Source organism: Brassica napus, chromosome A1, assembly GCF_020379485.1.
Source record: "Brassica napus cultivar Da-Ae chromosome A1, Da-Ae, whole genome shotgun sequence".
Lineage (NCBI taxonomy): Eukaryota > Viridiplantae > Streptophyta > Magnoliopsida > Brassicales > Brassicaceae > Brassica > Brassica napus.
Window position 1 is genome coordinate 10,667,247 of NC_063434.1, and position 68,194 is coordinate 10,735,440.

General features: G+C 35.7%; 10 protein-coding genes, 1 long non-coding RNA gene and 1 other non-coding gene across 19 annotated transcripts; 7 read left to right on the top strand and 5 right to left on the bottom strand.

The window, feature by feature from the left end:
• Positions 1–13,335: 13,335 nt before the first annotated feature.
• On the top strand, positions 13,336–14,819 carry LOC106437463 (60S ribosomal protein L15-1). The gene is made up of 4 exons (XM_013878355.3): positions 13,336–13,453; positions 13,585–13,751; positions 14,137–14,334; positions 14,422–14,819. The coding sequence occupies exons 1-4, from the start codon at positions 13,450–13,452 to the stop codon at positions 14,665–14,667; spliced, it is 615 nt and encodes a 204-aa protein (XP_013733809.1). The 5' UTR covers positions 13,336–13,449; the 3' UTR covers positions 14,668–14,819.
• A 316-nt stretch (positions 14,820–15,135) lies between these two features.
• Positions 15,136–16,307, bottom strand: LOC111215045 (UDP-N-acetylglucosamine transferase subunit ALG13 homolog). 2 transcript variants are annotated; one of them, XM_022718109.2, is made up of 4 exons: positions 16,110–16,307; positions 15,825–16,027; positions 15,635–15,734; positions 15,136–15,564 (listed from the first exon to the last, which is right to left on the bottom strand). In XM_022718109.2, exons 2-4 carry the CDS (start codon positions 15,999–16,001, stop codon positions 15,308–15,310), a joined length of 534 nt encoding a protein of 177 aa, XP_022573830.1. In that variant the 5' UTR covers positions 16,002–16,027; positions 16,110–16,307; the 3' UTR covers positions 15,136–15,307. The 2 variants fall into 2 exon arrangements, with proteins under 2 accessions (XP_022573830.1, XP_022573831.1); XM_022718110.2 differs by having other exon boundaries at positions 15,828–16,027; positions 16,110–16,304.
• Positions 16,308–16,405: 98 nt separating this feature from the next.
• LOC106437453 (phosphatidylserine decarboxylase proenzyme 1, mitochondrial) lies at positions 16,406–18,888 on the top strand. The gene is made up of 11 exons (XM_013878346.3): positions 16,406–16,677; positions 16,802–16,890; positions 16,967–17,020; positions 17,104–17,169; positions 17,247–17,307; positions 17,392–17,501; positions 17,587–17,935; positions 18,034–18,101; positions 18,194–18,271; positions 18,341–18,463; positions 18,557–18,888. The coding sequence occupies exons 1-11, from the start codon at positions 16,500–16,502 to the stop codon at positions 18,716–18,718; spliced, it is 1,338 nt and encodes a 445-aa protein (XP_013733800.1). The 5' UTR covers positions 16,406–16,499; the 3' UTR covers positions 18,719–18,888.
• A 57-nt stretch (positions 18,889–18,945) lies between these two features.
• On the bottom strand, positions 18,946–20,091 carry LOC106437455. 3 transcript variants are annotated; one of them, XM_022718114.2, is made up of 3 exons: positions 19,852–20,091; positions 19,597–19,745; positions 18,946–19,210 (listed from the first exon to the last, which is right to left on the bottom strand). In XM_022718114.2, the coding sequence occupies exons 1-3, from the start codon at positions 19,855–19,857 to the stop codon at positions 19,192–19,194; spliced, it is 174 nt and encodes a 57-aa protein (XP_022573835.1). In that variant the 5' UTR covers positions 19,858–20,091; the 3' UTR covers positions 18,946–19,191. The 3 variants fall into 3 exon arrangements, with proteins under 3 accessions (XP_022573835.1, XP_022573836.1, XP_048624220.1); XM_022718115.2 differs by having other exon boundaries at positions 19,593–19,745; positions 19,852–20,075; XM_048768263.1 differs by having other exon boundaries at positions 18,946–19,318; positions 19,593–19,745; positions 19,852–20,075.
• A 2,116-nt stretch (positions 20,092–22,207) lies between these two features.
• Positions 22,208–23,527, top strand: LOC106437380 (pheophorbidase). The gene is made up of 3 exons (XM_013878273.3): positions 22,208–22,701; positions 22,852–22,977; positions 23,088–23,527. The coding sequence occupies exons 1-3, from the start codon at positions 22,318–22,320 to the stop codon at positions 23,367–23,369; spliced, it is 792 nt and encodes a 263-aa protein (XP_013733727.1). The 5' UTR covers positions 22,208–22,317; the 3' UTR covers positions 23,370–23,527.
• A 5,107-nt stretch (positions 23,528–28,634) lies between these two features.
• LOC106346827 lies at positions 28,635–31,098 on the top strand. 3 transcript variants are annotated; one of them, XR_001270551.3, is made up of 7 exons: positions 28,635–28,816; positions 28,894–29,002; positions 29,074–29,209; positions 29,335–29,468; positions 29,556–29,823; positions 29,916–30,157; positions 30,233–31,098. It is a non-coding gene; the product is annotated as an uncharacterized LOC106346827 (long non-coding RNA). The 3 variants fall into 3 exon arrangements; XR_001270550.3 differs by having other exon boundaries at positions 28,636–28,816; positions 29,916–31,098; XR_001270552.3 differs by lacking the exon at positions 28,894–29,002 and having other exon boundaries at positions 28,681–28,816; positions 29,916–31,098.
• Positions 31,099–34,120: 3,022 nt separating this feature from the next.
• Positions 34,121–37,792, top strand: LOC106346825 (probable pre-mRNA-splicing factor ATP-dependent RNA helicase DEAH8). Its single transcript, XM_013786271.3, has 2 exons — positions 34,121–37,216; positions 37,367–37,792. The coding sequence occupies exon 1, from the start codon at positions 34,296–34,298 to the stop codon at positions 36,999–37,001; it is 2,706 nt and encodes a 901-aa protein (XP_013641725.2). The 5' UTR covers positions 34,121–34,295; the 3' UTR covers positions 37,002–37,216; positions 37,367–37,792.
• Positions 37,225–40,069, bottom strand: LOC106346826 (VAN3-binding protein). Its single transcript, XM_013786272.3, has 6 exons — positions 39,587–40,069; positions 38,292–38,685; positions 37,943–38,158; positions 37,811–37,860; positions 37,666–37,723; positions 37,225–37,585 (listed from the first exon to the last, which is right to left on the bottom strand). Exons 1-6 carry the CDS (start codon positions 39,938–39,940, stop codon positions 37,341–37,343), a joined length of 1,317 nt encoding a protein of 438 aa, XP_013641726.2. The 5' UTR covers positions 39,941–40,069; the 3' UTR covers positions 37,225–37,340.
• A 9,867-nt stretch (positions 40,070–49,936) lies between these two features.
• Positions 49,937–54,433, bottom strand: LOC106437382 (heat shock 70 kDa protein 17). 3 transcript variants are annotated; one of them, XM_048768463.1, is made up of 15 exons: positions 54,293–54,432; positions 53,253–54,030; positions 52,900–53,132; positions 52,598–52,757; positions 52,256–52,501; positions 52,034–52,170; positions 51,613–51,955; positions 51,369–51,530; positions 51,163–51,234; positions 50,979–51,079; positions 50,826–50,895; positions 50,703–50,759; positions 50,543–50,604; positions 50,385–50,457; positions 49,937–50,301 (listed from the first exon to the last, which is right to left on the bottom strand). In XM_048768463.1, exons 2-14 carry the CDS (start codon positions 54,012–54,014, stop codon positions 50,439–50,441), a joined length of 2,424 nt encoding a protein of 807 aa, XP_048624420.1. In that variant the 5' UTR covers positions 54,015–54,030; positions 54,293–54,432; the 3' UTR covers positions 49,937–50,301; positions 50,385–50,438. The 3 variants fall into 3 exon arrangements, with proteins under 3 accessions (XP_048624420.1, XP_048624464.1, XP_048624435.1); XM_048768507.1 differs by lacking the exons at positions 49,937–50,301; positions 50,385–50,457 and having other exon boundaries at positions 51,168–51,234; XM_048768478.1 differs by lacking the exons at positions 49,937–50,301; positions 50,385–50,457; positions 50,543–50,604 and having other exon boundaries at positions 50,697–50,759; positions 51,168–51,234; positions 54,293–54,433.
• Positions 54,434–54,838: 405 nt separating this feature from the next.
• Positions 54,839–58,043, bottom strand: BNAA01G17130D (O-fucosyltransferase 29). The gene is made up of 10 exons (XM_013786269.3): positions 57,494–58,043; positions 57,316–57,406; positions 56,991–57,067; positions 56,806–56,894; positions 56,531–56,720; positions 56,262–56,443; positions 56,079–56,181; positions 55,673–56,001; positions 55,208–55,590; positions 54,839–55,121 (listed from the first exon to the last, which is right to left on the bottom strand). The coding sequence occupies exons 1-9, from the start codon at positions 57,743–57,745 to the stop codon at positions 55,251–55,253; spliced, it is 1,653 nt and encodes a 550-aa protein (XP_013641723.1). The 5' UTR covers positions 57,746–58,043; the 3' UTR covers positions 54,839–55,121; positions 55,208–55,250.
• Positions 58,044–58,241: 198 nt separating this feature from the next.
• On the top strand, positions 58,242–62,495 carry LOC106437438 (serine/threonine-protein kinase/endoribonuclease IRE1b-like). The gene is made up of 4 exons (XM_013878333.3): positions 58,242–59,962; positions 60,035–60,210; positions 60,283–60,364; positions 60,460–62,495. The coding sequence occupies exons 1-4, from the start codon at positions 59,781–59,783 to the stop codon at positions 60,491–60,493; spliced, it is 474 nt and encodes a 157-aa protein (XP_013733787.1). The 5' UTR covers positions 58,242–59,780; the 3' UTR covers positions 60,494–62,495.
• Positions 62,496–66,681: 4,186 nt separating this feature from the next.
• LOC125579306 lies at positions 66,682–66,788 on the top strand. Its single transcript, XR_007317293.1, has one exon. It is a non-coding gene; the product is annotated as a small nucleolar RNA R71 (small nucleolar RNA).
• Positions 66,789–68,194: the final 1,406 nt, after the last annotated feature.

The following is a 68,194-nucleotide window of genomic DNA, read 5'->3' on the forward strand; positions in this document are numbered from 1 at the left end:
CTATTTAAGGAAACCGATGTTGAGGCTTTATATTTTCAGCTTCGTATAACCATTAATCTGGACATCATCCCAATTTAGGATTCAATCTGATTAAACCGTCGAACTATTTGGGTCAAGATTGATTTAGGATTAATTAGATTTCTTTCGATGGATCGGATTAATTTCAGTTTGATTGGGCAGATTGTGTTCGGGTTCTGCTGCAATGTTTTTATGCATGGCTTTGAATGATTTTTTTTTTTTTTTGAAAAAAGGCATTCTAGAATAAATCTTTTGTTTAATCTCCAACGTTAATAATAGTTACGCAGCTCAAAAGCTTGTGTTACGCGGAAACTCGATCTCTCGATCTTTCAATCACTCAATCTCACAATCAATCACTCGTTTGAACCTTAACAAACAAAGAAAGCGAGTAAATCGACACAAGAGTTTGTTTACCCAGTGTTATCCTGCGATGTGCAGAGATTACTCACTGGGGCTAGAATCAATCCAGCAAATCCACTAGATCACTGACTCAAACTCTTTGAACAAGACGCTCTTGTGAAGATGACGACCCGAGCTCTCTCTCTCTCTCTATTCTGTTATAGACACTTACCAACTCTGACTTATCCTTTTATATTAAAGGATGTACAAACCGGAATTAACCAAGACTCTAACTAACTCGATTACTCCAAACCGGATAACATAACTGAGTCAGCTAAAACCTTTAGTTTCCCTCAGAGTGTTTACAAGACTTAAGTATAAAGCTATCAATACTCAACAATCTCCACCTTAGCTGAAATACTGCAACTCTGAGACTTCTAAACTCCACCTTAAACACAAGTCATGATCTCTTCCCGTGGATTCATCTTCTGGATTTACACCTCTAGCTAGTGCCTCGGCCTATTCAGGCTTTGAGGACTCTGAGCAAGTCTAATGCTGACTTGAACTTGCTTACATGTACATCCTTCGTCAATATTTCAGCCAGGTTCTGGCTTGTATGAATCTTATGGATATCTACTTCATCACTCTCAATAATATCTCTCACAAAGTAGAACTTCCTCACCACGTGCTTCGTTCTCTCATGAAAGACATTGTTCTTGGACAAACAGATCGCACTCTGAGAGTTACACCAAATCTTGACTGCTCCATGACTAAAACCAAAATCTTCTAGCAAACCTTTTAGCCAAATAGATTCCTTCACAGCTTCAGTAATCGCCATGAACTCAGCCTCGGTTGTAGACAACGCCACAGCTGACTGAAGGCTTGACTTCCAACTAATCACATTTCCTCCAATAATAAAGACATATCCAGATGTTGATCACTTCTTATCCAAGTCACCAGCAAAGTCTGAGTCGCAATAGCCATGTATCTCCAACTCCTTTGCTTTTGTATATACCAACTGAAGATCCTGAGAACCCTTAATATACTTCAGTAACCACTGAACAGCTTCCCAATGTAGCTTCCCTGGATTACTCACGTAGCGACTCACCAGGCCAATACCACGAGCTAAGTCTGGCTAGTTCCAGCCATAGCATACATAATGCTACCCACAGCTGAACAATACGGTGTAACCTCTGTATCAATACACTCACTTTCATCCTTAACCGCATATAGTTTGAAATGAGCGCCAATAGGAGTTTGAGTACTCTTTGCTTCTGACATTCTGAAGCTATCAATTACTTTCTTCAGATAAACAGTCTGAGACAACCTGAGACTCCCATTCTTCCTGTGTCTTATAATATCCATTTCCAAAATACGCCTCGCAGCTTCCAAATCTTTCATTTCAAAAGTGTTGCTGAGCTGTTCTTTCAGTATCTTAACATCAGCCATCTTCTTTGCTGCAATAAGCATATCGTCAACGTATAGTAGTAGGTATATGTGATCACCCTGAGACACCTCCTTCGTGTAAACACACATATCATGTTCACTTCTACTGAAGCCTTGATCCTTCATGAACTGATCAAATCTTTTGTTCCACTGGCGTGGAGACTGCTTCAGACCATATAAGGACTTCTTCAGTAGACACACTTGATGTTCCTTTCCTTTAACCTCATACCCTTCAGGCTAATACATGCAAAGATCCTCCTCCAAACTCCCATGAAGGAAAGTCGTTTTAACATCCATTTGTTCCAATTCAAGATTTAGATTCACCACTAATGACAAGAGCATCCTAATGGAAACATGCTTAACCACAGGAGCAAATACTTCTTGATAGTCAATCTCCTCCTTCTGTGTGAAGCCTCTAGCCACTAGTCTTTATGCCTTTCTGGATCAACACCTTCTATTCTCGGCTTTATCGTAAACAACCACCTACAGCTAATAATCTTTCTGTTAACTGGCTTGTCAACCAGAATCCACGTCTCATTACGTCTGAGAGAATCCATCTCATCATCAGTGGCTGCGTTCCACTTGATCCAATCTCGACTAGCCTTTGCTTCTGTAAGATCATGTGGTTCTTCTATATTCACCATTTCTGCGATATATAAGGCAAAAGCTACTTCTTCCTCTGAACAATCATAATCATTATATCTGATTGGAGGTACCACATGTCTTCTTGGTCTGTCTCTAGCCAGTTGATAGTTAGATAGGCTTGATCTAGCAGATGCATCAAGGTTTCCTTCTGGTTCACCTTCGCTAGCCTTCGCTGAGTCAACTGCAGTTACTCCACCTTGAACGGTGTGTTCAGGTTCCAATGTGCTCTCACTGTAGGCTTCCAAACTTTTAACATTTGTAGACAGTTTAGCATCACCATTGCTCTCTTTCACTACTTTACGCATTATCAACGCATCTTTATACATAAGGCCCTCCTGAAATTTCAAATTCCTGCTTACCACGCACTGATCATCTTCCATCATCCAGACCTTGTAGCCTTTGGTTCCTATAGGGTAACCAATAAAGATCCCTTTTAAAGCCCTAAGTTGAAGCTTCCCTTGGTTAACATACACAAAAGCCACGCACCCAAACTTCCTCATATGTTTATATATTGGTCTTTTGTTTAACCACACTTTTTCTGGAGTTTTAAAACCAATACTTGATGATGGAGACCTATTGACCATATATGCTGAGATTGCCGCAACTTCTGCCCAAAATTTCTCATCAAGTCCATACTCGTTTAATAGACATCTGACCTTCTCCATTAATGTCCAATTCATACGTTCTGCCACGCCGTTTTGTTGAGGCGTGTACGTGCAAGTGCGGTGCCTAATGATTCAATGTTTCTTACAGAATTCATTCACTACAAGAAAACAGCGGTATTCTGACGGACGTTCCGACGGAAATGAAATCCTCGGAAAATCCCAAGGAATTTTCGAGGATATTCTGAGGAAACACAAAATTTGGTTTTCTCGGAATTTCCTCGGAATATACCGACGGAATTCCGAGGAAATATCATTCCATCGGAATATTCTTATGGAATACCGAGGAAAATTGTATTCCTCGGAAAAAACCGATGAAGTCCGAGGAAATATTATAGACGTTAGAGAGCCGTTGGAGAGCCGTTGGGGGATTTTAAAAATTCCGAGGAAATTCTGACGAACTAGCCGTTGGCCTCGGAATTCCGTCGGAATTTCCTCGGTCTGTCGGCAGGATTTCAACTATAAATACAAGCACCCCTCTTCCTCTTCATTCACTCCATATCTTCATCCTACCTCTCACTCTCTTTACACACGAATTGTATTCATAAAAAAACATGTCTTCTTCAAATTATTTTCGTTCTTGGATCGATCGACCTCATTTGGATCCGAACACGAGATTGCTTACGGAAGAATACCAACGAGGTATAACCGAATTCATGAGGTTAGTTCACCGACAACCGGAAGCAAAAACAGGTATGTTAAGATGTCCTTGCTCTAATTGTAAAAATAAAAAGGTTATTAAAGAGTGGGATGTTTGGACTCATTTATATTTGAGTGGGTTTACACGAAGTTACAAAATTTGGTATCATCATGGGGAAACTGATTATGAACATGGTAGTACTAGCGAACCTCAGCCAACGGTTAGATTAGAAGAACCAATTAGAACGGATGTAGATTATGGTGTAGGTACTGAGCAGATGGTAAATGATCATTTTAGAGGGGAATATTTACCCAATGCAGAAGCTAGGAGATTTTATGATATGTTGGATGCTGGAAAGCAACCATTGTACGAAGGTTGCAGAGATGGTCATTCAGCTTTATCATCTGCTACAAGATTGATGGGCATTAAAATGGATTATAATTTGGCTGAAAACTGTGTGGATGCGATTGCTGATTATGTAAAAGGTATTCTACCCGAAGATAATGTAGCTTCTGGCTCATACTACGAGGTTTAGAAACTCGTAGCTGGTCTTGGTTTATCGTATCAGGTAATAGATGTATGCAGAGACAATTGCATGATTTATTGGAGGGCGGATGAACAGCGGGTTTCATGCAAATTTTGTGGGAAGCCTCGTTATAAAGATACGAGTGGAAGAGTTCCAGTGCCATATAAAAGGATGTGGTATTTGCCTTTGACGGAAAGGTTGCAGAGGTTGTATCTGTCTGAACGCACAGCGCAACCAATGATATGGCATGCGGAGCACTCAACAGATGGTGAGATCAGACATTCTTCAGATGCAAAAGCGTGGAAGCATTTCCAATCAAAGTATCCCGACTTTGCGTATGAGAGAAGAAATGTCTACCTTGGATTATGTACTGATGGTTTCAGCCCGTTTGGCAAGAGTGGAAGACAGTATTCTCTATGGCCAGTCATTCTTACACCATACAACCTATCCCCAAACTTGTGCTTGCAACGAGAGTTTTGTTTCTCTCGATTCTCGTTCCCGGACCAGAGCATCCTAAGAGATCACTTGATGTGTTTCTTCAGCCACTAATATATGAGTTGCAACAACTATGGGCTCAAGGTGCTGAAACATACGATGTTTCGTATAAAGAAAACTTTCAAATGCGGGCAGTACTAATGTGGACAATAAGTGATTTTCCAGCATATGGTATGTTATCTGGATGGACAACGCATGGAAGGCTATCATGTCCATATTGTCAAGATAACACTGATGCTTTCCAACTAAAACACGGAAGGAAAACGTGTTGGTTTGACTGTCACAGGAGATTCCTACCACCAGATCATCCATATCGTAGAAGTAGGAATTTGTTTACGAACAACAAGAGGGTGTTTGACAGTCCACCTCCGGAAATTCGTGGGAAAGATTTGAAGACACAACTTAGAGATTTTGGTGCAGAAAGGACGCCAGACGTCGGTGGACATGAGCGTTTTCCGGTAGATGGTGTTGGAGATCACATAACTGACATAAAAAAAAGTATTTTCTGGGATCTGCCATACTGGGAGGATCATCTACTAAGGCATAATTTAGATGTCATGCATATTGAGAAGAACCTTTTTGACAATCTCATGAACACGATCCTTAATGTTCAAGGTAAAACAAAGAATAATTTGAAGTCAAGACTGGATTTAGTCGATATATGTGCTCGTTCAGAACTTCATGTTGATGAGAATGGTAGGGCTCCTTTTCCCATATACCGACTTGATGCAGCGGGAAAGGATGCGTTCTTTGATTGGATTTCAAACGATGTAGAATTTCCAGACGGTTACACATCTAATTTGCGTAACTGTATCGACAGAAAGGAAGGAAAGTTTACTGGCTTGAAAAGCCACGATTGCCATGTAATGATGCAGCGCCTCCTTCCGTTTGTCTTCAAGGAACTATTGCCACGAAATGTTCATGAAGCAATTGCAGGGATAAGTGGTTTCTTCCGCGATTTATGCACGAGATCAGTGACTCTTGAAGGTATTGAAAATTTGAAGACTAACATAGCCGTGATTCAGTGCAACCTTGAGACGATATTTCCTCCCTCATTTTTTGATGTTATGGAGCATCTTGTTATTCATCTGGTAAGAGAATTGGAACTTGGTGGTCCTGTGCAGTATAGATGGATGTATCTGTATGAGCGGTATATGTTCCATTTGAAGAATATGGTGAAAAATTTAAGTAGGGTGAAAGGTTCTATAGTCGCACAGATGATCAATGAAGAAACTTCAAACTTTGCCGAGTACTACTTTCCAGCAGAAGTTCAGACCAAAAACAGAAGACCTGCTCGGCATGATATAGAGGCGAACGGGCAACATATCATGTTACGGTTCCAGACATTTTCACAGACGTTGGACGACTTAGCGGAAAACCAAAGGACCGTCGACTTACTGAGCAGGAGCGCAGTCATTTGCAAACATATCTGAGCGAAGATGTTCTTCAATATGAGAGGATTTTCATGGCAGAAAAACGGTTCGAATATAGATACGCCACAGAGGACAAACTAGAAGTAATGAAGCAGAGAGAATTTGCTCGATGGATGTTTACTTATGTGAGTGCTGGTCTGGCCAGAGGTGAAACATTTGACGATTGGATACGCGAGATGGTCGTTGGACCAAACTTTGTTGTGAAGTCATATCCGAGATTTTGTACTCGAGGATATGCATTCACAACTCAGAAGAGGAGACGTTCGAGTACGACTTATGATGCTGGCGTTTGTTCTGCATCAGGAGATGATGTATACTACGGACACATACATGAGATTTTGGAAATCAAGTATTTGGGCATGGTTGGATTGCGCTGTACTGTTTTTTATTGTGATTGGCACGACAACACTCCAGATCGAGGTGTGAGAACAGATGCATTTGGTGTTACATCAGTAAATTCGAGACGGAAGCTGCAATATTATGATCCTTTCATTCTTGCTTCTCAGGCCGATCAGGTTTGTTATATCAAGTACCCCCGGGTAAGGAACAGAGATGATCCATTGGTTACTGTTACAAGACTCAACCCGAGAGGCCGAGTTCAGGGAAGTTCTAAGCTGGAAGACCCACTACAACCAAGCACATCCGGCAACTTAAGTGCAGCAGAAGATTTAGGTGGAGTTGGCCTTGTAGTCGATTTAACCGACTTCAGAGAGGAAGCCGCCGTTCACGTAGAGGATGAACCAGTGATTGGAGAGTTTCACCAAGATCCAGATTCAGATTCATCTGGTGATGATGACTCGGAAACAGACTAGCGACGACTTTTTTTTTTTAAAGATAAATACCGAGGAAATTCCGAGGGCAGATAGGTTTTCCTCGGAATTTCCTCGGAATAGACCTTGTCGATTTAGGGATTTGATTAAAGAGTCCTCTTCCTCGGAATTTCCTCGAAGTATTCCGAGGAAATTCCGAGGAAGATAGGGTTTTCCTCGGAATTCCCTCGGTATATTCCGAGGAAATTCCGAGGAACTAGGGGTTTTAAACCGAAAACAACGTTTTGCGGATTGAATAACACGTATATAACCTTCATTAAGTGTCTTAACCAGATTATGAAGTCAAACTTTGGTGTTTTACCCAATAACAAACACTTTTACGATTGCATGAACGAAAACCACACAACATAAGAGAAACACTTATACACTTTAATAAACGGTAAAGGGAATACTTACAATTATTTTTGAAATTTTGTTATTTCATGGTTTATGATCATCTATACAAAGAATCATCAATGGTATGCACTATAATTGTATAAGAAATGAAATACGGCGAAAAAAATCGATGTTTTGAAACCCCAAACCCTGGTTCCTCAGAATTTTCTCGGTAATTACCGAGGGTATTCCGAGGAAACCTGATTCCTCGGAATATTTTCATTTAACCGGGTAAACTAAGCCGCCAAATATTTCGCGAAAATTGAATTAATGATTTCCTAGGAAATTCCGAGGAAATTCCGACGGATAGTTTCCGTCGGACGCGTCATTTTATTAGGTCGAACCAGATCTTCTTCCCCATTTCTCTCTTCCTCTACGCGCCAAACTCTCTCTCCCTCTCGCGATTTCCGGCGACTCCATCCTTCTGTCTCGCGATTTCCGGCGAATTTGCCCTAATCCTCCCCCATAATCATGTATGAACCCTATCCCACTCTCTTAGGTTAGATTTGTATGGTTTTTAAGTAGATTTGATGATTTTGGAATGAGATTTATAGATTTTTGTTAGGTTGAATGGTAGGATTGTGTAAAATCGAGTTTGATTATGTATTTCACTTGATTTGGATTTTTTTTAGTTTTTATTAATTTTGTGGTTATAAAAATCGAATTTGTAATTATATATATATATATATATTGAAAACGTTTTTTGTATATAAAATCTATTTTTTGCATTTTAAAATCATTTATATATTTATTAAACATTTTTAAAATCTATAAAACTTTTTTTGTGATTAAAAGTCATATATATAATATTTAAAATCTTTTTTTTGTGGTTATAAAACGTTTTATGTATTTTATATATAAAATATAAATTTCTATATTTATTAAACATTTTTAATATTATTTAAACTATTTTTTATGTTTATTTAACATTTTAAATATTATTAAAACTATTTTTTTAATTATTAAACTGTTTTTGGGATTTATTAAAACTTTTTTTAAAATTTTTTAAATATTTTTTATTTATTAAAACTTTTTTTGTAATTATTAAACTATTTATATTTTTGTGATTAAAAACTATTTTTTAACTATTTTTTATTTAAACTGTTTTTTTTATTAAAATTATTAGAACTAATTTTTAAATATGTTTTTTTTTAATTTACAGGTCTAATGATGATCAGACCCGTCCTCGACCGCGTCGTAGTCGGGGTGGTATGGGGAGCCAGTCTCGGGGTTCGTCCAGCCATAATCAGGATTCCCTTTCGCCCCATAGCTCCTACCATACATCTCCCTCTCCATTACCCGCTCCTGCTGCTCCCGCTCCTGCTCCTCCGGGTCCTCCGGGAGTGATGAGTGTTGCGGAGTTGGTTTGACAGCCCGGTCGTGACCATCTTCCCTATCTCACTCTGTATCCACATGAACGGGGTCAAACATGGTAATTAAACTTTTATTTTTTTCCTTAAAATTTGATTCATTATTAATAATTTGTTCTTTTTATTAGGTTCAACCGATCCGGGAACGGGATCAGCGCATGGATCAACCGTATGATGTACTCAGCCCTCGACAAGGGACATTCGACTTTCACTGACTTTCCTACCGAGAAGCAGCATCTGTGGTTTCGTCAGTTTGCGATAAGTATTCTAATTTTTTACTTATATTTTTTATTTATTAAAACTATTTTTTTGTAATTATTAAACTATTTTCTATATTTATTAAACATTTTAAATATTATTAAAACTATTTTTTGTAATTATTAAACTATTTTTTATTTAATAAAACTTTTTTTTGTAATTATTAAACTATTTATATTTTTGTGATTAAAAACTATTTTTAAACTATTTCAGCAAGAATTCAACTGAAATTCCGATGATACGCTCTCTATCTATCACCACTTCGTCCATAAAGTTATGGACAACTATGGGAAGCAGATGTACGAGTAGAAGAAGAAGTGGGAAATAAACAAGGTAGTTTTTAATTTATTAAACAATTTTTAAATTAATTAAACTATTTTTTATTTATTTAACTAATTTTTTTTTTTTTAAATTAAAATGTCCCAAAGTCGATGAACGACACGGTCTGGAAGGAGTTGTGTGCGCATTGGGATAAGGAAGAGACGAAAGAAACTTCTTCCACCAACTCCAACAACTGCAGGAGCGACCGTAAAGGGAAGGGCATCTACAAGCATAACTTAGGTGCTCAATCTATTGCCACTCTGGGGGATCGCATGGTAAGTTCAACCGCTTTTTCTTCAATTATTTAAGTTTCAGAATTTTATTTTTTGTGCATTTCTTCAAATTTCTAATGTTTGTTTAATTTATGTTTTTTTCAAGGCGGAAGAAAATGAGGGCGAGCCGGTTGATGATCTCGCCCTAATGAAAAGGGCGTATACCAACAAGAAGACCGGTCAGATTGATGATGGTCTTGTGAGGGACGTGGTCGACCTGGTCCAAACTCAGGTATATGACGAAGTGTCTCAGCTTCAAACCGATGATGACGATTCGACGGCTTCGACCAACTTGTCCAGGGTTCGAATCAACGAAATCATTGAATCGGTAAGTTCTTTTTTTTTAAAGTTCAATTCATTTATTTCTTGATTTTTATTTTATACTCTTTTTATATTATTTAAATTTGGTTATTTAATATTTCAGTCGGTTCCAAAGAAGAAGGGACGTTTGGTCGGTTTGGGTCATCGCTCCCGGTCGGCTGCTCCTTCTTCTGCACCACCGCCATATGTTGATCCAGAAGTACTTACGGCTCAGCTGAAGGACAAGGATGATCGCATATCTGCGTTGGAGACTCATATGGCAGTTCAACAGGCGGGCTATGAGACACAGAAGAGGCTAAACGAGCAAATGATGAAGATGATGAAGAGGATGTACCCGAACGAGGTGTTCCCGAACATTCAAGACCCGTAGTTTTTTTTTTTTCAAAAACTCGGAATGTCTTATTTAACTTTGAATATTATCTAATATGTTTTCAATTTTAATTTTAATTTTATATTTTCGAATTTAAATTTCAAAAATTTTATTTTTTTTTTAAAAAATAATTTTTTTTAAAAAATTAATTTTTTCCGAAATTCCGAGGGAAAGAAGTTCCTCGGAATTTTCCGAGGGAAAGAAGTTCCTTGGAATTTTCCGAGGGAAAGAAGTTCCTCGGAATTTTCCGAGGGAAAGATGTTCTTCGGAATTTTCCGAGGATCGGGTTCCTCGGAAATTCCCGATGAACATTCCGAGGAATGTTTCGTCGAAACTTCCGAGGATTGGACCATCGGAATTTCATCGAAATATTCCGAGGAAGGCGTCCCTCGGTATATTCCGAGGAATCTTCCGACGAACTTAGTGTCCTTGGAGTTTCCTCGGAATTTAGTTTCCTCGGAATTCCGTCGGAAATTTCCGAGGAGATATTTCCGAGGACTTTTTTCGTCGATATGTCCTCGGAATAGCGTTATTCCGACGACATACCGACGATTTTTTCCCTCAGTATGCCGATGTTTTCTTGTAGTGATTGAAGGCATTGTTGCAGAACTCAAGGCCGTTATCTGTCTGCAAATACTTCACTTTCTTGTCAACCTGATTCTCAACTAGCTTCTTTCATTCACAGAAGTTCGAGAAAGTCTCATCTTTAGTCTTGAGGAAACAGAGCCATACCTTTCTCGAGTGATCATTAATTAGTGATAAGAAGTACTGGCTTCCAGACATAAATGGCTCAACATTCGAGAACCCCATAGGTCAGCATGAATGTACTCCAATACACTTCTAGTTTCATGTTTACCAGCTTCAAAACTTACACGCTTAGCCTTTCCAACAGCGCAGTGTTCACAAAAAGCTTCTTTACCAATGTTTTTTCTTCTTCAGAAACCCTTCCTTTATAAGAACTTGCATGTTCTTATAACTCATGTGTCCAAGTCTACTATGCCAGACAGAAATTTGAGACTTCGAGCCTTCTGCGTGACAGATCTGCTTTGTCACTGTCTCACCATCCAGTATGTATAGACCATTTCTCAATATACTTTGTAGCGCAAGTTTTCCATTCTTAAGGAACTTGATTTTACCTTCTGCGCCTGAGTGAGTAAAAACCAAGTTTATCCAAGTCCCGGTTGAGATGAGATTCCTTCTGAGTGTTGGTACATATCGAACATTATTCAAGATTTTGACTGAGCCTCCACGAGTGTTGACTCTGATTGATCCAATACCAAGCGTTTCAACAGTGTGATAATCACCCAAGAGAATCATACTGGAGCCTTCTTCTGAGAACTCCACAAACCAATCTCTTCTGCAAGTCATATGGTGAGTACACCATGAGTCAATAACCCATTCTTCTCTTGAGTTATCCACTGAGACATTCAGAACATCACCAGTCTCTAGCATCTCAATGATCACAGCTGCCTCTCCATCATTATCACTTTCCATGCTTTGCTTTCTAGCATAACAATCTTTCTTCAAATGTCCTTCATTCTTGCAGTACCAACACACGACCTTTTTCCCGTTTGACTTACTCCTTGGTCTATTTCTTCCACGCGAGTCTCTTCTAGAGCCTCTTCCTCTATCGTCTGTGTACAAAATAGTACTTGACTCTTTCTCAGTTTTGCTTATCTCCTTTACCTCACGCTGCCTAGACCTTGTTGCAGAGCAGACTTCTTCAAGTGTTAGAGAGTCCTTCCCATACTTACGAGTATGTTTGAGTTGATCATAATTCATGGGAAGAGAATTCAAGAACACGATCGCCTGAATCTCATCAGTCACACTGCTCATCTCGGCCACAATCTTGAGAAATTCATCAGAATTGACCTCAATAGTCTTTGAGCTGTCACACTTAAAAGTGTAGAACTGAGAGTGAACGAAGATCCGATTCGGCAATGACTTCGTCATGTATAACTTTTCAAACAATGACCACATCGATGCAGCAGTAGTACAATGCTTGATCTTTCGCAATACCTGATTGCTGATATTCAAGATTATCATATCTTTGGCTCGCTCATCTTTCTCCAGTTTGATCGGATCTGAGATCGTCTTTGTTTGTGAACCTCCAGATTCATCGTCATCATCATCCGCAACTTTCTTTCCTTCTTCCTTTGTTAAAGGAACCTCGATCTCGAAGTTATCACAGAGAACCACCTCCTTCAAACCAGAAACTCCGAAGTGAGCCATCATACGGATCGTCCAAAGCGAGAAGTCGCCTTCTCCGTTGAACAGCTCCACCTCTGCTCTAATCTTCTTCGTCGTCATCGGAACCTCTCCGGATCGTAACAGCCGCGGCTCTGATACCCCTTGTTACGTGGAAACTCGATCTCTCGATCTCTCAATCACTCAATCTCACAATCAATCACTCGTTTGAATCTTGACAAACAAAGAAAACGAGTAAATCGACACAAGAGTTTGTTTACCCAGTGTTATCCTGCAATATGCAGAGATTACTAACTGGGGCTAGAATCAATCCAGCAAATCCAGTAGATCACTGACTCAAACTCTCTGTACAAGACGCTCTCGTGAAGATGACGACCCGAACTCTCTCTCTATTCTGTTACAGAAATTTACCAACTCTGACTTATCCTTTTATATTAAAGGATGTACAAACCAGAATTAACCAAGATTCTAACTAATTCGATTACTCTAAACCGGATAACATAACCGAGTCAGCCAAAACCTTTAGTTTCTCTCAAAATATTTACAAGACTTAAGTATAAAGCTATCAATACTCTAATAGCTTGTCCATATATATGAAAAAAGTATCTGTAGAATTTATTCGTAAAAATAAAGTGTAATACTTGTCCACGCAGTATCCGAATCAGGCAGAACTATCATGCCGAAAAACAACAGTATGAACAAATGGTTACCTATTATTTATACAGAGACGTAGTTGACTCCTTGGTTCAACATATAGAGATTTAAATGAAATGTGAAGCCCATTATAAATGGGTCTTTTATTTAAAGAGCGAGCCCAGTTTCACTTAATATAGTAGCTCCGTTGGATTAAAAACCCTAGCCCTTTACTTTAAATTAGAGACAAACCCTTCCTTGCGCCGGTGCTGTGCCAAACTTCGAAAATGGGTAAAACGCTCACTCTCATCTCTCGTCTTAGATCCATTCTTCTCGTTTCTCAGATCGATCTAGCAGCCTCTCTCTCTTTGATATGTATCTGTTATTGCGAAATGATTAATGATCTTTGGTGAAACATGTAGGTGCGTACAAGTATGTATCTGAGCTATGGAGGAAGAAGCAGTCCGATGTCATGAGGTTCGTGCAGAGGGTGAGGTGCTGGGAGTACAGACAGCAACCTTCCATTGTCCGTCTCGTCAGGCCTACTCGTCCCGACAAGGCTCGTCGTTTGGGTTACAAGGCCAAACAGGTGTCTTATACTTGCCCTAATCATGATTAACCTAAGATCTTAGTTCTCCTGTGTCCTGTCATATATATTATTGGTAAAATGAGAGTGTAGATACTGAGAATTGGTTGTTATGGCTGTGTTATCTGCTTATAATCTAAGCTTAATTGCTTGATTTGGTGTGTGCTTTGCTTTGTTAGTAGAGAGATTTAGAAGCATTGCTAGTTATGTGGTTTCTTGAATCTTACATTTCTTCTTTTTAAAGAAATGTGTATGCTGATGTTACTAATTACTTGCTGAATTTATATTTATCTTAAAATTTAGCTCTTGTTCTGGTACGTAAAAGAGTCTTCTTGTTTAGACACAAAAGGGAAGTTACTTGACTAGTTGTGATGTGTATGTATGTCAGGGCTTTGTTGTGTACCGTGTCCGTGTGAGACGTGGTGGACGCAAGAGGCCAGTGCCAAAGGGTATTGTCTACGGTAAGCCCACAAACCAGGGAGTAACCCAACTCAAGTTCCAGAGGAGCAAGCGTTCTGTTGCTGAGGAGCGTGCTGGAAGGAAATTAGGTGGCCTCAGAGTCGTCAACTCTTACTGGCTCAACGAGGTACTACCACTTTCTTCATCTCTCACTCTATATAATGACTATGCCATTTCGTCTATAGATATTAACTTACCATGTTTCTTGAATTAGGATTCGACCTACAAGTACTACGAGATCATCTTGGTCGACCCAGCACACAACGCTGTGCGTAATGACCCGAGAATCAACTGGATCTGCAACCCGGTGCACAAACACCGTGAGCTCAGAGGACTTACATCGGAGGGAAAGAAGAACAGAGGACTGCGCGGAAAGGGTCACAACAACCACAAGAACCGCCCCTCTCGCAGAGCTACATGGAAGAAGAACAACTCTCTCTCCCTTCGCCGTTACCGTTAATTGCTCTTTGCTGCTTTCACTATTATCATCAACTTCTTCTAGTTTCTATGTTGCTGCTCTTTTATCTTTCGCATGATGACTCTTTGTTTTTGCAAAATTTTGGAGCCTATACAATTGCGTTCGTTTTATGGTTTTAAGAGACCTTTGCTTGACTTCATGTTCGTTCTATTTTTGCGATCAGACCAAAATACACATGAAAAAATTTTAAAATAATGTCAAAAATAATAATTATCTAAATATTCATTTTGGATATACAGTACAGATTTGCATTTTCAAATATGGTTTTCAAAGTTGTAGAAGTTTTTGTTCGACTTCGGATCAAGTTGGATAATACTCAAACTGGAAACAGCAAACTAAATGATCAGTTCGGATAAGGATTGACGTTTTTCAGTTTAGATGCGGTCAGGTTACTGATAACCAGACCAATATGATCTTTTTGATAAATCGAGTTACAGTGCAAAAGGGGAATATTGTAGAATATGAATATGAAACTATCCATAATCATCTCAAGCATCAGAAAAAGCTTTTGCTATTACAAAGATATGAATCTACGAAACAAAGTCCAATGTGAAGAGACCACCTGTTTAGTACATAATTAGTTAAAACTGTTCTCAGAACACTTGTTTCTAAATGCATCTGTTTAATCATCAGGGAACCCCAGGAACCTGTCGATAATGCGGGCAACAGGTGTTCCATCACCTGGAGCGTACCGAACCAGGGACTCCAACTCCATCTTCGTCAAGGTCTGATGAAGCGTGTGAGGGCGAGCGCAGTACAAATGCTTCCTCTCTTCAAGCTCTTCAGCTAATTCACACTGATGATTGTCCATGAGATCTTCGTTGACTACAACAATCAACGGTTTCCCTAGCTTTAGCGTCTCGAATATGCTTCCAGATCCTACATTATTTGAGAGATTCCATCACAATACTAAAAACGGGTCACTCTGTAAATGGTTGATGTAACTAACCAGCGTGACTAATAACAAGTGATGCTGATCGAATATAATCAGCGATACTCGAAGAGAAGGTGAAGTAATCAACGGCTAGCGATCCATCCGCTCCATCACACTGAATCAGAAGTTAAAACAAGAGAGTGAATCAGAAGTTAAAACAAGAGAGTAAAGACAAGTAGTCAAAAAGCAAAGACAAGTAACCAACCACCTTGGGTGGAGAGTAGATTCCTCGACCCATCTGAATGAGAAGATGAGTATATCCTCTCTTGTGCAACTCCTCTTTAACATTTTCACTGACCACTGCTTTCACGAGGGCATCGAAACTCGTTGTTCCCACAGTCACAAACACTAGTGTCTTCCCATCATTCTCTCCATCTTCCATTTAACACCAACGCTCGATTTTGAACCCTACGAATTAGAATTTTATAGAAACTATCAAAAATCAATATCGATTCAGATCTACCAAGATTGGGTGAAAATTGATACATACCAGAGGGAGCACCGATTGGTCTAGGAGGCAATCCTACAATTTATGAAGCAAATAAGTTTTCTACGGTTCTGAGCTGAGATTGTGCGGCGGAGAGCTCACGGGATAACACGACGGATTCGTTTTCTGCGGTGGGTTCCTAATCAACTTCGAAAATTCATAGCGGTAACGAGGACATTTTGGTAATTAGATTACAACACGATTGACGTTTTAAAAAATGGGATTAAGTAAGCCCATATAATTTTATATTAGGCCCAATTAAGATTAACTTGTTTCGCAAGCTCGGGAAAACGTCGTCGTTTCAACTGTCATCTAGAACAACGGTCTGTTTACCCTAAAACTAAAACCCAGAGCAGAGCTAGAGCGGTTTCTCTGCAACTTCAAGAAAACGCCATGAAACCTCGATTTCCTCAGAATGTTTTTTTGTTTGGTCGCTATTCATATGTCCGCCGCTTCCACCAGAGTTCTCGCCGAAACTTGAGCTCTTTCATCAACAATATCCGTTCTAATCGCCGAACCTTTAGCTCTACAGGCGGTGGAAGCGGAGGAGGTGGAACCGGTGATTCAAACGGTAATTCAGTTAATATTATGCGCTCTTGAGTTTAATTGAGAATCGTTTATTTTCAGAAAACAACACTTGTAAAGGTTCTGGCTTTGTCGGAACATAGAGAAAACTCAAAAATGTGTTATTGTAGGCAATGCGTTTCTCTTGCCCGGAGCAACGGTGGCTACTATCCTTATGCTTGGAGCTCTTCATGGTCGCCGTCTCTATGAAGACAAGAAGGTAATAAGACAAATTGGTTTGGTTCTCTCTTTAGATTTCTTCTTAGCATTGGTTTTGATGAATGGTTGATGAACAGATTGAAGAGAAACGGGAAAGGGGAATCGAACTTGAGTTCCACCAAGATGTTAAAGTAATAACCTTTTTTTGTTGTTGCTCTCTTCAGATTTGAATGATTATTAAGTTTCTAAGTTGCTGACCTTCTCCTTATTCTAGGCCTCCTTCCTTGGGATTCTGCCTCTGCGATCCATCTCAAGAGCGTGGGGTTCTTTGACGAGCGTGGTGAGTTTCTTATTTGTTGTAGCACTTCTGGTTATAAATGATCATGGTTTTAACTTGTTCTGTCCTTTTCCTCTCAGGAAATTCCGGTCTGGATGCGGCCCTTTGTTTATAAAGCCTGGTCTCGAGCTTTTCATTCAAGTATGATCACTTTTCTCTTTTGTACCTCTGATGCTGGTTTTGATGATTTATGCAGATGAAGTGATTCACAATGTGATTTTACAGATCTTGAAGAAGCAGCTTTGCCTCTTGAAGAATATGCTTCACTACGAGATTTCTTTGTTCGCAGCTTGAAACAAGGTTGCAGGCCTATCGACCCCGATCCTCGTTGTCTGGTAACTGGTAACAAGAACGTTGTTACTTTCTTTTATGCAGACTTTCTTTTTTAGCGTTGCTTTCTAAGACTTAAAGAAAAAACAGGTTAGTCCTGTGGATGGCACCGTTCTGAGGTTTGGGGAGTTAAAAGAAAGTAGAGGGATGATCGAGCAAGTCAAAGGACATTCTTACTCAGTGCCGGCTCTTCTCGGAACAAACTCTCTCCTTCCCATGGTACCTCAAGGTAAGGATGAGTCTGAGGAAGAAGCTGCTGGAGATAAAGGCGACAAGTCTTGGTTGAGAGTCTCTTTGGCATCTCCAAAGTTACGGGAGAGCATCTCAGCCAGTCCGATGAAGGGGCTCTATTATTGTGTGATATACCTAAAACCAGGGGACTATCATCGAATACACTCCCCGGCTGACTGGAATGCATTGGTTCGTCGTCACTTTGCAGGTTTGGTTACTCTCTAATCTCTCATTTAAGTATACAACATATGTGTGATTGGACTTTTGTAACTATTGATATCTCTCTGATAACAATCAAATTTTCAGGTAGGTTGTTTCCTGTAAACGAGCGTGCTACAAGAACGATAAAAAATCTCTACGTTGAAAATGAAAGGGTAATTATTTCTTTGTAAATGTATCAAATATGTGTAGGCTTTTCTTTTATCTACAGTCATTGATCATCAGCTGTTAATCTAATTGAGAACAGGTTGTGCTTGAGGGGGTATGGAAACAAGGTTTTATGGCACTTGCTGCTGTTGGTGCGACCAACATTGGATCCATTGAGGTAAGTTTGATGATAGTTACATATCCTAAATACCTAAGCCAAAGCCACTGCTGACATTTGCTGTCACAGCTATTCATCGAACCTGAACTAAGAACAAACAAGCCAAAGAAGAAGCTGTTTCCTACAGAGCCACCAGAGGAGCGGGTGTATGATCCACAAGGTCATGGCGTAAAGCTCGAAAAAGGAAAGGAGGTATGTGGTTTCAGAAGATAACAGATACCAATTCGAGTCAAAGGGATGTAACAAGATTCTTTAATTAATGTCTTTGGAAAATGTTCGTTGCAGGTAGGTGTATTCAACATGGGATCGACCGTGGTGCTTGTTTTCCAAGCACCAACCGCAAACTCACCAGACGGTTCAAGCAGTTCATCAGATTACAGATTCTGTGTCAAACAAGGAGAAAGAGTCCGCGTTGGACAAGCATTGGGAAGGTGGAAAGAGGGATGAGTACATGTCATTATGTACCTCATTACAGGTTTTGCATATTATGCTCAAACATGAGTACCAAATCACAAATCTATTCCTTATAAAGTGTTTGTGCTCGTCTTTACTTTAGCCTACTCATTAACATGTTTTGATGCCCAAATCCTTACCTATTGGACTCCATATCTACTACATTTTGTAGTTTTTTGAAACAGAAAACCAAACTAAAAATCAAAAAAAGAAAGATGCAATGAACGAAACTTATTATCTTACCACTAGATAGAAGAGGTTGTGTTACATAATAGACTTTGGAATAGCTAACCAAGAAACAAAACAAGAAGATTAACGAAGAAAGTAGTAACATTTCTTGGTTAATGAATCTCATATCTAAGGATCTCTTACAATCGATGTAATTTTACAATCGTCCATATCAAATCAATATGGCAGCATCTTTCACAATCCAGTTGAACTCAACCGCAGTCTCTGGATCTCTCTCTCTATATCAAAACTTTGTTTCTGAAATATAGACACAAGTATCAGATTATATGCGTACCAACCGTTGAGGATGATAAAAGTCCAGAGAGTGACTTGACTAGCAAAAAGATCACACCTTCCATTTATAGCCTAAACAAAGGTTTAACGAAGAGGAGCAACTATAATTATTTTGATCTCGTTCCGAACACAAAATACACTGAAGCTGAGATGAAACTCTTTAGATTTTCACAATAAGTGCAAACTAAAATGATGGTATGCTTTACAAAAATGAAACGTGTTACAAAGCTGCGATTTTGATCATTCTTGTTAAGATATCATCAACTGGTTCGAATTGCGACTATAAACTATCCCTAAAGCTGTGTGAGTGTTTCGCAGATCACAGAGAGTGAAAGAAAAAGCAGACCTACGTCTGTTTAGAGTAAGAGGAGGAGGAGGGGACTCGCTTGTTGCGGAACATCATGTAACCAACCGGCAATACCACGCCGATCATCATCACCGCCGATCCGATCAAGTACCGTATCAGACTCGGAGGCTCCACTTCCATCACCGTATTAAACTGCAGAACACAAGTCCGACCGAAACAGTAAAAAACGACGGCCGGGAAACGAAAGCAGAAATCAGATATTAGAGATCTAGAATTACACATCAATTGAGGAACTTACCGGCATTATAACGTCCGAGTAGAGGGTTTCACCTTCTCGATGAAGAGGAGAAGCCAGATCTAGGTTGATTGTTGGTGGTTTTTATTTAGTTTTTGGTTTTTGTTTTTGCAAATACCATTTTTCATTCAATCAAGTTTTAGTTTTTAGTTTTTTGTTTTTGTAGAAACCATTTGATTTGTCAATCAAGATTTCTAATAAATAGATTCCCTAAAATTTAGAGAAACTAATTTTTGAAAAGTTTAACCAATTTGTGAAGAAAAACCAAAAACCAACTTTTGTGAGCTTTTAAAAAGAAAAACGAATTTTGATTTTTTTGGTAGAAACTACAACATTAAATTAATTAATAATTAATAAATAATATTTCCATAAAGATAAATAATCATACAATTTTTGGTACATTAGCTATAATTTAAAAAATAATGTGATATAATTTATTTGTGTTTAATATCTGTAAAATAAATTTATATAGTTTATAAATAATATTAATTAATTTTGAAACTTAGTTATTAATTTCTCTATATAAATAATAGAATAATTTTAATAATTACTAGTCACATTATAAATAACTAAAATTATAAAAACATAAATATGTTTTAGTAATACAATATATTGTATTAGTCATGAAAAATAAAAATAGCCATTCAATTTTAAGAAAACATAAATAATTTATATGAGAAATTTTATAATTAGTTTCAAAATTTTAAGTATTTTTATTTTTATATAATTTATAATATTTAAGAAAAACTATTTCTATTTATATAATAAAAATTTCTAAGTAGTTTCAAACTTTTAAATATTTTTATTTTTTTGCAATTTATATAAATTTTATGATAAATATTTTATTATAATATATTTTTTTATAAAACTATAATAATTAAAATATGATATTGTATTTTATTTTAAAATAATTATCACAAGATTTTGATAATTTTAATTGTAAATATTAATATTTATTTCTATTTTGTTGTATTATTTCAAAGTAAAGTATTAATTAATTTTTAAAAGATAAAAAAATACTGCAAAACCAAAAACCAAAATCAAAATCTAAAAACCAAAAACGAAAAACCAAAAGCTGAAAACTAAAAACTAAAATCTAAAAACCAAAAACTAAAATCTAAAAACCAAAAACTAAAACTAAAAACTACTGAAACAATCATCACCTAGACTTCTCTCCGGTGAGAATGGTCAAGTGAACCAATTTTTGTTTTCCTATTTCTCATTGCTTATAATGGGCCTTTACATTACGGCCCAACATCATAAATAATAAATACTATATATATATATATATATATATATATATGTTTACTATTTAGTTAATTTTCTCTCTCTCCTTTCCTTAATTGGACTGTGTTTTTGTTTTTAATTAAAATATAGAGAAAAAAACTAGAATAACACCAAACCAAGTTTTTGCTCCCAAACTAACACTAAAGGTTCAAAGTTACAAAAATATGTTTTATTAAAGATATAAATATACACTTATATCCTTTGAATTAATTAATCCAAACCTAAGGTTTAGAGTTAAGGGGTAGGGTTTTGGAATTGAAGTTTAAAATTTTATAAAATAAAAAATAAATACTAAAAAATTAAAAAAAAAATTTTAAAAACAGTTTCAAAAAGTATTTTTGAATTATAAAAAGAAAATTTGAAAAAATAAATAAAAAAATTCGAAAAAAAATTCAAAAAAAGATTATAAAAAATTTCGAATCTGAAAACATATAATTTGAAACTATAAAAAAAATTTCTTTTTTCATTTTTTTATTTTTATTTTATTTATTTTTATTTATTTTTGTTTGTTTATTTAATTTTAAGCCAATATTATTAGGATATTTTACCCTTTAATAAATGTCATTTTGGTGACTTTCTTCCTCTAGTATCATTTTTGAGACAAAAACTCAAAAGGTGCTATTATTGACAATTGCCCTAAAATATATATACGTGTTATACAAAGATTGATAAATTTTTAAAATTAGTTATATTTATTTGAAAGACATGTTTGTAACTAAACAAAATAATTAGTCACAAAGAATAATATATTTATAATCAAAATTTAATATAATATATATTAATATTTGTGAAAAATTATAACGAGAGAGTAATCGTTTTTTATCAGTATAATCAATTATTTAAAAACTGCTTTGTAGGTAGGTCTTTTTCAAGAAATCCTAGAATAGACAGACATATTCTTTCTGAGACGTGACCAGAGGCAGTTACGTTCACGTCTTTCTTTTGTTTTTTGTTGTGTGTGTGTGTGTGGTGTATTGGTTGTTTCCATGTCTTTTCCATAGTCAGTAGTTTTTTCTTGGCATTATTTGGAATGCAAATTATAGTGTGAATAATATTAAGATGGTAGTTGAGTTGTAACCGTTATCTACAAAGTGTGGACAAACCGCATTCAGTTTTGTGTTAAAACCAGGTGGATATTAGAGTTAACTCTAGACGTATAGATCAGAAAGAGACACGAGTGCGATGGGAGGAGGAGACGGTGGTGAGGACTCCGTAGTTCACTTTGTATTTGTTCATGGCGCCAGCCACGGTGCTTGGTGTTGGTATAAACTGACCACTCTTCTTGCCGCCGCCGGTTTCAAAGCCACCTCTGTCGACCTCACCGGAGCTGGCATCAACCTCACCGACTCTAACACCGTCGTCGACTTCGACCAGTATAACCGTCCTCTCTTCTCTCTCCTGTCAGATCTCCCTCCTCACCACAAGATCATACTCGTGGGACATAGCATCGGCGGAGGAAGTGTCACTGAAGCTCTATGCAAGTTCACAGACAAAATCTCCATGGTCGTTTACCTCGCGGCTGACATGGTTCAACCCGGATCCACCTCTTCTCCTCATGACTCAGCCGTGAGTGACTTCTTTCTCGAACTTATATCTCTGTTATAATTTAAACTAATGTATTGAAAGACATTTACACTCACTGCTAAATTGTTTTAATGTGACATCTAATTAATATCTATTGACTATTGGTGATGAACTATTGTGAATATGTTAAAGATGACTGTTGGAGAAGAAGACATATGGGAGCTCATATACGGTGAAGGCGCTGATAAGCCACCCACTGGCATGTTGATGAAGGAGGAGTTTAGACGTCATTATTACTATAGCCAAAGCCCTCTTGAGGTTACTCTCTTAGTTACTTCACAATAATGTTTCAGTACAACTATTATTATAATTAATGGGATGATCTTAATGGGATGCCATTATATATATGCTTGTTGCCTTGTTGGTAGGACGTAACGTTGGCATGTAAGCTGTTGCGACCAGCTCCACTTAGGGCTTTGAACGGTGCTGATAAGCTGGCTCCAAACCCTGAAGCGGAGAAAGTTCCTCGCGTTTACATCAAGACTGCTAAGGATAATCTATTTGATCCTCTACGCCAAGACCGTGTGGTGGAGAAGTGGCCACCATCTCAGTTGTATATCTTGGAGGAGAGTGACCATTCTGCTTTCTTCTCTGTCCCAACTACCTTATTCGCTTATCTTGTCCGTGCTGTATCTTTTCTTCAACTATAACTCAAAACTTCATTCCTGGTTTGACCATATCTCATCCTCGGTACATTATATCAAACATTCTTAATTATTGTTGATTTGATGGTATGGATGATTTGAGGAATATTTACTGAAAGGTGACTGATACCCGATTATGAATTATATCTGTATATTGTTTGTTATTTCGATTACACTTTTGCTCTAAGTAAAATTTATCTTTAATTTTACTAATTACTGTTCATTTGGTTTTAAAATGAGCATATATATTACTCCCATTTTTCTAAAATATATGATGTTGCAGATAAAAGCACATATATTAAAAAAATTATTTTGACCTAAAATATCATTAAATATTCAACTAATTATGAAAAAAAAATATAAATGTAATAAGTTACACAGTTTTTACTAAAAAAACATATTCTATATTTTAAAACATCAAAAATCATATACAATACTAAAAGGGGATATAAGCCATGGAGAGGGTGTCCATGTAGGATAGAAAAATCAACCAATCAGAGAGTCCGAAACTGCCACGTCATCTCATTTTTTTTCGTAAAAAATGAAAAAAACATTGGGAAGGAAAGGATCGAACCCGGGTTAGTATGACATAAATATAGGACAATTACCACTAAGCTATTGAAACATTCTTGGACACATATACAAGAATCACTAAGTATGTAATCACAAACTCTTATATACAATTACAATAATATGAATTCAACTTTCAAAACTCCGATACTTTGTTTTGTAAAAACAAATTAGTAAGTGACTAAGCTAATATATTCTTTGAAAGTGTGAGAACATTGACAAATATGAAAAAAACATAGATATTTGTTTTCGTGACAAAGTTAAGAATTTTGTAAAAATAAGTTTAACATATAAATTTTCGTGATAAATATGAAAAAGCATAGATTTTTGAACAATTTTGACAAAACAACTCAAAACATATATAGTTCTCTAATGTTTTTATAAAATATTATTTAACGGTAAAATAATTAAATATATCAATTCAATTAATTTATTAATTTATAGACAAAACAATAACACAACAAATTTTGAAACATTTGTTTGACCTATCGATTTCTTTTCATGAGAATCCAACTAATCAAGATAAAAAAAAAACAATTAGATTTACAAATATTTAATTACCATTTTATTCAATTTTGATTAATTTCAAATTGTAATAATGTATCCTTTTGAAGTTACAAAAAAAATAATGTTCTTTCTTTATTACACTAGCATTATATATAAATTCTATATACACAAATAAATATAATATAACAACATAAGCTTGTTTTTCCTGATTCATATGAAAACTTTTTAAGTTATCCACCAAAGCAAATTAATTAAGGGGAAATTACATGTTTACCACTTTTATGCTACCACTTTTCATTTTTACCATCACTAATGAGACATTTTCAAAAATACCTTCTTCATTAAGTGACAAAAGACTCTTATGTCCTTGTTATTTATATATATAATAAAGTATTATTTAAATAAAAAATAAAAAATAAAAAATAAAAAATAAAAAATAAAAAATAAAAATAAAAATAAAAAATAAAAAATAAAAAATAAAAAATAAAAAATAAAAAATAAAAAATAAAAAATAAAAAAAAAAAAATAAAAAATAAAAAATAAAAAATAAAAAATAAAAAATAAAAAATAAAAAATAAAAAATAAAAAATAAAAATAGAAAAAAAAAAAAAAATAAAAAAATAAAAAATAAAAAATAAAAAATAAAAAATAAAAAAAAAAAAAAAATTAATTTTTTTTTATTTTTCGAAATATACTTTTTCAAATTCGAATTTTTTTATAAAACTTTTTTTCAAATTTTTTTTCGAATTTTTTTTTAATTTTTTTCAAATTTCTTTTGAAAAACGAAAATTATGTTTGAAACTATTTTTTTTATATTTTTTAAGTATTTATATATTTATTAGAATCATAAATTTCACATTCCAAAAACCCTACCCCACTCCTCAACTCTAAACCCTAAGTCTAGATTAGTTAACCCTAAGGGTATAATTGTATTTTACCCTTCATTAAAAGTGAGGGTAAAAGTGGTTAGTGTAAACATGAAAAGTGGTACTATGAATGTGGTATTTGTGGCAATTTCCCATAAATCAATCAAATTGTTAGAATACAAAAAATTAATATATAATTTATTTTAAATTAAATTATTTAAAAAATGTATTTTCATTAAAAACAAAATAATAAATACGTAAAACTGATTTGATGGTAATTTTTATGACATGTATATATATATATCAATTATGTGAAAGAAATAGAAGCTTAATATGGAAAAAAATCTTAAATACAAAAAACTCTAAAAATTAACAAAAAAAATAATAAAAATTAAACTATGATATCACTTGAAAGCTTCTTAGATACTATGAATAAAATATTTAAGCGATAATTAGACATATTTGATTTTTTTTTACCAGCCAAAAGTTTATTATTAATTAGCATCAGTTATTTCAAGATGTTTAAGAAATGATGAACAAAAAATAGGATGAACATAAATGATATATGAACTATGATTAGTACTTTGTAAAGCTCACTTAGATAACACATCTGCACATCTATTTTCAGTCCTTTTTGATGCCTTAATTCAATTTTTTCAAAGCAGTTATATCACAAAGAGATCGTATGAGATATTGTTTTGATATTCAAATTTGTTTCTTGACTGTTAAGAAGATTGATAACTGTAAAAATGTCTACTTCGAATATGATATGTCTATAATCGAATCTCCAACATGAGACAAGTTTGTTTAACAAGTAAATAATTTCATTTTCTTATATTATACAATAAATATATATTATGTACTGATAATAAAAATATAGTTATTTATCTATCACAAATATTTATGCAAATATGTGAATCAAGTACAACAATCAAACAACATAATGATTTTCACAAAGAAAATTTAAAAAATATATTTATGTTATGTAGTCTTATTTATATTCTTTAAATAATATAATACAATATTATACATTATTTTTTTAGAATTGAGAAATACATATATCAGTTAGACAAAATAAGCGATAATTAGACAAATTTAATTTTTTTTTTTGCCAGCCAAAAGTTTATTAATAATTAGCATCAGTTATTTCAAGATGTTTAAGACATGATGGACAAAAAAAGGATGTACATAAATGATATATGAACTATGAATAATACTTTGTAAAGCTGACTTAGATAACATATCTGCACATCCATTTTCAGTCCTTTTTAATGCATAAATTCATTTATTCATAGCAGTTATTCCACAAAGAGATCGTATGATATATTATTTTTATATTTAGATTTGTTTCTTGACTATTAAGAAGATTGATAACTGTAAAAATGTCTCATTCGAATATGATATATCTATAACCGAGTCCCCAATATGAGACAAGTTTATTTAAAAAGTAAATAATTTCATTTTTATTATATTATATAATAAATATATATTATTTACTGGTAATAAAAATATAGTTATTTATCTATTACAAATATCTATGCAAATATGTGAATCAAGTACAACAATCAAACAATATAATGATTTCCACAAAGAAAATTTAAAAAATATATTTATGTTATGTAGTTTTATTTTATATTTTTTAAATAATGCAATACAATATTACACATTATTTTTTTAGAATTGAAAAATACATATAATATCTTATCCGCGCGTAGCGCGGTTAAAAAATCTAGTTATTTTAAAAAATCTTGCATTTAGAAACTCGGAAAATGTTACAAATAAAATATACAATCTTGGGCTGCTCTTAAGAGCATTATCTCAATTTAAAAGCAACTAGATTTTGACCCGTGCAACCGCACGGGTGTTTGTTTTTACTTTTCTATACATAAATTATTGTTTTAGAACATAAGTGGTATATATTTTTAATGTTAATCATATACTTAAATATTTATGTAACTATTTCAAATACAATAATTTTATAATTTACATGTTATAATTAATTAATTGCTTAAACCTTATGTATTTGCCGCCACTTCTTATTATATATTTATCTTATTGTATTTGCATTTAATTATTAAGCAAATTAATATATTCATGAGAAAATATATTTAAAAAATATTTTGTATTTAATTTATGCTAAATTCTGACCCGTATTTCAAAACTGGATTTCTTTTTACCAATATTTTTATGCTTATTTATTTTAGATAATTTATTATTGTATATATAAAAGTGTAAGATATGTTAATTTTTAGACATGTATTATATAGTTTGTTAATTTTAAGCCGTTCTATCATCATATTATATTTTAAATAAATAGTTTATATTTATGAAAATAAAATTTATAAATTTATCAATTGAATATAATTTTATCATATTTATTTTAGTAATAATTATATTTTAACATGATCATGACTATAAAAGTAGACAAAATAGGATATGATTTATTTATTTTCATTTCTAAACGATAACTTAAAATACATTAAGTTATTGTTTAAACATTACACAGATTTATTAGAATTTTTAAAATATAATATATAAATATATATTATATTTAAAATGAAAATATATTATGATTAAAGTAGTTACAAAGATTTTATATTATTAACTTTAAAGAAATACATGTTAATTTTTATACATGTATTATATAGTTTGATAATGTTAACCCATCTTACCAACATATTAGATTTTATTTTTGAACATAAATATTTTATAATTGTGAAAATAAAATATTTAAATTTAATACAATTTTATTATATTTAGCTCAATATAATAATTTTAATTTAATATGATTGATTATGATTATATAATAACTAAAATATTATAGATTTTATTTATTTTTCATTTTATATAACTGAATATATTAATGTATAATAATATTTTAAACTAATTTTGAAATTAGTGAAAATATTTAAATATAATTTCAAAAATGAAGATCTTGTAAAAATATTTTTAAACAGATTTGTTAGAATTTTAAAATAAATATATTTATATTTAAAATGAAAAGATATCAAAAGAAACTACGATTAAAGTATTTTAAAAATTATATTTATTATTAATCTGAATTAAAATATAGTATGAATTTCTATGAATAGGTCCATTAGGTCTATTTTTTAAAAAATCACACATGAATCAAGATTGTGACTTCTATTTTAATATATAAGATAAAGAAGATAGGACACGTGTTTTTCTTGTTTATCACGTATAATACTTGACTTTTCTCATTTATAATAATCTATCTATCTATAATAATAAAGTAGACAATAGTCTCTCCACAATCATCCACCTCAGCACTCATATCCCTAAAATTGGACACGTGTCCTCTCAACGATACTCATCGTCTCATTACTTCTTTGTCGTGTATTGGGCTTTAATCTAATAAACTGGTCTGTCAGCTTCAAAGCTCATACACGGTTTGCCTTAGATCTCATCTTCTTCGTCTGATGACATACGAGACGTTTCACCTTCGTGAAACCACCCTGATAACGTCTCTCAATAGATTTCACCATAAAGGTTTTCCTTTAAACCTTTATGTCTTTCAATTCCAACTAAATCTACTACATGCTGATTTCTAAATGATTCTCTATCAGCGCATGGAACTAAGCCTAGAATGATTTCAATGGTTTCATGATGTGTCGTCCTCTTCTTTGATATTACTGTTTTGATTCTAGAAATTTCTCAGAGATTCGTCGTTTTAAGGTATACCGAAAGTTAGATTCTTTGATGTATGAATCTGTGGCTATGATGTATTAAAATGTTTCGGTTTACAGGGCAAAACTGTTATAATGGAAGTAAGATCGTACGGAGAATCAAACCTCCTCTACAGCTGAAGAAATCATAAGCATGTCAGTTCAAGTTTCTTACACACAGCTCTCATCAATGGGAACTTCGTAGAGACTGCTTTTGGTGAGTAAAGTTTTCATTTTTGAAAATGCTCTGTTCAGAAACAGAGGAATAACAAAGGAAAAGTTTGACTCTTGAGATTCAAGTTCCATGAGAACTAATGTTTGGTTTTTGAATTGGGGGTTTAGGTAAGATGTTCCCCGCCACGTACCGGGAAGTCAATGCGAACGTAGCTGAAGGCAATGCTGAAGATGTCATTTGGGCGGTGAAAACTACAAGGAAGACCATTGATGAAGGATTTTGACCTAAGATGACCGCTTATGTATAATATTATATATATATTGTTTTTGAATCTTGAAAGTTATGAAATTTAATTTGAGATATGGACTGATCTTGGTTTGGTTTTCAGGAAAGTTCAAGGATAATGGGAAGACTTATGAACAAGTCAAAAACCAGAGATTCCAATGCTTGCCAGATATTGTTTCGCTACTATACTGGCATACCACATCAAAATCGTTAGAATATTATCAAAGTTTCTTGCTTTTGTTGGTAAGCTTCCGCTTCTGATGTTTGCTTGGAAAGTTGATCCTGCTCTTGCCTATGGTAACACAACTGTCCTCAAAACCGCCGAACAAACTCCTCTCACTGCTTTTTATGTCAGCAACCTTTTCCTTGAAGTAATCAATGTTACTTTCACCTTCTACTTATTACCATTGTTTCTACTTAAATAAATGGCTTAAGTAACAATGTTTCTTGAAATGTATGATAGGCAGGTCTTCCTCTTGGTGTTCTGAACATAGTTTCTGGATTTGGTCCAATCGCAGGGGCTTCTCTCACGAGCCACATGGATTAGGCTGTTACGAAATTTGTTAAGTTCGTCGTCGCGTTTTGTTCTGACGCATATGTGTAAAACAAAGCTCGTACTTTTTGCAATTTTTTTCCAAGGTGGAACTCCATCCATGTCGTTCACCCACATGGCTGAGCCTTCTACTCACTCACAAAAAAAACATTGTACCACATGCTCTTGGTTCTTTTTGTTCATTATACTTAAGTCTTGAGTTAATATGAATATATAATTGTTTACAGGGACATCAGACGGTGGATCAAGAGCTTCAGAAGATACAATAGGATATGCACAGTATGAGTACTAGAAACAGGCGGTTATAGCGTAAGAGCCGCAACAGCAGGTCGCGATGGAGCTTGATATAACACGGAGTGTCATTGCAGAGCTAAAACTGGAACTAGCATTGGCCGAGAAAGAACAAGCGACACAAGACTCTCATCTTGCGAAGCTGAGAGTGCAGGAAATGGAGCAAGAGATAGCTGCTGTGTCAAGTGTTGCAGCCAAAGCACGGCTTGATGTGGCTAAGCGAGACATCTGTCAACAGTTTCTGAGCTAGGAAATGTAAGAGAAGAGAGAAATGGTCTCTAACTTATAGAAGTTAAGTCAAATTGAGAAAGCAATTTCTGAGGTGAAAACATTGAAGATCATCGTCGGATCATTGCATGACCGAGAGAAGAAATATCTCTTTGAAACCCAACATATAGAAGCTATATGAGTTCAGAGAAACAGCGAAGAAGCAAGAGAGGAGAGATGCACATAAATAGCCAAGAAGAAGCAAGAACTTAACACAGAAGCAGAGGAAGAAAAGTCACTTGCTTTAGCTGCTCGAGAGAAGCTCAAAAAGGTTAAAGAAGAGTCAGGGGAAGCGAAGACAGGAGTCTCTGCAATATAAAGTTAGTTAGTTGAGGTGGAAAGGGAAATAAGTGCCGTGATGGATTGATGGACCATAGTCAACTACAATGTGGTCACTGAAGCCTTCGGGAGAGGAAGAGTCATGAAACAAATAGAATATTTATTTAGGCTAATGCAATCAGATAGAATAAAACAAAGTTGTGTTCACTACTTTGTAATTTTATAAGGATTTATGACATATAAGTGATTTTTTTTTTTTTGTCATCGACATATAAATGATTTAGAAAGGTACTTTTCAAAACTTTACAAAATAGTATGAATCTCAGATTAGTTTGTAAATGAATTTTGAACTTTACAAATGATTTATCAACTTTTGTAAAATATTTATAGATCTTCATAAAAATGTTTATGGACTCTTATACATGCTTTATATCTTCAAATAATGCATCGATAAGTTAGCCCCTTCATGCTCTCAACCAAAAAAAAACATTATCTTACACTACATAGAGTAGAAAGTGAGCATTCGGGTATTTATTCGGGTTTGGTTTGGATATTTTCGAGTTTTATGTTTTAGGGTAATGAATTCAGCTCAATTCGGATATTTAGGGTTGGGAAAAAAAACCGAATCCGAAGAACCGAACCGAACCCGATCCGTAGAAATAGCAGCGAACCCAAACCAAAATTTGGTATCTAGAGAACCAAAACCAAACCCGACCATGAATTTTAAACTTTACAAATACCTTAAAAACATTTGAGTCGTGCTATGATATTATTTTTCTGACATTTTTGTAATGCTGTAAAATATTTTATAATAATGTAAATATAACGTTGTAAATAAAAATTTAAAAATTTAAAAATATTGATTAATTTTAAACCAGGTAAAAAAATTTGGTATCTGGAGAACCAAAACCAAACCCAATCCGAACCAAAGTATTCCGGGTACCCGAATGTATCCAAAATAGATTTATATACCTAAATATATTAGCTATTTTTAGATTTAATATATATTAAAAAAACCATCCAAAAATTATAAGATGTTTTTAAGTTGTCTAAAATACTTGAAATATATATTGATTCTCTATTAAAATATTCAAACGAAACTAATTTATATGTTAAGTTTAGGTATTTTGACATATTCAAATTTATATGCAATACATTATTTTACTTATAAATTTTGAGAAATTTAAAGTATATAATGAATTTTAAAATTTTAAAATTTTAAAAATCATTTAAATGGGTTATCCGAACCCGAACCGAAACCGCAAAGATCTGAAATGAACCCGAACCAAAATTTAGAAATACATGAATGAGGCTGAAATCTTTGACCCCAAAAAATCCAAAATCCTAATAGACATGAACCGAACCTGAATGGGTATCCGAATGCCCACCCTACGGATATCTATAAATTTTGTTCAGTGTAGATTCATATCTTTGCAGGTTCGGTTAGGGTTATGATACCCATTTGAATTAATTTAAAAAATTAAATTCATTTTAAAATTTAATTTTTTCAAAATCTAAAATAAAATATTATATTAAATAAAAATTTGAATATTAAAATGCCATGATACATAAATTTAACATATAAATTGGTTTGGCTTGAATATTTAGATAGAAAATCAATATATATTTTTAGTATTTTTGATGTTCTGAGTATTTTTTAGCTATTTCAGATATTTACTTTTGACTGTTTGTATATACTTTCAAATATTTTGAACAACTTCAAAACGTCTTATATATTTTTGATGTTTAATATATTAATTCATAAATTAATTAAGATATTAGGTATATAAATTTATTTCAGATACATTCAGGTTCGGATCAGTTTGGTTTTAGTTTTTTAGATACCAAGATTTTGAATCCGTTCGGATTTTCAATCAATTTTTGTTAGAGTTTGGTACTATTTTCTTGATCGAATTCTGTTTCGTTCTTCGAATTCAGATTTTCTACCCAGTCCTATCCACTACCATAGCTATTTGTATATGTTCACTTTGTCAAACACATAACTAACATTTTTTAATATGAAAAATACCACCTAACATTATTACATTATAGGCCAACTAGAAACCTGCACATATCCATCATAAGATAATTTCTATGATTCTCATGATGCAATAATATCTTTTTTTTAAGGCAACCGCCTTGAAACAAATACCAACTACAATAGTAGATTTCCAAATTAATCGAACTACTAATAAATGTTCATAGTTAAATTACACAAATAGAAAACAAGTTGACTAGGTGAGTCACGTAGAGATGAAAAGTCTACATGAGAAAATCCACCGTAAACACTACAAATTTACATCCACACTACAGATCCAACGCACAACAATTCATCATTGATTTTCAGCTACCATCTATCATAACCAATCAAAGTAATTTAAAAGACTCAACAACTGAGTACATGGAATTCATGCTAACAATACCATCATATTCACCACTCCGACTCAACCTTGCTTATTTAAGAGACTACTGAATATGTGATGAATAAACTACCAAACAACTACAATACCATAACTAATGATCTTCAAGTTATTCTTACCATCTCAGACTACAATTAAAATATGACTGCAAGACTTGACGTCAATCTTATCATCACAGATCTAGAAGAAACAAATAGGGCTCCAACTACATAAGAGGAGAACGATATATGCACTGTATGCTTCGGAAATTACAATTATAGAAACAAACTTTGCTCTCTTACTTGCGGCCATAATTTCTATTTTATATGCATTGATCAATGACTTCGTACAAAAAAAAAGCTGTCCAATATGTTGGAAAAGTAATCTATGATTCCATCCTCGATATGATTAATAACATGAAATATCATGTCTTAATTTCCAATTTCATTTGTGTAGTATTTTCTACTTTGGTTTTCCATTTCCAAACAAAATCATTAATAATTTATCATCATTAATAATTATTTTTCATTCACACTACTATTTGATTATATAAAAGCAAATAACATAAATAAAGTCAAATAATACATGTCACACGAAAAAATTAAGATTACTTTCTAAAATTAAACTACAAATGTCGGGACTATTTTATAGAATTCACAACTTTCTTACAATCTATCTACACTACTTAAACCATAAAACCATTTACAACACCATGGATCTAAATATTCCTTCATCATCTAACATATTAACAAAAACTTTCAAAATACCATCTATTAATCAAAATATGCTACATCAAGAAAATCCAAATTACAACAAAGGACAACCGCCCTGCGCCAGGCAAACCACTAGTAATTCTTATAAAGAAAAGGAAAAAACGGGGGAGAAAAAGGAAATTCCCATTGAGATAGCGTTCATACGAGACCTATACATATAGGAGGGACTCGCCTCTCTTTTTTGGTTAACAAACAATTCGGAGACAAAATCGAGAATTAGGGTTTGCGATCTCACAATCTCCCTTACAATTCCATTCTTCGATTCCGGGGCGATCAACGATATGGAGATGCATTCGAAAGTTCAGGTACGATCATCATCGGTTGTGGATATGGATCTAGACGTAATAGAAGAAACTGTAGATAGGTCTGTCTCGGAGGAGAAACCATCTCTCCGTTCCGTCTCTGTGAAATTCAAGTTGAGTATCGCTAAGAAAAGTTTTAGGAAGAGAAGCAGAGAAGTATCAGAGAAAGACGACGAAGATGAAGAAGAAGACGGTAGGGTTTTAGGGAACTACGAGATAGCGAGGCTAAGGGAAGAATCGAGACGAGAGTATCTGAAAAAGAGGGAGAACAAGAAGGTGGAGGAGTTTAAGGAACAGGTAGAGTTCGAGCTTTCGCGGTTCGAAGGCGTGAAGCTCACCGAGAAGGAAGAAATTGAGTTTAGGTACAAGAAGGAACTGTATAAGCTCTTGAACACAACGTGGGATGATGTTGGTTATTATAAGATTCCAGATGCTTATGATCAAGAAGGTGGTGTTGATCAGAGGAAGAGGTTTGCTGTGGCGAGGCAACGGTATGGTGAGGTGACGAGGGAGAAAGAAGCTTGGGAGGATCATCAGGCTCAGAAGGCGACGGTTAGGTTTGGTTCGAAGGATAAGAAGCAAGTTTGTGATGGGTATGAGTTTGTGTTTGACGAGGTTACAAGCTTCGTTGAGACATCTGTGGAAGCTGAGAAAGACAGAGGTTATGATGAGAGAAGAGTTGCTAAAGATGATAGGAAGATGCTTCCTATATATGCCTACAGAGATGAGTTGCTGAAACTCGTTGAAGAGAATCAGGTTCTTGTGATTGTTGGGGAGACAGGGTCGGGCAAGACAACGCAGATACCGCAGTATCTTCAAGAAGCTGGCTACACTAAGCGTGGAAAGATCGGTTGCACTCAGCCCCGGAGGGTTGCTGCAATGAGCGTTGCTTCCAGAGTGGCTCAAGAGTTAGGTGTAAAGCTCGGACGTGAGGTTGGATACTCAATTAGATTCGAAGACTGTACTTCGGAGAAGACAGTTATCAAGTACATGACTGATGGGATGCTGTTGCGAGAGCTTCTCATAGAACCGAAACTCGATAGCTACAGCGTCATCATAGTTGACGAGGCTCACGAAAGAACGTTGTCCACTGATATTCTCTTTGGATTAGTGAAGGATTTAGCAAAGGCTAGGCCTGACCTGAGGCTGATCATCTCCAGCGCAACGCTTGAAGCTAAAAAGTTCTCTGAGTATTTCGATTCGGCTAGGATCTACATGATCCCGGGGAGAAGGTATCCAGTTGAGAAGCTCTTCCAGAGATGTCCTGAACCTGACCGCTTGGAGACTGCGGTGCGCACTGTGTTCCAGATTCATCAGAGGGAGCCGCTTGGAGACGTTTTGGTTTTCCTCACAGGTCAAGAAGAGATTGAAACAGCTGAGACGAAGTTGAAGGAAATGATGAAAGATTTGGGCTCAAAGAGCTCTGAGATCATTATCTGCCCCATCTACTCAAATCTCCCGACCGAACTACAAGCAAAAGTGTTTGATCCGGCTCCTAAAGGGACACGGAAAGTTGTCCTAGCGACTAATATTGCAGAAACATCGTTAACCATTGAAGGGATTAGATACGTGGTTGATCCAGGGTACTGCAAGATCAACTCATACAACCCAAAAACCGGAATGGAATCACTTCTCGAAACACCCATCTCAAAAGCTTCCGCAGAGCAACGAGCTGGCCGGTCCGGAAGGACCGGTCCGGGTAAGTGTTTCAGGCTGTACAACGTCAAGGACTTGGAGCCCACAACGATACCCGAAGTGCAAAGAGCCAACCTTGCAAGCGTTGTACTTACTTTGAAGAGTCTTGGCATCGATGATGTCTTCAACTTCGACTTCATGGATCCTCCACCTGAGAAGTCTCTAATGAAGGCTCTAGAGCTGCTCTACGCTCTTGGCGCTTTGGATGGAAAAAGTGATATTACTAAGCTGGGAGAGAGGATGGTTGAGTTTCCCGTTGATCCAATGCTGTCAAAGATGATTGTTGGTTCGGAGAAGTACAAGTGCTCGGCTGAGATCATCACTATAGCCGCCATGTTGTCTACAGGGAGCTCCATCTTTTACAGACCTACCAGGAACCAACAGTATCTCGCAGACAATGCACGGATGAGTTTCTACACTGATAACGCCGGCGACCACATTGCCTTGTTGAGGGTGTACAACTCGTGGAAGGAGATGAACTACTCGAGCCAATGGTGCTACGAGAACTACATCCAGAGCAAGAGTATGAGGAGAGCTAGAGATATACGTGAACAGCTTGCTGAGCTTTTAAAGAGGATTGGACTGGAATTGACTTCGAACTCTGAGGATCTAGACGCGGTTAAGAAGGCGATACTGGCGGGTTTCTTTCCTCATTCCGCAAAGTTGCAGAAGGATGGATCGTACAGAAGAGTGAGGGAGCCTCAGACGGTTTATGTGCATCCTAGCTCAGGGTTGTTTGGGGCGTCGCCTAAGAAGTGGTTGGTGTATCATGAGCTAGTACTTACTACCAAGGAGTATATGAGGCATACAACTGAGATGAAACCTGAGTGGCTTGTTGAAATAGCTCCACATTACTACAAGCTTAAAGACATTGAAGGGACTCGGACAAAGAAGAGTCAGAGCAGAAACATAAGATCCCTCATGTTGATGGTTGATACTAACAAGAAAGCTAAGAGGAAGGTTGATACTAACAAGAAAGCTAAGAGGTAATATCTAAACTTAGTATTTTCGTTTCAAATAATTGCGATAGTGTATTCCTTTTTACATACATTAAGATTCTTAATTGTTTAGTCACACTATCAGTTTCTTATGTCTACTTACTACTGTTACATGTTTGTGAGTTTTTTTATGAGTATTAAGTGGAGAAAGGCAGGAGAAACTCACCTGGGAAAAAGCTGTGTCAATCCAACCTGGACATTCCTTTGGTGAGGTCTTATTATAATCATCTTCATTATTTCATAAGAAAAATGTTTACAGCTGAAATTAAAACAAAGTGAAGATGAAAAACAAAGTACACTACACATAATAACGTTAAACACAAGATATGACTTATGTACTATCCCCAATGTTTGTAGTTTCAAGGGAAGTGTTAATAGTCTCGACAGCAGTGACTCGATGGAGAAGATTCCGGATACTATCCACCCATGTCTGCTTATCAGCCTTGCTCTTGCACTTGAACTTCGTTAGACCTTTGCCTGTGCTTATTCCAAAATAGAGCTCTTTTTCTTCTGCGTTTTCTGTTTCTTTTACACTTTGCAGGCCTGAGACTGTCTCGCATACATCATTCACAATACCTGCGATCATTGGATTTAGATTGTAAAGCATTGAGCACCATGACCATGGAGAGAAAGAAGAGTTATCTGATGTGAACTACCTTTGCTTTTCATGGAGAAGGCTCCTCTAACGTGTTTGCTTTTGATTTCTACTACAACCTGTACAAAGAGAAAATTACCCAAAGTGTCAACTAATTTTGATAATTATATAAGTTTGTTTGTTTGTTTGCTGCGATTGAGTATAACCTGAGATTTCTTGTTGATGTACACTTTCATATGCTTCCACCGCAAAACTCCTGAAAGAAAGTCCATAAGTCAGTTAATCAAAGTAAGTTATTTGCATATAAAAATCGAAGAAGATCAACATAATCTCTTTACCATTTCGTGTGCACTGCATTAGCTCTCCATTACAGGTCAAATCGGATTCGTCTACACCCTGTGCAGACGTCTGTTCCTCAGTGGTTGTGCTGGAGGAATCCAGCTCAGAAGAGCAATCATGAGTCTCTGGTAAAGCTCTTTCGCAAGGGCTTATAGCTGCATTGTTCTTAGCTTCCTTTGGAAGTCTTGTCCTTAAAGCTGCTTCTCCTCTCAACGCTACATTCACCCCCAAAAAAACATAAACATAAAATCTTATTACCAAAAAACCAAACTGATGATCAACTCAATCTGCACTGGAAGTTGTCGCATACGAATCTCCGACAACATTTGAATTCGGTTATCAGTTTACCTGTTGCGGCTGCAGCAGTTAGAGTCAGCAAATCTCCCGGTCCTCGAACATCGACGGCGGATCGGACAGCAGAGACGACGCGATCGTGGCCGGCACCGGAGAGCTCTGCTAATTCGACGCAGTGAGAAGCTAACAGCTCAGATGCCGAGGCCAGCGCTGAGATCATCTTTGACTCCATCAAGGCGCCGTCTTGGTTTCCCGAAGCGGTTACGGCGGCTATGGCCGTCGCGAGAGACGCGATGGACACGGCGGTGTGAAGATGAGCGTTCTCATATCGAGATTTATCTCTCTTACTTATGCTGGAAACCTTCCCGCCGACAAAATCTCGGTGGTGGAACCATTTTCCGATGGCACTTGTTCGCCTCGCGTGAACCACGCTCGCCGGTTTTTCCGTCTGTTGAAAACACGGTTTAAATCTCGTGGGCTTTTTAAAAGATCGGAGAGTTTGGTGAGTTTGGGCCTAGTAATGTATCATGGCCCATAAAATAATAACACCTAAGGGGTGTATTTCGTTTGATTTCTGTTAAGTTTTTAGATGATTTGAGAATTTAAAATTATTTTAGTTAAACCACTTTAAAGACTCACCTAAAATTATAAGATTAGAAATTTTATTTAATAAGTTTTTTTAAAAAATATATGTTTGAATAATAGTGAATATACCCTTCTAGAGTATTCTTTTTTTAGTTTAAGTAGTTTTGTTACATGTTATATGAAATAAGTTTACATTTAAAAGGTAGAGTATAGATAGGGTTTCACTGGTGACCATCAGAGAAACGTTAAGAATGAATAGAAAAAAAATGCAAATGAATAAAATTATATGAATGGAAAGAAAAATTATTCCTCATCAATTTTTGAAAAAAATAAATTTGTTCTATATTCTTCTAAAATAAAAGGAATAGAAATAAAATAAATAAAGAAAATTATTCTTTATAAATGGTGAAATAAAAAAGGAATAACAAAAAATGCATTATTCTTTTTCATTTTTTTGTCACCAATTAGATCCATATTACTTTTTTACCGTTCTCGTATTTTATGATATCTTCTACTAAAAATGGTATTTTCTATGTCATTCATTTAATTAAAAGCTTACAAACGTGAAAATTAGTTACAACTTTTTAAGTTAAGATTTGTTGTCCTAATGAGGAAGTTTTTTTTAAAAGAACAATTAAAAGTGTGTTTGAAAGAAAAAAAGAGAAATTCCAAGAGTTTTAATTTTGAACAGTATCATAATTAGTTATTTACGGATTCGTACGTAGCCATACAAAAATAGAAGATTGGAGCAAGAGACGGCTTACGCGTAGAGGCGGTGGTAGTGGTGCCGGAGCCGGCGAAGTGACGCCGGCTAACTCAGAAAGTGTATGGGTTTTGTTGAGTTGTTTATTAGATTTCTGAGAGGATAAAGCTAGAGAGATCTCAGACGTAGAACTGCTCCATGATCTGCATAGAAACTCCATCGGCTCTCTCGGAGTTTTAGGCCGAGGAGGAATCGGTGGATACGTCTCCGGAGACGATGAACACTCCGACGTTTCATTTTCTGGCACCGACGACAAAGTCATGCTCTCGTTATCGTTGTCTTCCTCGATTTCTTCGACCTCTGCTACTTCTTGTAGTCCATATGGAAACAAGTTTAACGTGCGCTCCTGATCCATTTGGATTAGATCTCTGTTTTGTGAGATATTTGATCACTTGCACACTGTGTAGAATCTATTTTTTTTTATTGTGTTTTGTGTACGTGATGACAATATCTTGTATATATTATCATATGCACACACTGACACGTTCCATGGTTGATGTTTATATAGATGGGCTACACTTAGGAGGAGTCAAAGAGAACAATTCTGACAAGGCAAGTTTTATTTCAAGATGTGGATCTTGTGCTTATTTTATTTTCTTTTATTTTTTTCTTAAGAAAATAATAATAATTGTATTTCAAAATACAAATTGAAATAAGCGTTAGGGCAAATTTTAAATTGCCATAAGCCATTCACCCTCCAGTAAAAAAATATTTTATACATGGAAACTAAAGTTAGACGATTGGATATTGAATTTTACGTATTTTTTATAAAAAAAAATTTTAAGATAGTCTTTTTAGTTTACTTTCACAAAATCGTCTTCAAGAAAAAAAAATGATCAAAAGAATTTTTATTAAAAAGTAAATATAAATTTATAGTCTAAAATTGACTAATCTAAACTTAGAGTTTAGAGTAAATGGATAGAGTTTTTGACGGTGGGGCTTCAAAATTTTTTAAAAAAAAATATTAAAATTTTTAAAATAAAACAGACTATTTTGATCTTTTTGAAGGCTATTTTGGTGACAAACATGTATAAAATGTTTTTTTGAGAGAGTTTCCCCAAAAATATTATATTAGAATCAAAATTTATATTAGTTCTTTAGTATAGTTAATTGATATGATTTTAATTCAAGTTTGGTTTAATTTTGGACACAGATATTATTTACAAAAAAAAATTAATATAATATTATAGCTTTTCAATATAGCTTTATGTAGTTAACTAAGTGCTATTTTAGTAAAGTTTGGTTAATTTAAGTGTATATATATAGTATCAATCGGTTTTGATTCATCTCCGATTAGTTTATAGAAATATATATTTTGGATTTTTGTTTACGTTATATCATTTTTAATTAACTATCAAGGTGGGTTTTTTTTTGATTCACCTGTTAAGAAGTTGCCAATTACGGATTGTAGCGATTGATAATTTGATATTGATACTGAATCATAAATAATTATTTTATGATTAGTTAAACATCACATCGATATGTAAGACTTGCACATGGAAGTATATGGGATAATATTGCACAGATGTCAGATCTGCAGAAAAGATTGAGGTATCAAGTATAGACAACAATGTAGCTGAAGATATGGTTTAAAAAACCAATGTAGCTTAAGAAATTAGAATTTATGGACACATGCCGTTCAAAAAAACAAAAAGCCGTTAAAAAAAAAAGAATTTATGGACACATATAAATCATCTTATCGAAGAGTACTTATGATGATGAAAAGTTATTTTTGGATAATCAAATCAACAATTTTTACAAACTTAAATTAACATTTTAGTTTAAAATCAACGTTTGATACACTCGACAGTATCAATTCGTAAGTATCTCAGTCACTTCATTGATTGTATGCTTTGACGCTACGTACTCATGCACATCCACTCCTCTCTTTTTTTTTGCTCAAACTAACAGGACAATATCTAAAGGGTTTTCTGTACGTACCGATTTTCATGGCGCTCATGATCTTGCTTTCTGTTAAACGTCATAATTTTGTTGTTTGATTCTTAAGATTGTTGCTCAAAAAGATTCTTAAGATTTTGTTTTTTTTATCTTGATACTTAAAAAATCTACGTTTTAAAAGTTATATTGGCAATGATTACTTTGCTTTCGCATAGTACTATTCTCTTTTCTATCCTTCTAATAGAACAATAGATATGAACTTAGACTACTAAAATCAGTTGGTGGATATCCGTTTTCTTATACGTATCATACCATATTTTAGATTGTGGTCAGGGATTTTTGGTTGATACTTCGATAGTATAGTATTTTTCTCGACTTAAGTTTTCTTGGCAATGGTTATATCATCTTCATATAGTCCTTTTCTTTTATCTTTACTTTGTCCAATTTCCAAATGAGATAAGTCGTTTGTCGCTTTGGGATTGGTAGATAACCTGCAAAAAAAATTATTTAATGAGAGCTAACCAGACTCCAATAATGCATTGAGATGGTGTTATCTGGTCCCAGCATATGTTATATAGTTTCTCTTTTCTTAGTCAACTGAATTAAAAAGAATTCAATAATGATAGTATACTTCATGTAGCTTGTGTGATTAATCAACTTAACAATATTTTTTTTGCTTTTGTTACAGTGTTAATACAAAATAGCGAGCTCGTATATTAAGCATAAAAAAGGAAACTGTCTTTACTACTTTGAGATTACAGGTTGAATCAAAGCTACGTATGCATCTCAACGTTTTGGCATGATGATCTATACTACACTAAAAACTATTTTTCATATGATCACTTCAAATTTTTTGAAAACTTATTTGTAAATGAAAGTACGAAACGCAAACTTTAATGAAATACGCTTTTGTAAGGTAATTGAAGTCACTGTCCTAAAGAGAAAAAGAAGATGCACAAAAAGGCCGAAAGAATATCAAAAGCTTGCAAGTGTTTTTTTGTTAATATTAAAAGCTTGCAGGAAGGGGAATTAATCTTTTTTTTTGTTTGGTGCAAAGTCATTTTCACTCTCACATTATGGCGGTGCATTGATATAAACGGAACCTTATTGATTGAAACTTTTGCAAGTCCCACCACACTTTATATACCATACTATAATTACAATTTTGCTTTTGTTTTTCTTAGGATTACATTGATTTTGCAATTGACCAAAGCTCTGAGAAAAGGTATCATAACTCATAAGTTCATCCTTGAATAGCTAACAAGCCGAAATTTTCGGTAGATGCCAATCTAACTCAAATGAAATGAAATTTTGAATTGAGATTAGGTGTCTGATTTACCTACCGTAAGAGTATAACATACAGTTAATGCTTCAGCAGACCAAGTTCTAATACATGTATGTACGTGCATGCATGTGTCCCTAAATTAGTAAAGACATTTTCTCTGTGTTAGCATTGTGTTAGTTTGTTTAGTTTGAATGTTACAAATAAGCTAACAATGCAATTTATTAAACTAGAGAAGGTTAAATCAAATTAACTGGTATGTTAAATATCTTAGTTCCGTTGTTAAAATTTCTTTGAATTATACTCAATGTAGACTGACTAAAATACAATATATGTTTCTGTTTATATATATATATATATGTATCAAAAGTTCAGATACATTTTGAAATTGATTTTCTAGTTAAGAAAAATTATAAATATTAATTCTAAGGATATAGAAATAACATGCTGACCCAAAATATTGTTTCAAAATGTGTTGCATTGAATTTGTTTGGTTGAATTGAAAATAAATTGATTGGGTGTACGTGAGCTGTAGTGTCAAGTGTACCACACAGCTTGAACGACATCCTCCACCTGATTTCAATGTGTTTATTATGGTATGTGTCTTTTCTCTGCTTCTTCTGTTCTTCACGCGTTTTTAAGGGACATTTGCTAAAACCAACCCAAATATTCAAGTCAAATGTAAAAGTGTACTTCACTTTCAGTCAAATGCAAAACCAACCTAAAGGAGTTGTGAAAGTACTATTTAACCCTTATGACCAAACAAAAAACAGAAATGTATTTTACGTTTCTATCCTTTGGAAGTCTACACGTAATAAAAGAAGTCTACATATATATAGACTTCTTACGAAATCTACCTTATAGACTTGTTTTGTAGTTTACACTCTAATTTGATCTAATAATTTAATTTTGAAAATGTATAAAAATAATTATTGTGATATTTTTAACTAATCATCAATATAATGGATAATATGAAGTAAATAAATTAAAATTTCATATAATCGAACAATTTTGAAGAATATATACTAATTTGGTTATCATGTGTTAGACTATGTTCATAGTTTAGAAACAAAAAGGTTCTAACATGTTATGTCTTTTAGTAGTTGATTTCATAGGGTTAGATTTTAGATTTTTTTTTTTTTATTAACTTAAATCTGCATATTAATGTTTAGTAGTTTATATTTTGTATAAATGAGACTTTTTGATTATCAAGCAGAACATTTAGGGTTTGAGATTTGTGGTTTAGGGTTTCGTAGACCTACAATAAAGTCTATTTATTTGAAGACGTCTTTTTCAGTCTATATTTTTCAATTTGTTTTACAAAAAATCATTATATTTAAACTAAGTTAAGTTCCTTACGAATAAAAAAGTGAAATCATATACTATAACTATTAAAAAATAAAGAAATAAATTTAATAAATCATATATTAAATTATTAAAATAATAAAGAATAAACAATAATAATTAAATTATTATAATAGACTTCCAAAAAGTCTACTATGTTATAGTAAGATCTACTCCAAAATTTTAATTTTAGTAGACTTCAAACGAAGTCTACAGTATCGTAAATCTTAACCTAGTTACATTTTTGTCTCCCTATATAAACAAAATTTATACAGTCTCTCTCTAAAGTGGCTGCACAAGTTTTTAAAACTCTTTCCCTTCTCTCTAAAACTCTCTCTTTTCTCTCTAAAATTCTCTCAATTGTTTCTAAAACTCTCTCATTATCTTCTTTTTCTCTAAAATTTTCTCAAGTCTTTCTTACAATATTATCTTGTCATTTTAGATATTATGATTCATGGTTTTTATCTTCTCCTTTAAAAAATGTAAGTTTTAGATCTATAGATTTTAAATGTGTATTTTTATGTTATTTATTTCTCACAATATTATCTTTTTTTGGTAGGTATTATCACTCATGGATTTCATCTTCTCCTCTAAAAATGTAAGTTTTAGATTAATAGATTTTAAATATGTATTTACATGTTTATATTCAAATAAATTTATAGATCAAGCTCTCTACATTAATTTGCTACTAGTTTACCTTATAAATTCTATTATGTAAAGTATTTTTAGATTTAAAATTATTTTCACATTTCAAAATATATAGATTTTTTCAGATCTGAAAATTATCAGACAGTGTAGACTTCTAAAAAAGTTTATTAAAGCTTGCAGACTTCATATGAAGTTTACTAATCCACAAAGTTTAAGCAGACTTCATTGGAAGTCTACAAAAATATGACTTTAATTTTTTTTCTATGTTTTTTAATAGTTTTATCTTATTTTGCAGGTATTTTCTTCCATAGTTGTTCTCTTCTCCTCCTAGAAATGTAAGGTTTACATCTATAGATTTAAAATATGTGTTCTAGTATTTATATTCAAATAAAGTTACATATTAAAATTCATATTAATATGTCTTTAATTTATAACTATTTTGTCTATTAAATCATATTTTTAAAAGTTTTTTAGATTTAAACTTATTTCATATTTTTAATGTATTTATTTTTCAGATCTATTTTTTTTTGATAGAGTAGACTTCATTTGAAATCTACTTAAAACTTACGGCTGGTAGACTTAAAATGAAGTCTACTAGCCTTGACTTTTAAGCATATTTCATTAGAAGTTTACTCAACTATGATTTTAATTTTTATCTTATTTTTCATAATTTTATTTTATTTTACAGGTATTCTCTTCCAATGTTTTCAAATCATCTTCCCAAAAATGTAAGCTTTCCTTTTTTTTTTTGAACAACTTTCTATATATTCATTATAAGATATTTTGTGTTTATAATAAACTAAATTTATAGATTCATACATTATCTTTTTGCTGAGTTACAAGGATGACAAAAAATCATTTTTGAAATATTTTCCAGAACAAAGTATTTTCAAATTTTCTAAATGCACATTTTTAGATATGAAAATTTTCTATTAGTGTAGACTTCAACTAAAGTCTATTAAACAATAACTTTACGTAGACTTAATAAAAAGTCTACTAAAATATGATTTCATTTTTAATCTTATGTTTTTCTCATAACTCTATCTTATTTTGCAGGTACTTTTTCCAAGACTTTATTTGAGGCATCAAGATTATGAAAAATCAAGCATACTCAAGAACACTTTTTTAATATATTGCTCTGTAATAACTTTCATAATAAAATATTAAATTTTAAATAATTTTTTAATGCCTAATCTATAAACATTGTATTCATTTTTTGTTGTTTTCACTTGTATGACATTATTAATTTTTTGTTAGATATCAATTTTTTTACAAGATCTAACAAACCAAACAAGTAAAACCACCATAAGCTAAAATAATAACTAACACACATGTGAAAAGAAGAAAATCTATACCAAATTTTCCCAAAAATTTTCAAGAGTAACACTAATCAAAACAATGTGCAATAAGTATCAAGTGTATAATTATAACACATTAAATTGTGAAATTCATCCAAGACCATTAAAAATTTACTAACATACACTGTAAAATAATTAAATCATGAAAAATATGATGAATAATACACAAATACACTTTTAATAGAATTTACGACGTAGACTTCAACTGCAGTCTACATTTGTAGATTTACAAAAACGTCTACACTTATTATCTAACATATAGTCAATCCAAAACATTTTAGTGTATTTGGCGCAAACTTGATACACAAAGGCGTACAAAGTGTGTCTTAGATAACTCGATCAATTTCCGTACTTGTCGATTATTCGTGACTGACATAAGAGGAGTATTTGCCTATTCAGAGTCATTTGCTTTAAATGATGTTTGGTAAGGAATAGGTTAGCACCATCTTCTCAATTTTGTTGTCCAGATCATAATCTTCTTGTGTCATTTCAAGAAGTTTACCATGTGTACAGCCATCATGCACAAGGAACATTCTTCAACCTTTCCGATTCTTCATCCTTTTCGAATATTTTGTCACCCAAAATGTATTTGGCCCATGCTTCACACCCGCTCTAAGTTTCCAACCACATCCTTGAATACGACACTTAGCCACATACAGAATTTTCGTTGTCTTATATGCTGAGAATGTAAATTTATATTCCACATCCACCGACTTCAGCTTTGAAACAAGCTCAGCCTTACTAGCAAAACTATAAACGAAGACTTACAAATACGTCTACAATTATTAGCTAACAACATTGTCAAATCAAATGAATTATACCTTCATAATTATAAAAAAAATTCTTTTCAAAATCACTCATACCCATTAGGATTAACTAACACACACTGTCAAACAAAAAAACTAGAAAAAAATTAATGAATAATACACAAATTCACATTTTTATAGATTTTTCTATGCAGACTTAATATTCAGTCTCTGAAGATGTAGACGTTCTTTTCAGTTTACAGATGTAGACTGTCAAATAGGTCTACTCTTTGGGTTGGTTTTTGCAATTGACTATTTTACGGGTTGTTTTCTATAGTTGAATAAAAGTTGTGATTTTGTATATGTAGACTTTCATTTCAGTCTACAATTTAAAAATGTTACTTTTTGCAATTGACCAGAATTCATCCAAGATTTGACTTTCAGAACTAGGCTTCATATGGAGTCTACATGTTTGAATTTTTTTGAAAGAGGTTAGTTTTGCAATTGACCAAGTTTGACTTCCAATCAGTAGATTGAAATGAACGTCTACGGGTGTGTAGACTTCTTGTGAAGTCTACTCTCAAATCCGACGGGTTGGTTTTGCATTTGACCAAAATAAAAAAGTAGACTTTATACGCAGTCTACATTTTTTTTTAAGATACGAAGACTGCATATGAAGTCTACAATTTAATAAATTTTTGATTGCTTTTTAAATTTTTTGGTCAAACACAAAACTAACCTATTCCACGAAGTCAAAGTTTTGGTCAAATGCAAAACTGACCTTTTATAAACTTCGTTGGCAGTCTACATTTTGTAGACTTCCATTGAAGTCTATTTTGAAAAGTCAAAAGTTCGGTCAAATGAAAAACTAACCTCTTTTAGGTAGACGTATTAGTAAGTCTACCGAAAGTTTTATTTTTGTTGTCAAAGGTAAAGACGGAGACTACTGGAGAAGTCTGCGTTAGAAAAAAAATTTGTTTGGTCAATTGCAAAACTAACCCGTGCTTTGACAAATAGACTGCATCGTAAGTCTCCACGGAGGCGTAGACATACAAAACAGTCTACCGTCACGACATAGATCTGAAAAAGAACGAAAATCATGTAAATAGTTACCTTTTTCCTGTGTAAAGCTTGTTTCCAACCTTTTCAACCGTCCAAACTCCAAATATGAGCAAAAAGAAGCATCTTTATCGATTCACTAATGAAAAAACTCGAAAATATGAAGGTTGTGATTATGAAAATGATAGTTATGAGAGTTTTTTAGATGGAAATGTAGAGGAGATGAGAGGAAATGAAGTTTTTTGGGTTAGAATGAGAAAAAAAAATGGTTGAAAATTGAATTCTAGAGCTTTAGAGCTCAAAAATGGTGGTTCATGGTGGTTGAAAAAATTGATGATGATGGTATTTTTGTAAATAAGAAGAAATAGTTAGGGTGTATTTGGTTTTTTGTTAATTTCGAAATTAATAAAAAAATAAATAAAAATGGCAATTTTGTAAATAATTTAAAAACATAAGGATAGTATGGAAATTTTATTGATGAATAGTATGGACAAAAAAAAAGGGGTTGGTTTTGGATTTGACTTGAAAATATGGGTTGGTTTTGAAAAACACCCCGTTTTTAATTATCACATTCACACCGACGCTCTTCTTTAATTTCTATTGTTTGTATCTAACCTTTCCCCAACTATTCTCTCTGTTTTGTCTCCACAAACAAATGTTAACCATAAAAAAACTATATAATGGGGTTTGCATTAATCCATAAGTTGCTAGTTGCTACTTGCTACTTATTCATAAACTATTAGACTAGCATATTAGTTTTGGATAACTCAAAAGGTGATACCACCTGTGCAAACTTACGTTCGATAAGTGTTAACTTGCTATAAATTTCCATTTCAATGGCAAATTTCAATAAGTTGTTGAAAGCATAATTAGCATATTTGTTTTGTTCAGTCTCTTAAATAGACTTGTATTTGGCACATGTACTATTTTATTAAAGGGGACTTCATTTTTTAATGAAATATACGTGATACATACTCAGTCCTGTACATACTACTGAAACAGACCTGTTTTGACATACTTATAATTCACTATATTATAAGAAATGTATGTGTACCAAAAATAACAAGAAATTGTTTCAAAGATTAAAAATCTTAGCTGGTGACTATTTCAGAAGGTAAGTCATTCATACTATCGATTGAAACATAGTTTAAGGAGATATATTTTATCTAAGTGTTTAAATTTCTATATAAATAAAAGTTCATAATTTTTTTCTGTAATAGTATTATTGTAAGATTTTTAATATTGTTTATAGAATTTTTATTATAATATATTAATTAATTGTACTGTTAAATATAATTTATTTTAAATGTAAATTTTGTCTTAGTAAATAATTTTAATAAAATTATAATTGACTATAGTCAATTATTTATGATAATAATGACTAATACTATTATATAATTAATTTCATGAAGTTATCTTCAATATTAGTTTATAATATCTTAATGTATTGGAGTGCCGCTGCCGACGTTGAAGAGACTAGAGGAGACAGACGAAGGAGATCAGAAGCCGGGAAGAGTATTGTCCGTTTAGTACGATTGCGCACTGAACACGTGGATATATATGATTGGTTATTCAGAATGAAACTGTGATTACCTTTAGTGGTGAAATCATGTGCTTATGTGACCATGTGATTTTTTTGATGTAAAGAAAGTTAATGTGGATGGCATGACTGACGATACCACGACGAGAAAAGTGGTTATGGCAGTACAAGCTTATTCACCGGATTTTACCAAATGTGTAGCAGCCGACGCCGATGGGATCAAATATCGACGTTAGTCCCATCGTCTCAACCCGTAAGGAAACAACTAATGTAGATTGTAGAGAGCTCTAGTAGCTAAAGTTGCTCTCTTTTCTTTGTGACTGCTTGTTATTCAGTGTTTTAGCTTTGTGGATGATACTACTATTAACGTAACGGTCCTATTTGGATTTCAGCTGTGTCGTGTGAGTGGGCGAAGATAAATGATATGTGCATTCTTTTCTATGGTTTCTTACATTTTATGATGAAAACATAAAAATGTGAAATTCCACTATATTAAAGTTTAAATGAAAAAAAAGAGACCAAAACTTGATATTGATATTTCTTTTCTAGTGTGACGATGAGAAAGGAATAAAACCCTATTTGCTCATCCCAGCTTGGCTTTACTAACCTTTCCTATTTTTTGACACTTAAAACACACAAAATTAAACTCTGTTATTAGATGTAAAAATATGTTAATCAAAGCTCCTCGTGGCTCCCTTCTTCTTCATTGGCTGATTCAGATTCAGAAGAATTGGTGGAGTCTGGGGACTTTGATTGTTCCTCCTCCTTGGATGCGTTTTCCTTCTTGGTTGCTTTCTCTATCTTTGGCGTTGGCTTTGGTATCCTATTAACCTTCGTCACCTATATTTTATATACATTACCCAAATTAAATGAAAATTCCTTTTTACGACTTTAATTATCAATCAAATCTCTTTTCGTGTTACCTTGTCTTGCAGAGTAAATACTTTGGCGTACACTTCATCTGACGTGAACACTGGCTAGCTCCACAGAGCACTCCTGTGACGAGAGTTTTGTGATAATTAACTCTCTTTCTCTAATTTTAAAGACGTTGAAAAGAAAGAGAAAATGAAGCAACACTCACTTTTTCTGCTCAGCTTCATTCTTCTCCAACCAGCTTTTTACTTTCTCTGCTTCCTTTGACACCTGATTCAGAAGAAAAACACGCAATTTTAGCATTGCTCGCCAACAGGTTTCGATAGCTGCGTGTGTGTGTGTTTTTACTTAAGGATGAGCTAAACAACCTGGTCGATTTTTTCTTTCGGAAGCCATGTTTTGTTCGTCTCCCACTCTTTTATGATCTGCAAATGTGGTTGAAACTCAGCCGGATTGATACCTTCTTTATCATGAGAAACTGCAAAATGTACCTCTTTCACTTCGGTTAGGTATTTTTGAGCGTATTCAACTGCTACTGGTCGTGCTGTAAGCTCCTCTGACCTGTACAGATACATATATAGCATATGGTTTGTGGGAATTTTCAGGAAGCTTAGGTTCGATCTAAGTATGAGCAGAGAACAAACCGCAAAGATATGGGGCTGCCAATGGCTTTTAGTGAGTCAAGCCGATCCTGGAACTCTGTGGCATTAGCATCCTCACCATCCATGTAAAGCCAATCTTGCACCTGAAAGCTCTTCACTGTCAAACGCTTACATTCTAACTTCTAACCCAATGACATACATAGTTCAAAAGAAAATTGATGCTTGCCTCACCAAGCTTCTCAACAAACGCCTTGCGCTCTTCTTGGGTGGAAACCTTTTCAAATTCGGGTGTTTCTAGCTGTACAATGACCAAAATATAACCAATTCTTTGAGTTTTGAGAAGAATGCTAACTAAAAACAACATAATAGATAGGGAAAGCGACGATTTTAGCAACAAAAGAACAATGTAGCCGCCGAGATAGTGATTTGTACCTTCTCTTTGGTAGCATAAACATAGGATTCAAGATTGTTTTTCAACTCAGCCGTTCTTCTTCTTTCCCTATCTTTCTTGTCCAAGGCTTCTAATTTTATCTTAGCTTCAGCAAGAGACTCTTTCGTAAACGGCGCTCCAGGTCCAACAGTTTTCTCAACTACCTAAAAGTCAAATATTCACATAAAATTGGTCAGTGATATTGACACAAAAAAAAGCTTGGAAACAATAAGCCAGAATACAAACCTTCAGAGGAACCCTGAATGTTCGCTTCTTCAGCTTTTTTTCTGTGCCCAAGTCAACCACAGCTGGTTCTTCTGTGGTTGTATTTGAAGCACTGCTGTTTTCAGCATCAGCTTGTAGCTCTTCTTTGTTTTCTTGTAAATTCTCGTCAGAGGGAGCTCCAGTAGAGGCATTCCCTGTTGTTGAGGTTGTGTTATTATCAACAGTCACGTTCTTCTTAGGAACCTCTACCCATTCTGTGATTTCAATGACAGCGTCTCCCCGATCTAGACTGAGAATCCCACTTCTACTTAAAGAGAAATGCAAATTTGCCTTGATAGGTGCTGATAAATTGCGGGAAGAGTACCTGTCCAGATCAAAAACGTTACAATTACTGGAAAAAAAATTGTTTTCTTTAAACGAAAAGCAAGTCATAAGCTCTTACTTCTCAGTTGCATCCGCCAAGCCAGATACAGAATACTGTGCAAACACAGGGGACGTAATTCCTGGGGGTAGGATATCCTCGGATTCATAAGCAAGTGACACATCAAAATCTTTGTCAAGGACAAAGGATCTGAACATCTGTGAGAGAATCAGGTACACAGTATTATTGCAAGACAGACAAACATTTTCTAAGCTTCTAAAGATTTTGAATGTGATGAAGTACCTTGCTAGGTAGCTTTTTCATCCGTGGTACGAGTTGCTGCTTTGTGCTCTCATCTTTCTTGACATTTGGACCTTCCAACTCAACTAAGAAACCATAGGGGGAACCATCACTTATACCTAGCCTACGTTTCAATTTGATACCATCGCTCAAGTTAGCAGCATGTAGTGCTGAGCCCAGGACAATAGCCTCATCAGCATCCAGATGCTTGTCTAAATCTTGCTTCCCAATAAATTCCTGGATCGTGCTCTGTAATATATAGAAGAACAAGAAAAAAAGATCAGATAGAAGGACAATTTTGAATGAAGAAGTCGATTGATTAGCTTCAAGCAGAAGAAAATTTACCTGTAGTTTGGGGACTCTAGTAGCTCCTCCTATTAGCTCCACTGCATATATATCATCAATCTTCAAACCCGAATGCTTGAGCACATCTTTTAAAGGTGTAAGAGATCTCTCCCAAAGATCTTTGCATAGTTCCTCAAACTTCTCACGGGAAATCGTGCTCCTGCAAGAAGATGTAAATTAAAATACCACGCGCATTTACAAATAAATTTGAACAATAAGTTACAACTCGAGCATGTGAAACCTTTTAGCCAAGTTTATGGTGGCCTGGGAAAATGCAGAAACCTTGATAGACTTAGTTATACCTGAAGTCACGATCGTCATGGAGAGATTCAACAGATATTGGAGCTGCAGTGTTTGCACTCAGAATTTCCTTCGTACGTTTGACTTGTTTTTTTAGTTTAGCCATTGCTTTAGGGAACTTCCTGACATCAACTCCACTAGCGAGCTGTTTATTAAACTCATCTGCAAAGTACTCTACCAAGCGCATCTCCATACTCTGTCCTCCAAGTCCCGAGTCCCATCTAACATCCTTGACCTGCATTTACATGAATATATACAACAAATAAGCAACAAAAACCAAACTAAAAGAATTACCACAACTAGGCAGAGCTTATGGCACAAAACACAATGTAAAATAACAACATTAATAACCAACCTGAAACTGGTTGACAGAAACAGTCTTGCCAAATTCCTTCTCATTATAAGCCGAGTAATAGACAAGAGCAGCATAAGTACTACTCGAACCCATGTCATAAAATACAACATGTCTCGACCCATTAGAGAAATCCTTATCAATCCCATACTGCAAAGCCGCACCGGAATGCTCATGAACGAGTGAGAGAACATTAACCCCAGCCAACTGAGAAGCCTGGATCAAACCCCGTCTCTCAGCCTGCCCAAAGTAAGGCGGAACCGAAACAACCATATCCTTCACCGGAACCTTCGCATGAAACTCAGCCAAGTCTGATCCATACCCCAAGATCATAGCCAACAACTCCTCGACCGAGTAAACAGTTGCACCATCATCAATCTTAATCCCAACCGCACCTCTTGAATCCTCCACGATATCAAACGGTAAGTAAACAGAGTCAATAAAATCCTTGACGTGTTTGAAAGGCTTCCCAACCATGTCCCTAAGCTGTGAGTAAACTTTGTTCGGGTAACGAGCTGTGATCCCTGCAGCTTCCTCGCCTAGTAACCTGTCACCAGAGTGGAATGCTACTAACGCTGGGGATTTCCTCTTGGACATCTCGTTGATGGCTACAGAGATTGGGCTCTGTCCTCGTTTCAGGTTAACTACTGCGACTTTTACCCATTCCGAACCTAGATCTACACTCGAAACCGCTGATTCCGATGGAAGAGGGAGTAATGAGAGCAATGAGAATAACACTACTAACACTGTAAACATCTTCCTCATGCTCCGATCGTTAACTCTACAGGAAAAGAACAAGCCGCAGAATTAGAACTCGATTTCGATGAATCAGCTCTGTTAAAGCTTAGCACAGCCATAACTGAGTGAAAACTAGTCAACGCAGATAGAATCGGAGACGAAACGTTTAGATTGAGCAATGTTTATCAGTAAACAAACAGGAACATTCGTAGAAGTTTCTAATGCAGGAAGAGAGATAGTACATCGAGTTGAATCTGAGAAAGTTCGATGAAAGCGTTAGTGTGAAATGAATGAGAGATATGTACCAGTTTCCGAGCTCCGATCGCATTCTCCGGGGAAAAATCGATATGGAGATTCAAAGTTTCCCGTCTGGTTCTCGAGAAAACTTGAAGGAAAGAAAAGTTAACGAACGGAGACGAGAGTGCATATATATTAACGGAAAAGAGAGTTATTAAAGGTGGTTTATTAAGAAAATGCTGAGATGGAACTGTGATTAAGAGACACCACCAATGGAAATATTCCACGTGTTAAATTTAACACGTGTTGAGATGTGAGACGCTTAGAGTGTTGGTGATTACGCTTGAGGTAGAGTGGTAGCCGCCTACTAGAATTCTGGACTCTGGAGTGTTGTTTGGCCAGGTGAAAACCTCTGGCTCAACGAGAGGGTCTAACGTACTAGTTTCAAACCTGTTCGAATTATGAGCCTGATAATATATTGGTAAATTCCAATAATTGTTTAGTCAAATAGGGGGTCTTGAGATAGGACAAAAGAATAGTTCCAATTTTGTTTTTGTTTTTGTTTTGTTTTGGATTTCAAAATGAGATAAAAACGAAAAATGTAAAGAATCAGATGAAATAACTTGATTTTACACTTGAGAAATCTGGGGAACAGGACAAAACGAAAACAATCTGTTTACGACCAAAAAAAGGAAACTAGATTTAAGGTAATATAATATGATAAAATACAAGACTGGAGATAGTTTAGAGTCGGAAAGAAACAAAGAGAGAGGTTGGTGTTATGTATGCCTATTGGATAGAAGTAACTATAAACACTTGATGAAGCAACAAGTAGCTAAGTGGGAAGCTCCTATACCTCTCATCCTCTACATGTGTTGATCAGTCTCCTTATAGCGGCTGAAACAACATAACACTTGTTATAATAAAACCATGTAGATTCTTATGGTTGTAATGTTATTATTCTCTTTCAAAGTTTCACCTACCTGGTTACAGTAACCTGCACTTGATGCAGCAAAGCCAAATATACTAGTCTGGGAAAACTTCGTCGCGCTCATTGTCAGCTGAAGACAAATATCCATGTCTAGTGATATTGTTGTTGTGGACCTCTTCTGGTATGTTGTCTTCTTCTTCATCTTCCTTCGAGGTTTTGTCGTAAGAAAAGGGTCTCTGACAGATGCAAGCCTGTGGGTACTCATGGAACTCACCCCGTCCTGGCTTGAACTCATCAGGATCACCCATGAATCCTCGCTGACAAGATTTAACTTTCTTGGCGAAAGTGTGCCACTCCATCTTTTCTCGGTCCATGAACAAAGCACTGAGCTTCTTTGCATTCGGCCTGATGGTCCTCTTATGCCCCATGTACCTCCTGCAATCACAAAGTGATCAATCTCACGTCTGATGGGGTTAAGTGGACTAATAATGGGAACAAGTAGAAAGGCTTTGTTTACCTTCGGCCTGCAAGAATCTTGGCCATGTTTCCATTATTGTTAGTGATAAAGACATCACTTTCGTCGCTGACAATGTAGTCAATGGCGGCAAGGCGTGAGGAAAAGGGAAGCAAAGGCTTGAGCTCATCATTGGCAAGCATTTCCTTGGTGTAGAAGTTTGGAAACAGCTCTCTGAGTGGACTCAGTGTCTTCTCACCACCATATATCTCTCCAGACGCAACGTAGATGTACGTGTCATTGGCGAAACCGAGAGCGCGTAGCATTAAGCCCACTTCGTGAGGGGTAAGAGGGCATTTCCCACGCTTTCTTTCCTCCAGAGGGTCCAGATCCTGCAAGTGATTTGCTTAGTGAGATATAGAAACTTCAAAACAGCTTAAACACAAGTAAAAGAGATTAGTGAACTTACAGGCAATGTATCCCATCGCTTTCGTATCTCTGCAAGCTCAGCTCGCTCTTTTTCACCTCCGCCAAAGTCACAACCAGAGAAGGCTAGCATGTCAGGCTCAAACCTGCAGTTTACAGATGTATACTTATGTACATAACAAGATGAAAAAAATCAGAGAAGCAATCTAACGTGGACTAATTATACCTCAAGTGGACAGCAATAAAACGATTGGCCATCTTTCTCATCCTCTTGACCACTTTCATCCCAACTGATTGTATTCGCTTTGTGAATCTTAAGGCATGGTAGTTGACCCTGCAGCGCAGCTTCTGCATGTCTTCGTCTAGATCATTTGCTAGTCTGTAGTCGAACTTTGTCAGTTGTAACACCTGCAAGATTTAACAACAGACAAAAATATAATGGGGAATAATATGATTAAAGTAATACAATTTGATTCTTAGGTGAAGCAGGCTTACATGTCTCCTGGAGAGAATAGGCAATACTTGGTCGAGATAATACTCAGGAGTAGACTTTCGAGGCACACGCATGGTATAAGGAGGTTTCTCCATGGACCGCATGACTCTGTCAGGTACTCTCTTTACTATAGTCACATCTTTTGTGAGGGAAGCGATGAACCAGTTAACATCAAAAATATCATTAAAGTCACTGCACACAAAAAAAAGACATTTTCAGTAAAAGATTGTGTCACAAACAGATTCAGATGAAGTTACCAAAACATGCTGAAAGTTACCTGTCATCTTTCCAATAAGAATGGTGATCCAACTCAGGTACAACTAAAGTAGCATTAAGAATCCGTGCAACAACCACCGCATCTGTTATCTGCTCATAAAAATAACACTTAGTTTCCTAAAAAATTGTAATGAGCATGTATACTCAATTGGGTATATCCTGACACATTTATTCTTTATCACTTACTCCTGTTCTTTGCTGGTTCAAACCCCCACTAGCCGCAATCAGCAAATACCCATTAGAACGGTGCTCCTGGACCGCAGCTGCATGCCCAAACCAAGATGTAAAAACAAATGTGAGAAGAAACTTTAACTACACAGCAGATTTTCAAGAAGTATTAAGCCCAAATTAGCATTTGTAAGGAAGCAAATTGTGCTTTTAACCAATATAAAAAAGAGGGTAGGTAGAGCCAAACTTGCTAGTAGATCAATAAAGTCTCAGACTTTTCCTACTAGAATCCAAGAATCAATTTGGAAAAAGCACTAAAAAGTTTCACTTTTCTGACACTTACGTGGGAAGTTCCTTCCTCTTTCACTGCATCCATAGAAGAACTTCGAATATTTCGACTTCCATACATCAATTGGTTCCCTACGGCTCATATCCTGAAACAAAAAAATCCAAATTTTCAAGAATCAGTTAGGACAAAACAGTGACTACCTCAGTGTAAGTAAGAAACGCTTAAGGGTTACCAGTAAGCTCCGTTTGCTTAGTTGCTGAGAGTACCACTCGAGGTGGGAGACAACATGACCGGTGAAGAGTGAGATGACCCCTAAGGTGAATAGCATGAACCCACAAACCCATGTCCACATTACGGTTCTCTTGGGCTGGCCCGAGAAAGATCGCCACTTCCATAGCGCGCTCTTGTTTCCGCCGCCGTTGAGCTGAGGCGAGCTCGTCGTTACGAGCCTCCCGCTCGACCTCCACACCTCGGCTAGGCTCATTGATTCAAATGACTTCTCACCACCAATTTCATCACTGATTTTACCGAAATGCCATTCCCCCTCTCTCCCCGATGCGATGGAGATTCTCGGGGAACCACTGAATCTGGTTCAAATCGAGGGTTCAGGGGGTGCCCTAATCGGAGGTTAAACAGATCGGAGGGTTTTGAGAAAGTGTGCAAAGAAAATATAAGGGAAAGGATCTCTCTTTCTCTCTCTCTGAAAGTTTGAGAGTTTTCGAAATGGTGAAGACGGAGAACTAGAAGAGACAGAACAGAACAGGCGTAGCCTTTTTGTCCTAATTTTATTCACCTGGACTAATTACATTTGTTAACTACACAAATCACGATAACCAAATTACAGTGAAAACCGAAATTAACTCTGGTATTAAACCGGTTTCTACGCCACTTGACAGTTGTGATTTGCTTTAAAGGCTTGTTGGTTTATTTCAACTACAACAATTACTCTCAACTTTACTTCGACGTCACATTCTGTTAAAAATATAGTATGTCCGCGGATCCTTTTTTTTTAATATTAGTGGTTCCGGGAGCCTCCAATTTGGTTAATAATATTTCAAGTATATATATTACAACTCTTTATAAGATCTATTTTAGATTTAAAATTATTTAATAATAGTTCTAGTTCAGTTATTTTCAGTAAATCAAAATAAATAAAACTAAATATTTGTAGTAGTTATTTAAGTTTTAATTATTCATTTTAAATACTAATTTATATATTTTTTTGGATCAGAATTTTAAGATTTGTTTCTCATATTTTTAGGTTTTGGATATCCATTCAAATTCGGAAGGTTTGATACAAAATTTGAGCTCTTTCGTTTGGTCCGTTTGGATTCAGCTAGAGTCTCAGTTACTGAATATTAAGGTTTAAAATTTTGAAGTAAGATTCTTTTTATATATTTTAACCAAAAAAAGATTCTTTTATATACCTTTTTTTTTGTTCAAAAGATTCTTTTATATACCTATATGTAAATAGCTAAAGAAATTTAACGGTTAACAAAAAAATACTTATAAGAATATACAGTAATGTTTCTTCTTTCATGTCTTTTTGAACATAAGTGAAAAAAAGATCGAAGAAAGCACAGATGTACATGAGAATCTGTAAAATCAGTAGCGAATTGAAAGGTAGTTGTGATGGGGTCACGTGATATAATATCAACCACGTGTCCGCCGCAATTCCACCGGCAAGTTATGATCACACGATAATCAAACCAAACGAAAATATGACGAATTTAAACGAAGATATTAAACCGATTTATGCACACCAACTTGGCTTTTTTTAGCATATCAAGCTGGTTTTATTTAGTTCCATGATTGGACCACTGATCAACGTCCTGATATGCAGCTTAATTAATGTGATCACGTTATGTAGCGCATGCAATGATTAATTAAGCTATCAATTAATTAGCATGGTTTATAATTCGTTTTGTCAGAATTTTGGTGACACGCTGTCACTACCAAAGGAAAGTCAAATGTATTTTTATAACAAATAGTCAAATGTCTTAAGAAACAATAATGAAGAACAATTTATGAAGAAATTAAAGACGTCATAAATTAAATTGCCTCTAATTTCTTGGGTTCTGTAATCACAATAACACAACCAAAACTAGAAATCTCTAGAGGCCATAAGACCAACATTATCGGGCGTCCTTAGCCTGATTTCTAAGGAATATTGGACCAAAATTAAATCAAAAAGGCTTAAATTACAAAGAAACGGAAGTCCATTGTCCTTAATTAAGAAGTTTTGTCGATGGTCCTTAATGCCAGCTGGCTGAATGCGATTGGGTGTGGAAGTGGTGTAGGGCAATGTCGTTTTACCGTCTGAAAATCAATTGCATGTTCTCCTGACTCTCTCTCTCTCGGCGGAGAAAGAGATCGACAGAGATCGTCCCCCCTATTTCATCCCGATTTCAAAATCCTCTGGGGTATTTCGCTCCCTCCACACCGATCCGTTGTCTCACCGAAAGCTTCTCCACCGATTTCAATCGAAAAGATATGTCTTCCTCATCCGCTTTGAGATTATGTCGTTGTTATTGTCGCTCTACCTCTCGTTGGAACGGTGTGCTTGTAGCTTAAACAATCTCATACATGCTTCCTCGGGATTCCTTGAGAGTTCAACGGCTTCAGTCGTTGATAATGGCAAGGGGGTTGAACTGTGGAAGGAGAACGGACACCCTTCTCCTGTTTGGTTGAAGTTAATGAGGTTTGTTTAGCTTTTCTCAACACTTAAAAATCAAAAAGCGTTCTGATATTTTCTTGTATGTTTATGTTACAGGGATATAGTAGCTGGTCTAGTTCATTTGCATGATATAGGAATCATACATAGAGATCTAAAGCCTCAAAATGTGTTAATTGTTAAGAACAATTCATCTCTATGCGCTAAGCTATCAGATATGGGTATTAGAAAATGTTTGCCAGCTGAGACAAGTGCCCTGACTAGAAACTCAACTGGTAAGAATCTTGGATGATACAATATAGTAACTTAAACATAAAATGATACTATTTTCTTCTTTGTAATGATAGGTTCTGGAAGTTCTGGGTGGCAAGCACCTGAGCAACTCCGCAATGAGCGGCAAACAAGAGCAGTTGATCTCTTCGGTTTGAGGTAAAGAAATAAATCATCTTCTCTCTATGGTCTCTGTTCATCTATCTATATAGGGTTAGTGTATCAAGATTTACTTTTGGTTTGTGAAAATGCAGACCAAGAGCACAAGAATTTACTTTTGGTTTGTGAAAACGCTGACATGAGACTGTCTTTTCTCCGGGACGCAAGCGATAGGGTCGAACTGGAGAACCGAGAAGAAGGGTCACAGCTCTTGGCTGCGCTTGAAAGCACAGTGGCGGTGACTCTAAACGGGCGGTGGGATGAGAAGTTGGATGGTATATTCCTAGACAACATTGGGCGTTACAGGTGATACAAGTTTGATAGCATCAGAGACTTGTTGAGGGTGATAAGGAACAAGCTGAATCATTATAGAGAGCTTCCTGGTGAGTTACAGGAACTACTTGAGAGTGTTGTAATGTATATAGGGTGATAAGGAACAAGCTGAATCATAACACATTCGTGACTGATGTGTTATTGTATGTTGTTGTAATTGGACGACCTGTTGTTTTAGCAAGTTGGTTTTTTCATCTAGATGCATAAACCAATTTCAATCTAGATGCAAAGTTGACGAGGAAGGGAGAAGTTGCTTCTTGTCCAAGCAGCTTTTTTTTTAACCACACCCAAACGCCCAAATTAATTTACTAAGAGACAACAAAAAGTTCTACCAATAATCTACATTTTTTGGATTGTCTCTTACCTTTATCTCTTAACATAAAAATAATAATAAAATAAGCTAAGGACTTAAAATTAGTCCTACCAATAATGTTGCTCTAAGAAAGTTAGCGATTAAATGCGATCTTTAGGTTGACCTTTCATATATTCTCTTGCCTCTGATTTTTTCGGCCAACTTGGTCTTTAGTTTGTGGTAACTTGTATAAGTGTTTATCCTGTCGTGCTTTTTCCTTAGATTTTGAGACTTGGAATCTGAGTGGGATTGTGGGTGAGTGCGGTTTCCTATAGGCTTCAGGCGATTTTCAACTTTTGGTATATATCCTTTTTGTTCATGTAGTTTCTTCCTCCATTTTAGTTCTTTAGTGACCACTGCGTTCGGTTTTGGTTGCACAAAGTTGAATCCAAATTAGATACGGTCTCTTTTCGGGTCGTGTGGTCAGTTCGTGTGATGATTTCAGAAATTCCTTGCCTACCTCTTCTTATTCTTGCTGGTGATGATGATAGGTTTTGAAGAAATCTTTTACCTCTGGTCGTGGTCTTGGTGACCCAACAGCCGTTTTCATTTGTGACGGGGTGTACAAGTGGTGTTCGGTAAAGTTCCATGGTGATTAGGATGTTATGATACCGTTGAAGTTGTTGTAGGTAGCGCCGCGGTGTTATGTTAAATGGTGTTTGAAGTCTTCACCAATTTGGATTATGGTTTTATGTATAGGATGTTGGAGTTAGCTTGAAGAAAGCTTGAGGTGCAAGATAGTCTTTTCCTAGTTGATAAACACAAAACATATTATGATCATTATCCATTAAACTAATCCGGCCATGAAACACAGGATGTGTTTACTCCGGCCATGAAACACAGGATTTTTGGCTAGTTGTATCGCTGACTTGTTATCAACACGTAGAGTCACCCGTCGGCTTTCCTTGTTCACGACTTCACTCAGCAACTCCTGCTACCTGATATATGGTGTTTTATACATCTTGTATATATGCTTTTAAATTGGTTTTCAAGTCTTTATCGAGTCTTCCTAGTCCTTTTCGAGTCATTACAGGTCTGGAGTTGCATTGGATGGGAGATGAACCAGCTGGAACAAAAGAGGCAGAAAACAGTGCAATTTGGTGATTTTCACGCAGAACAGTCTTGATGACTGTTCTGGATAGCGGAGCAACCCGAGTGACTGTTCCGAGGGAGTGTTCCAGCGGCAGAGATTTTTAAGGAAACAACAACTTATTTCGGGATTTGCCCTAATCTCTCTATTTTCTCTCCCAGCCGCCTGTGGTTTTGATATATCTTCTTTTTCTGTTTTTCCTTATGATACTACGCTGTTTTTGGGAGAAGAAACCAGACCTTAGAGTTGGAGACTTGTGATTTGATACTTTGTAAAGGGAGAAGGCTCCTTCTCTCTCACCATAGAGAAGAACCCTCTGAACCCTTATTCTATTTTATCTACACATGTTTTATTCAGTCTTTGTCTCTGTGTTTTCTTGCTCCATGGCTGAGTAGTCAGCTTGCTTAGTCTAGGGTGTTAGGGTGTTAGATCTGTGAGCTTGACATAAATAAGTTATAAATCGATTGTCTTCATTCACTGTTGTTCTTAAGGCTTGCATCAAGTTAACCACTTAGTGCCTGATTCTAGGTTTAATCTATTCATCAAAAGTGTTATAGGTTGCTAGACATAACTTTGAATGAGCATTGCATCCCTAACCAGCGAAAGTAGATGTTAGGGTGTTTTGTGAACATATCGGACTTGACCTCTATTGCTTGTTGTCGCATCTTGATCCAAACGAGAGTTTAGGTATCAAGATCGATCAGCATAGGGAGCAGTACCACGACAGTGGACTGTTCTACTTGAGTGATCCGAGTTCTAGACTGGTCTTTAATCGAACTTGAATAATTGTTTGGCTCACACTTGTTTAACACCCGACCAAACCACCCTAGGCTAGCATTTTAATCATCTGAAATCTTTAATTAATCTTATTACTTGCTTGTTACGAAACCTTAATCTCAAAACCCCATCATTGTTTTAGCTAAGTATTGATCCCATAAGGATAAAGTGTAATTGTTGGTCTTTGTGGATTCGATCCTAAAGTGCTACATCGACATACCATTCGATTGTGGTAGTGTGCACATTAGGTTATTTGGTGTGCGTATACACGTAATATCAATTCCCCCAGACTTAGATCCTTGTTTGTCCTCAAACAATGTCAAGTATCAAGAACAGGGAGAAAGGTTTGAAAGTGTGGGAACTCTCCTATTCTCAGCAACCATACTTTAACCACGAATCTCTGAACCATACAAGCAGTAAAACTAGGACAACACACCCTTACCGGAACCCCACTGACTGCTGTTCAAAAATCGGCTCCATACTCTTCATCTCAAACCTGAAAAAGCAACACTATCGAGACAGAACTCCCTACATTCATTTAAGAGTAGCGTGAGCTTCTCATCACAGGCATCATTCAGGGTAGACGGTCTAGGTGTGGAACAGGCTATTTAATGGTGGAGTTAAGAGTGTTTAGGGGCTACCATTTCATTGAAGAGGATGCAGGATATCACACAAAATGGCAAGAGAGGATAGATCCATTGATGTCCACAGCCTCTACTCGTTTTTGCTCTATCTGGTGCGACTGTTCTGATGACGGAACAGGCAACTGATTGTTCTGCTTTCTACTTTCCTCTACACACTCTTCAATACTTGGTACCAACTTCTTGCTCGACCTTTCCAGTGGCTCCATGTTTCTTTTCTTTCTTCCCCTTCTCCATCACATTAATCTCGTTTTTTTTTTTTTTTTTTTTTTTTTGAAGACTGATATGGTGATGTGACGAAGAAGGAGGTAATACATGATCGTTCTGAGTGCCACTGGTGGTTCTGATTTTGCAACCATTCTGGTTCTCCACCCCTGCTCTTGCGCAGTTCATTGGTTATGGAGCAGTTGCTCCCTTAATCTGCTTGTTCTCCTTTCTGACTGGATTTCTGCAGCAGTAACGAGTAGCAGGCTGCGTTGATCCTTTCCTTTCCGACCTTTTTGCACATATCTGCACATATGACACTGAAAAACAAATGCATGAAGGTGGAATAAAGGCTAAGGTGCAGGGTGGGAACTAGCTAAAGATGAGCTAGCCACTCAGGATCAGCAAGATGGATAAAACGGATAAGAAGTCCTGAGTGTGTACTCGTTTCCCTGATCTAATGCCCATAACAAGAAGAATTTCAGTCAAGATTAGGTTCAAGCAAGGTGGAGTTAAGTCTACCCAATGTAACCTGATCGGCTGAGAACTTCTGGAGAATCAAGTGAGATATGTCAGGGTGTTCCAGGTCCACATGTGTGTCTTTCGCCACTGCTAAGGTCACTGAATAAGATAACTAAAGCACGAGGTGGTCAGTGATCAACACAGAAAAAGATCCTAATTCCCACAAAGTTTTGAATGACTCAATAAAAAATGGACTCAAATTGACCCAAAAGAAAAACAAAAAAAAGAAACGAGTTAGTAAACGACGAAAACCCTCCCCCAGACTTACTTCACAACGTCCCTGGTGTGAAAATAAATCAGAGAGAAGGTGAAATCAAGAATAAACATTTTTTTTTTGTTCGAGATACTTACTTGGCGCGGAGCAGCCTGACAGAGCAAGACGCGGTTGCTCCAGCAAAGGATGCTCTGGAATGAGAGCAGCCAGCTGCTTGCTCCAGTCAAGGGTCTCGGATTTTCTGATTTATGACCTGAGACTCAACAAACTAAAAACAAAAATAAGTGAAAAAGAAAATCCTAATGTTAATGACACTCACCAGTGGGTTGCCTCCCACGAAGCGCTTGGTTTAAGTCTCTAGCTTGACTTGGTGACTGGGATCAGTCGGATTGAGCAGGAGGGCCTGTTCCAAAACAAGCTCCACAATCAGACATGTTCAGCTTCAGAACTCTGCTCAGCAACCCTTTCACAGCAGCGTCTCCTTTCTCCTTCAGCTCATGTGTGAGAATGGCTCTGACTTTAGAGAACGGTTTGGAGGTACCCTTTCACTTTACCTCATACTCAATGGAGTTCTCATCACACTTGAGAGGTATCAAAGTCATTGTAGGATCTCCCTTGACCCTTTTCTTCTGGACTTTTTGTTTCACCCTTGAATTCCCTCTGAATTTAGTAGGATCAGTGCTAGGATCTTCATCAGAAAACAGCCTGCTCTCACCCTTATCACCATGCTCTTTCTCTGGAACAACCTTCAGCTTTTCTACATCAAACACTGAGATGCAAGAGGCGTGTGATGAGGAAGATCTGGTGGGTACAGCCTTGTAAAAAACTTTCTTGTTGATGTGGGAGAAGCAGACTCTCTTGTTGGGCATATCGATGGTAGCTCCAACAGTAGCCATGAATGTCCTTCCAAATATCAAAGGCATCTCATGATCCTTGTTCATCTCAACAACTTGAAACTCAGCAGGAACAACGCATTCCCCTACTTGAACATTAAGGCTGCGGATGGTTCCATATGGGACTGCTCTGGAAGAGTTTGCAAAAGTCAGGGTCAGCTGAGAACGCTCAACATTAGCAATACCCAAATCGTCTACAATAGCCTTTGAGACGAGATTCACACAAGAACCAGAGTCACAAAGAGCGTCCTTGAAGGTTGTTCCTGCGATGGAACATGGGAAAACAAACTTTCCAGGATCATCAACCTTAGGCAATACCTTCAGTGCTGGTGTAGACAGTGCTTTGGTATAGAGGACCTTGATCTCCTCTTGAGTCTCTCTACAGTTTTTAAAGAACTGGAGCAATGGACGAATCTGCAGTGCATCTTCAAATGCAAGTTCTTTAGGAAGCCTTCTCACCACCTTGTTAAAACCTATCAGCTGCTCTTCACTAATGGGATCCATCAGATGTCTAGGTGGAATTGGATAGGGAACCTTGGAAACATATACTCGAGATGGTGGAGTCTCGGCAAGTTCGCTAGAAGCAGTCACTCCAGAGCTAGAAGACTGCTCTGCTCTCTCTTCTGCGCCTGGAGCAGTCTCAGCGAACGGATGCTCTATTGCATTACAGTGCTCAGTCCTAGGATTTTTATCAGTTCTTCCAGGGAGCGTCTCTTGTTGCCTCTTGACACTCTCAGCTGTTTGAGCAAGCTGAACATCGATCTTTCTTATATGGATCGCAAGATTGTCATACTTGTTATTCAGCTCAGTGAACATGTTGCCCATCCTGGTGTCTATTTCCGTGGTTACCTGATTCAACGCCTTGGCCTGAACCTGCTGACCCTGCAACAGCTGTTGCATCATCATACCCAGACCCTTCAGCTCATCTGGTTGACTGTTCCCGGTAGCTAGAACAGCATGCGGATTGCTCTGCGGTTGTCGCTGGTTCTGGTTCTGAATATGTCCGGCCGTAGGTTGTTCCATGCTGAAGACGTGCCCTTGGTTGTTTTTCAGTAGCTGATCAACCTTGGCAGTCAGCTCATCTATTTTCTAGGCGTCAGAACTGTTCCCTTTCATGGAGCAATCACTCTCCTCTTTCTTATTAGCTGAGCTAGCAGCCATGTTCTCAATCAGCTTAAACGCTCCAGCAGTGGTTTGAGTCATGAAATCTCCATTGCTCGCGGAGTTTAGAGCACCTTGGTATTTCCAGTCCACTCCATCATAGAAAATGTCCAGGAGATAATCATCATCAAATCCATGGTGAGGACATTCTCTGCGATAGTCATTGAAGCGCTCCCATGCGTCGCAGAAAGGCTCATCAGTGAGCTGCTTGAAGGAGGTGATCTTGTTCCTCAATGCAGCTGTTCTCGCCTTAGAGTAGAAATAACTGAGGAACGCTGATCGGACCTGTTCCCATGAAGTGAGAGAGCCGGTAGGGAGAGAGTTCAACCACCGTGCAGCTTTTCCATCAAGAGAGAATGGGAATAACATGCACCTGATGTAATCTGGTGGAACACCATTAGCGCGAGTGAAACTACAGACTTTTTCGAAGCTCTCAATATGCTCCTTTGGAATTTCTGTAGAGAGACCAGAGAACACCTTTCTCTGTACTAGACCGATCAAATCAGGCTTGATCTCGAAGTCCTGTCTGGTGCAGAGTGGAGGAACAATGGCAGAGCGCGTAGTAGGGATGTTACGCGGAAGGTTTCTCTGCCCGATTGGAACAGTCTGCGCCTGTTGTTCCTGCCGCGCGAGAGCAGCCTGTTCAGCAGCATCCTGCTGAGCCTGGATGGTCTGCTGCATTTGTTGCATCTGCTGCTGCATGAGTGCCATAGCCGCAGCGAGATCATCCTGATTGGCGTGATCACCCATAGTGGTGTCAGTTTGCCTTGGCTGTTGACGATTTGTTCTTTCTAACCTTGCTAGCTCCTGGTTGGTAAATGTAACAAACTCTCCTTGTGCGTTTCTCCGAGTATGTCTACTGGTCATGCACCTGGAACATTAGATGCAACAAAAAGGATAAGGCAAGTTAGAGGTCTTAGACTAAATAAATAACCGAAAAATAAAGGTAAAAAGATGGTCCCTGGCAACAGCGCCAATTTGATATTACGTGTATACGCACACCAAATAACCTAATGTGCACACTACCACAATCGAATGGTATGTCGATGTAGCACTTTAGGATCGAATCCACAGAGACCAACAATTACACTTTATCCTTATGGGATCAATACTTAGCTAAAATAATGATGGAGTTTTGAGATTAAGGTTTCGTAACAAGCAAGTAATAAGATTAATTAAAGATTTCAGATGATTAAAGTGCTAGCCTAGGGTGGTTTGGTCGGGTGTTAAACAAGTGTGAGCCAAACAATTATTCAAGTTCGATTAAAGACCAGTCTAGAACTCGGATCACTCAAGTAGAACAGTCCACTGTCGTGGTACTGCTCCCTATGCTGATCGATCTTGATACCTAAACTCTCGTTTGGATCAAGATGCGACAACAAGCAATAGAGGTCAAGTCCGATATGTTCACAAAACACCCTAACATCTACTTTCGCTGGTTAGGGATGCAATGCTCATTCAAGTTATGTCTAGCAACCTATAACACTTTTGATGAATAGATTAAACCTAGAATCAGGCACTAAGTGGTTAACTTGATGCAAGCCTTAAGAACAACAGTGAATGAAGACAATCGATTTATAACTTATTTATGTCAAGCTCACAGATCTAACACCCTAACACCCTAGACTAAGCAAGCTGACTAC

Bases quoted from the DNA above. Each gene is read 5' to 3' on its own strand.
- LOC106437463 (XM_013878355.3), top strand. The intron at 13,752-14,136 runs GTGTCTTATACT...TATGTATGTCAG, and splicing joins TGGGTTACAAGGCCAAACAG to GGCTTTGTTGTGTACCGTGT. The intron at 14,335-14,421 runs GTACTACCACTT...TTCTTGAATTAG, and splicing joins ACTCTTACTGGCTCAACGAG to GATTCGACCTACAAGTACTA.
- LOC111215045 (XM_022718109.2), bottom strand. From the start codon at position 16,001: ATGGAAGATGGAGAGAATGATGGGAAGACACTAGTGTTTGTGACTGTG. The intron at 15,735-15,824 runs GTTGGTTACTTG...CTTCTGATTCAG, and splicing joins TCTACTCTCCACCCAAGGTG to TGTGATGGAGCGGATGGATC. The intron at 15,565-15,634 runs GTTAGTTACATC...CAAATAATGTAG, and splicing joins ACTTGTTATTAGTCACGCTG to GATCTGGAAGCATATTCGAG.
- LOC106437453 (XM_013878346.3), top strand. From the start codon at position 16,500: ATGAAACCTCGATTTCCTCAGAATGTTTTTTTGTTTGGTCGCTATTCA. The intron at 17,502-17,586 runs GTAACTGGTAAC...AAGAAAAAACAG, and splicing joins ACCCCGATCCTCGTTGTCTG to GTTAGTCCTGTGGATGGCAC. The intron at 18,464-18,556 runs GTATGTGGTTTC...TGTTCGTTGCAG, and splicing joins AGCTCGAAAAAGGAAAGGAG to GTAGGTGTATTCAACATGGG.
- LOC106437380 (XM_013878273.3), top strand. From the start codon at position 22,318: ATGGGAGGAGGAGACGGTGGTGAGGACTCCGTAGTTCACTTTGTATTT. The intron at 22,702-22,851 runs GTGAGTGACTTC...AATATGTTAAAG, and splicing joins CTTCTCCTCATGACTCAGCC to ATGACTGTTGGAGAAGAAGA. The intron at 22,978-23,087 runs GTTACTCTCTTA...CCTTGTTGGTAG, and splicing joins ATAGCCAAAGCCCTCTTGAG to GACGTAACGTTGGCATGTAA.
- LOC106346825 (XM_013786271.3), top strand. From the start codon at position 34,296: ATGGAGATGCATTCGAAAGTTCAGGTACGATCATCATCGGTTGTGGAT.
- LOC106346826 (XM_013786272.3), bottom strand. From the start codon at position 39,940: ATGGATCAGGAGCGCACGTTAAACTTGTTTCCATATGGACTACAAGAA. The intron at 38,686-39,586 runs GTAAGCCGTCTC...TGTTTTCAACAG, and splicing joins CACTACCACCGCCTCTACGC to ACGGAAAAACCGGCGAGCGT. The intron at 37,586-37,665 runs GTAGTTCACATC...CAATGATCGCAG, and splicing joins CTTCTCCATGAAAAGCAAAG to GTATTGTGAATGATGTATGC.
- LOC106437382 (XM_048768463.1), bottom strand. From the start codon at position 54,014: ATGAGGAAGATGTTTACAGTGTTAGTAGTGTTATTCTCATTGCTCTCA. The intron at 51,235-51,368 runs GTACAAATCACT...GTCATTGTACAG, and splicing joins TTTATGCTACCAAAGAGAAG to CTAGAAACACCCGAATTTGA. The intron at 50,896-50,978 runs GTTTGTTCTCTG...GTATCTGTACAG, and splicing joins GGCAGCCCCATATCTTTGCG to GTCAGAGGAGCTTACAGCAC.
- BNAA01G17130D (XM_013786269.3), bottom strand. From the start codon at position 57,745: ATGAGCCTAGCCGAGGTGTGGAGGTCGAGCGGGAGGCTCGTAACGACG. The intron at 57,407-57,493 runs GTAACCCTTAAG...TTTTTGTTTCAG, and splicing joins TAAGCAAACGGAGCTTACTG to GATATGAGCCGTAGGGAACC. The intron at 56,182-56,261 runs GTATAATTAGTC...TGTAAACTGCAG, and splicing joins TTTATTGCTGTCCACTTGAG to GTTTGAGCCTGACATGCTAG.
- LOC106437438 (XM_013878333.3), top strand. From the start codon at position 59,781: ATGTCGTTGTTATTGTCGCTCTACCTCTCGTTGGAACGGTGTGCTTGT. The intron at 59,963-60,034 runs GTTTGTTTAGCT...TTTATGTTACAG, and splicing joins GTTTGGTTGAAGTTAATGAG to GGATATAGTAGCTGGTCTAG. The intron at 60,365-60,459 runs GTAAAGAAATAA...GTGAAAATGCAG, and splicing joins GTTGATCTCTTCGGTTTGAG to ACCAAGAGCACAAGAATTTA.